Here is a 72089-nt window from a genome sequence, read left to right on the forward strand (position 1 = left end):
ACCAATTTGTTTGTAGATAAGTGGGCCTTTAGGAATATTTTCAGCAACACATACTCGTATATGATTTTGAGAATAGCAGCCACTGAACCTATTGCATCTAAAAAGTAAAAACAATATCTTATATACTCACACCATATATTTACTATTACGTTATAATCTCAAAAAGAAACATATGTAGATCATAATTTCATGATAACTCATGAGTAATGACTTCTGAGTGACTGAACGGATGAGTAGTAATGCCTACGTAGTATCTACCTAATAATATGTACTAGTACAGTATACATCACAAACAAAGTATAATATGTCATACACTTATAATATATAGTAGGTATTCAAAGTATGTTAAATTATGGTTTTATAATCAAACAACCTGTAATAGCTGCAATTTAATATTAAAAAAGAACTTCAAAAGGCTTTCAGACTTTTTCTTTTACTCGCAACCCACTTATGTGATTAAATTATTTGCAAACCTTGCGGGGCTTAATAAAAACATAATAATAAAAAACACAACTTTAAAGCAATAAAATAAAATACTGTTTCATTAGTATAAATAGTAGGTGTAAACTACCTATACTGGCCACTATTCAGCTATTTAATAATTAATATAATAACACCACTTTGACTACAATCAGATTGGATTTGAAATGTTTAAGTTTAACTTTAAATTTCTATACACTGTATAGAATTTATAGTAAATATCATATTATACACACGAGCACACGTGTACTCAAAACGATCAAATTTTTATTTAAATATATCATTATAGTATCAATATGTTGCACATTAAATTATAGCGATGAGAAAATGTAAGAAACAAAATGTTTATTAAAATATTGTAACCTATTATTCTTATTACTGTAAATATAGGTACTTACTACTTACGCAATAAATATTTTTTCATTTAATAAGTATACAAATAACGAAATGAAATATGAATGATAATTATCTATACGTTTACATATACATAAATGAACGATAATTTCATATTTTTATATATTTGCTATGAAATGTATCAAATAAATGATAAGTATATTATCAAATGGCATATTTAATTTAACTTAATATTTCCAAGATTCGGTGCAGGACTGATCATTTATAATAATACGTATAAATGATATTATCATGTAGGTACCTACATAAATTAAATCTTTACAAATATATCACTCTTATCATATGGAGTTACTAAAAAAACATAGTTAAAAATATTTCTTCAATAGGCTCTTTTATGTATTCATTGATAATGTTATAAACATAGAACCAAATAGCAATTTAACAGTGCAGAATTGTAAGGTTTTTATAAAAATGTATGGCTATTTTATTAAATTAGGATAAGACAAGTATATTCATCATGATTACAACTAATATTATAATTAATGTTTCATACTTACTAATAACGACGTATTCCCAGTGGCGTTTTTGTAAAAAAATTTTATAGGGTATACGCTCGTTAATGAATTTAATGCAACGATTATGGTTATTTTATAAGCGCAAAAACTAATCACAAATCGGATTCAGTCCTTCGAAAATAATCTGCATTCTGCAATAATTATGGTCATGAACGATGATCATAACTAGTCAACTAGGTATACCAATAAAGCAAGGTACGAGTTATACTACTTATACACGTATAATACGTGGTTATAACCACTCTTTATTATTTTAATATCTTATGACAGTAAATAATAATACAGAAAACGGATTGCTTAATTTTTAAGAATGTTGAGATATTATACGAACGTAGTATACTAATACGAGTATGACAACTTTTTTATTTTTACAGGATATGCGATATTTCTCCAAAATGGTAAATTTTATATACGTTGTATATCCACGTATACCCTAAAAAACATCACAACCTATATGCCTTGGTATTAAGCATTAAATTTATCCTAAATAAGAATTGTTCATTAGTTGTCGGTATTATTATCGTTGTAAAATAATTGAAAATGATGTTATTTTGATATAACACAATAATCAGGCTATTACCAAGCAAAGGTTTAAATTTCATGTCACATGAAGTATGTATTATCTCACTATCTCTCAATGTATATTTGCATCTACTAATCTCTTGATATTTTTCGAAGAAAGATTATCTCCAATTTAATTAGAAATTTGTCGTCATTTGTAATCGATAATTGGTTCTTATTTTATGTCAAAAGAATTTTTATTTTCAATTAAGTATTGTTTCCCAACATCTCACCATAAGTTGGCTTGCAAACTGCTATAGAATATCTGAATAATAGGCTTATGACTGCACTATTACAGGTAATAGCCTGTCAAGAACAATAATTCATAATGATTTATTAAAATTGTTTATTAGTTTTCCAAAAAAAAACCACAAATACATTTTTTTCATATGTTTTAAATAATAATAATTTATTATGAATATGGTAATATACACTGACAATAATATAGTTCATATAAATTTATATATTGTTAAACAGGATTGACTTTCGACTTTCAAATGGCAATCTGGATTATAAATGGTTATAACTTATAATGCTTGTTTTGAGTAAAATTTTAAGGAATTATGTATATTTCTAATAATGTTGATGTTTTAAAAAACATTGGATTTAATTCCGAGGAGGACCTTTTCCGTTAATTCATTACCACTATTTTTTTTTTCGTTTTACCGTTTGTTTTTTTTTTAAATGACTATATATATTAATGGAATGATTCACGGAAATGTGTTGATAAGTTAGATCAAGCCTTTTGTAGGAGCGCCACTCATCAGTAATTACTGTCGTGCCTGCAGCAACATGTTCAATAATAATTGGCAACAATGTACAGCACTGATCAGTCGGGAACAGAAACTAGAAAAGTTTCTTGGGATTATTAATTTTGTAGATCCTAATACTTTGGCTCACACTAATATTATTTGAGAGTTCTTGGAGCAAAATAAAATCTCGAAATAAAAAAAAAACAGTGGGATACCTACCGACTAATGCTGAACAGCTACTTGGTCGAGTACATGTGGTGTACGCGTTATGGTCCTAGTAATTTATTTGAAACAATACTACAACATATTGCACACTTCATGCCGCCAAACTAAAAACGATATAATATACATATATAATAATCTAAAAAAAAAAACGGAGAAACTAAAAAAAAATTAACGGAAAAGGACCAATTCCGATATAAAAAACTGAAGAATCTTAATTTAGTTATTTAGTAAAATAAAACACAATTCGTTTATATTTTATGGCCATCGTGTCCCTGTTTATTTGTTATTAAAGAAATTAGTTTTCTACACCTTAATATTTCAAAAATTAAAATGTATAAATTAAGGTTTATATATATGCATATCAGGAGCGTATTGGGGGGGGGGGTGATATGGGTGTTAGAACACTCCCCATCATCCATATTTTTTTATATTTTCACCAAACTCTGAATTTACTCGTTAGACCGAATTTCCATGAAAGACGAAAGTAAGTACTTTATCTGTGATTTGAAGTTTCAGCTAGCTTTCATTGAATTATACACTACCTAAATATCATTGGTATTTTTTATAAATTATAATTTTAATAGAATACGATGTACTCTGAATACTCTGATGGACAGGGAGATTCTTTTAGATGGGTACACTAATTATCTCGAAAAGTATTTACTTTTTTCAAAATATTTTTTTAAATGGTTTCAAGTTGATAAAAAACCAACGTTTTTATTGAAAAAATATAATTTTAAATATGTGGAGCCCCCCACCTTCCAAATGTCTATTAAATTTCAAAACACCCCCGTGAAATGAATCCTGGATACGTCACTGATGCATATTGTTATATTAGGAATTTAGGACAATATTAAGGAATTAAAAATATGTAAACATTATACAATTTATAAGTTATAAATTATTATGTATTTAATGTATAGTATTGAGTGATAAAATATAAGATAAAATGATTAAGATAATATTTTATTATATATTAGGTATTTGAAGTGAATATGAGAATAAAATATGTGCTACTACAATCAAATAATACATACATGTAAGAATTATCATCTATATAAAGTACTATTATAAACAAGAGCGTCATTCCAGTTGGGATCCAAGTTTTAAGTAGATCGATTTTCATATCAAAAAGAAATTTTTTCAAAAGTATTAATTATTTCTCTTTTTCTTATAACATAATCGTTATGAGCTGTGTATATTAATAATTATTAATCGACCTTCGATTCGATTAAATTTATGACGAGTGATGGCAATAGAAAAATCATTATGTTATTTTTTTATCTCGTAAACAATAGTGACACTTCTTCCTACGTTATAGCTTATCTCGATACAAAAAAAAATGTATTTTTCATATATTTTATATCTGTGGAATTTTTAAACATTTAAATGTTTAGTAAATAATCATATGATAGATACGACAATTAATAGGTAACAGCTAGTTATGGTTGCCTCAGACTCACCTTGCGAATGACGCCCCTAAAATGAGTAAAATGCAAACAACTACAAGAATACTTATTATAAGTCATCTATGCATAACCATGATGTGTGAGCATAATGGTAATTAGATCATGACGATGTGTGTGACGTTTTCTTTTCCGGCTAAAAACAAATAATAAACAAAATTAAAACCATACGAAAAACATTGATAGTTATATTTATTTAGTATGCATGGTATAATTTAAAAGTAAAATACGGTGGAAATCTGACACATTGTCGCACTTATCAACAAGTCTCAGTAATGCAATACCTACCAATACGTGGCAATGTATATAATTCGCTATAGGCAATTACGCGTGTATTTGACTAGTCGGCTAGTCATTATTAATTAAACAGCGAGTTGCATATCTAATTTTTTTTTAAATCATTACAGGAATTGCCATTATTCATAATTCGATGAGTATGATTATACTATGATATAGGTGGTATAGGTGATAGCCTATATAATTTGAGAGCCAATAGGTAAAGACGAGGTGGATTATATCCGTGATCATAATTAATAACATAATATAGGTAATGTTATGTCAAGTATAAGTCAATGCATTAAATATTTAAAAAAAAAGGCTCTGTGGGGGGATCTATAATCATCCTCATCCTTCCCATAACTACGCCATTATTATTGACTAGCGACTTGACTTTTAGCCAACATCAATAATATAATATGGTTAATACAATTATTTGTATGATGTTAAGTATTACCTATATGATAGTTATAATATAATATTTTTAGTGTTATATTTACATAATAATTTGAAAAGGTGAACTTTGACGGCAAATGGAATCACAAAGTCTAAATACCGGTAGTTGCATGGCATTTTTTTTATTTTGCGATTACACTTTTCGGAAAATCGCGCGAGAATAAAATGTATTCAAAACGGGGTAAACTAATCAAACAGAGTTAAGTATGTTCCTAATAACACCAACATTTATACAATTTTAAAATTTTTTTTTCATTAACTGTTATATCACCAATATGTAAATGCCGACTGGCATCAATTAATTAAATTATTAAATAAATAATAATGTACTAATCACTTGGATTGGCCAAGCCTTATTATATTTAGTAATGATTTTAGTCAACACTAATGTAATATAATATACGATATTAAGTATTATGATTGTTACATATTGTATTAAATACAATAGTTTTGTACAATATTTTGACCAGGGAAACTTTGTTTTCAATTTGAATCAAAATGAGTCAAGGCATCGGTAGACGCGTGACATTTAGGTATTATCTTATATTATACAATAAGACCTTTGGAAAAACCGTGTGAGAATAAAATATACTTAATGGGTATAATTAGATAACTACGGTAAAAAACCAATCACGAAGTGGTGTCGAAAAAGCCAGTACGGCCAACGGGCTAAGCTCACAGGCCTACATTATATTATTATTATTATTATTATTGGCAGATAGGTATTCCGGAAACGAGTAAAAGTAATGAAACGTCGCACGCGAATAAGACAATGGGTGGACGGACGAGAAAATGTAATTTATAAGTACATCATAATATGCAACTGCGTATTAGAGGCGTTCAATACGATTTATAATTATGAATTATTAATATCCCAACATTATAATCTATTAGCTTGTGCCGGACAATAATGTCAAATATACACGTCGCTGTTAATAATAATACGACGACGACGATGATTCGTATGAATTACGATTTAAAAAACGTCGTATTTTATTGTTATTCATACATCACTAATAACAAATTAGACAATATAACTAAAATTGTTATTTTCTTGTTTATTTAATATGTAATTTCTTCCAAATTTTAACTTAAAATAACTATTAAAAAAACTGTGTTCTTTTTTGTGACAATTTCCAAAGGCCAAGAATAACTTAAAAAGATTTGGAATATTTTGAAAATTTAATCAATTATAGAAAATGGCAGTTTAAACATTCAATGAAAATTCCATGTGTTTACGGTAATTTATTTTAGATTTAAGCCAATATCGATTTTCTCAAAAATTAATTTTGCGTAAAAATTCCCGTTTCCCCTTAATTTTTTCTTTTGTTTTTCCCAGCGCTTTTGAAAACTGTTGGGAAATTCAAAATTCAACTTCCTCAATACACCAATTAGATTAATTTTCTAACCGGAAAAGCTACTAAAGTTGAAAATCAAAGCACTATTTCAACAACTTATCGTGTACACCGTACACAGGCAAACATATACAAAAAACACACATCACTGTAAAATCAATACATTCTAAAAGAATAAATAATAATGCAAGTAGTTTATAACAAATTCTCAAATGTGCGTAACTTACCACTCTTTAATATGTAATCTATGGTTCTTTGAAAAATGTATCAATATATCAAGAACCGTAAAATATAAATTTTATTTTAAAAAATAGCAAAATTCAATGCCTACGAAAAGAAAGGTTGTTTGGTTCCGAACTACCTGTGCGACTTTCTAGATATCATGGTATAGTAACTTTTTAAAAAATAGCTCTTTCCTACAAAAAGGTTCATGATCGCTGCCCTAAGATAGTTTTAAAAATGTTTTCTAAACAATCTCGTCAATCTCCACAGTTATATTGAAATATAGAAAACTATAACAGCCTAATAATTATTATTTATCAATTATCGCCGTACAACGTGATGGTTTGTACTTTTCCATATATAGGAATAAATTAAAATGACAATATGTGTGATAAAAATTGATAAGCATTGTATTTTTTTCTTCTTCCTTGGTAGAAATGTATGGCTATAGGTTTTTAAATATAAGTAGGTATCATAATGGGCATATACCAGCATCATTTTTAAAATGTCAACCAGCTTTATTTCAATAATCTAATCTCATTATTTCAAACAAAAAATTAGTAATAGTGGTTAAAAATTTAATTTTCATTGAAAACTTTTGAAATATAAGTATTTCATAGTTTTATCATAACAATAAATATCAGTTGAATAAGGAAACTAATTGAATATTTTAATATTTTAAACTTACTTAAAAATACTTCTAAAAAATTTATTTATCATTTAATGTTGTATCACACTACTGGTTTCGTAAACCAATTTAATTAGCAGACATTAAATAAAATATTCTCGTATAATATTAATAATAATTTTAGTTTTTATATAGCACAGTGCTATAGACACTCATAGACATTGTGCATAATAATATGTGCTGAAGTGATAATTACTGACAGCTGATGTTTATATTATTGTAAATTGTTATCAAATTTTCATGATGCATGGAGCTCTTATGTTTCGAATATAAATATGGTTCATCGAGCTTGTCATTAGAAATATAACAATTTAATATTACGAACTACTATAGCAATACAATTTACTGTGTATTTAATATTATGTATTTTATTAATTAATTTATTTAGATTAGTTGTTTTCTCAAATCAATTATACCAGCAAAATTGTTAAAAGTATCAATATTTTAAAAAAAAACTATTGAGCTCGAGATTTGAAAATGATATATTGCAAAGAAAACGCTAATATAAAATATGCTCGGTGAAAATGGCTAGTCATCACGGCTCACAGTTACTAATTTACGATGGATTTTAGTTAAAATTATTAAAACTGATGATACTTAAATATTTCAAAATTTTTTTTATTTTTTTTTTTTGTTAGTTTTAATTTTTAATTATTTAACAAAAGTTGGTACTGGCAGGGGTTCTCTACTTTTGACTTCCTATATGGTAGGTATCACACTATTCACATTACCACTTAAATCCCATTAAATACCAGAAACTATCCCTGAATCTAAAATATGATAGTTTTAGACAAAAAATTTTGAACACTCAAAGTTTGTAGGTACTTCTTACACACAAAAAATAAAATATGGATGGAACTTTGTGAACTAAAATAAAAAACCATACCAAATGCTACTCAATATGTTTTCTGTACAAGGAAAGTATATGAAACATAAACATGTTTTTGTTAATAAAAAGTAAACATGCCAAAAAATCTTACGAAAAAGCGGGTAAGTCATGGATGTCACTCTGCTGGTTACAACTTACAAGTGGGTTACTGTACATAATGGATGGAATTAAATTTGAATCCAATGACATACATAGATTATTAAAAATTTTCAAATCTTAGATTTAAAAAGAAAAATGTTTATGAATTATTCTAGCTTAAAATAATTTACGAATTTTCGTGATTTTTACGTATCTTGTCAAAATTCAAACTTTGAATGCTTGTAAAAAAAAATTGTGACTATGTATTTCTTTTATTTTTCAACTGCTATTGTAACAATATGTTAGGAGCCTTGCATTAAATTTTCAAGCTTTTCTACCCAACAAATACATTTTTATCGATATTAATTTTTAAAAAACAAATAATAATTGAAAAATGAATACACCTATAAATAGTTCAACTTAAGTAGAAATTTTTTGAAAATTGCACAGTGGATAGAATATACTTATGTAAAAATTCGGTGAAGATTTCATGTATCTATTGTCATTTGTTTTAAAGTTACATCAAAAATCAAAATGTATTTTGTTGAAAACTGATTGTGCGCGAAAATTCCCGTTTTTTCCTTAATTTTTAGTTTGTTTATCCCGATTATTTAGAGATAAATATTGAGCATTTTTTACTTTTGACCCCCCCCCCCCCCAAAAAAAAAGTACCTATTAGATTCACTTTTTAATCGAACGAGGTACTGAAGTAGATAATCGATACACTTTTACTGGCCCAAAATGTTATGTCAGACACTCAGACACACACAAAAAAATAAACACACATCATGCCCGATCATGGTAAAATCAATACATTCCTCACTCCACTCAGAATCTAAACTGTTTTCATATGCGTTGAAAAAAATGAGTTCATTATAATGTACCTATAGATGAAGGACGAAGAAATATTATGGTTATTAAACTATTTGAACACACCGTATCTATATATATATATACAGAGTAATATATATTATTATTTTTTTTTTTTTTATTAGTTAAGCATAAACTACATAGGTTATTAGCTTTACTATTAGTTATTACTATTATAATTATATTATTATGTATTTAAGTATTATACATCTTGTATAATATATATAAGGTATGCATGTTTGATGATGGTTGGCGCCGTTATTCGGAGAAACTTTAGGGTCGTCGCGAGTTGTAGTCATATAACGCATTATAATAATAACAATATGTCGTGTAGGTATACGATTGCTCGCATCGCGTACGCACAAACAAGTTGACCGCAAAATTAACGCCGCGAACGCAAAACAAATTGTTTTTCAAACATATGTATACACCCTTGCCCGGCCGACCGACTAGGTCCTTCGTATGTGACACTATAATATTATGGTGCAGAGATGGCCGAGATAGGTTAGTTAAGGCCTCACAGTTTTTCAATTAAGTCCTCTCCCTCGCTATGACAGTTTTTATGTCTATGTATAATATAATATTAATAAACGTTATAGCTGCAGGATTTCAAACATTATAACATTATGTTTTTATGGCAATTATCATATATTATGGATAAACAATTTTGAGCTTCAAAAAACCTATAACGTGTGATTATCCGTCTTATCGAATTTATATCCTTACCTATACCTAATACATATGATATAATTTCTATAAACGTTTTTTAATAATTAAAAATGAATATATCTATACTTACCTACCTATAGATGCTATAATTCAATAAGCGTATATTATATTAATAAAGGTTTAACGCCTACTTATTAATATTAATAAATATTATCATCATTTAAGACCTATAAATATGAATTATTTTATCTTACCTAATTGGCTAATTAGATTTGCAATGTAAAATTGTATACTGGGCTTATGGCACTCCTTCGCCTCAACCAATCTGTATTGGTATTTGGTAAGCGACGTCACACTGATAATGTACCCATAATAAGCTTATTATTGATAGGTATACGCAGATGCTTATGCTTATTCTTATTATCTACTGTATAGACTGAGATGTCGAAATTGTTTCCCAGTGGCCACGGCGCGATAACAACACAATAATGATGTATAATATTATTTGCCTGCCACAGTGCCCACACACGTCACACACACTCCGTCAAAATATAATATGCCATGTCGTAAGAGCAGCAATACAATATTTTTTCGAACGCTGAGACGCTGCCTTATCATATTTAGCACGTTCATTATTATTATTATTTTTCTAGGTATATTGCCTATATAATATTATATTATCGACGACTGAAGAGTAACAACGCCCGAGAAATGTGTTTGAATCAAAAACGGGAAACGACGAAATAACGCTTATTATACAATATAATTAGGTACCATATCATATCAGACCGTTCTAAACCTGAAAATTAAATCTCAAAAATTTAATTGTTGGGGATCTCAAAATACTATATTTGAAATATCATGTTGTATAAAAGTCATCTAATGAACTATGTGCTATCTGTTCCTGTTACAACATTATTCATAATTTTTTTTTTTTTTTAATGCATTAATTATATTAGCCATTTAATTGTAATTATTTATTATGTTAAGCTTTTATAGGCGATATTTTGATCTTTACACAAACAATCTCCAAATATAAGACAATGAACTTAAACTTATATTTAGAACAATAAGCTAAAATAATACTGTTAATCGTGTTACATAGGTATGATTTATTCTATATTTTACTTTAAGCATGCATGATTTTTTTTTTTTTATATATTAACAATACAATAGGTATTTTATTTATTTATACGTTGAATAATACCAAATATTTTGAAAATTTAAAATATTATTATTTATTTCATAATTAGAAATCTAACTAAGGACCATCCAAAATCAACTTTTTACATTTTTATATTTTATTCAAAATTAATGTTCATCGTAATTTGTATGTTTATAATACTCTGAATTAAAACCAAATAATCTTCTGTTCTCATAACCTTGGCATTAAAAAATCAGACTATTTTCTACATATTTTTGATCTAAAATCTTACTGATAAAGTATGTATACTCACAGCTTGAACTAAATCAATAACCTTAATCAGCAAGAAATAGTTTTTAGTTAATTTTGCAGAGATATGAAAAACATCTTACCTATTGTTATTGAATATTCTGTGATAAAACAACTCACGAGTCAATTCATTAACTATGTATTTTGTATACAATAAGTGAAAATATCTAAGTTCAAGCTATATACTTAACAATTAGCAACTATTTGAAATTATTTATTATATATTGCTTGAAAATTAAAAATTTAAAACCATTGGTTTCCTAATTTTTTTAGTGGAAATAGAAATTGTACCTTTTTCGTTATTTTATGTGAACGTTGCGAAAACCATTAGTATAACAAGTGATAATCGTCAATAACGGAATTTTAAACTGTATCATAATATATAATTCACATGTGAATACAATTATTATTATCTGATCAAAGTTATAAATTGTTATATTCTGATTCAGTACCTGTTGTATTTCCCAAACAATACTAATATCGATCTTAAAACTGAATTTGTTGAAAGCAAAAGAGGTAAAAATATGTTATTTTTTAATAGTTATAAATATGTTTCTGGTTATAAGTTTTAAAAAATGTAACTTTATAGAGGTGGTATAGATGTTATATGAAAATTTGAATTTGGACATGTAATATTTAAAAACTCTAATTTTTCGACTAAAGTATTATAATTACCTATACTTGTATTATAATTAATATTTTTAAGGAAGTATAACTATAACTTGTATTAGAACTGTTGCAATATATTATTTTGAAATATTTAAAGATAATGATTATGTGACATGCAGTAATAAAAATGATCATAATATATTTTTATTTTAGTGTAGATACAGTATAGAAAGGCGTTCGTTACATTTTTGCACATGGTTCTCAAATAATAATTGGTGGAAACAGGAATCATATTTATTTTTTGTTTTTGCCGGAAAAGAGCCATACCCGCGAGCACCTATATGCATCAATTTTATGAACGTCCTTAGGACATACCCTAAAAATAATTTTTTTTTAATGTATTGAACCAAAAAAATAAAAATAAAATAAAGAGAAAATACGTCATTTTAGCGTGTCACATTGATTGAAAGCCGTTGTAAAAACCCATTATACCCATTAATATAATTGTGACAATAGTTGGAGTGGTTGGAGATACCGTGTTGTTTGGACGAGAACTGCAGAGTAGGTGTAAGTACGTTTATATATTGTACATAGTGTATTTTATATTATATATATTATATAATATGCTGTTGAAGCCTATACTCATATTATAGCTATGCAAGATTGATGCCGTAGGGCATAATAAATCTGGCTAAGTATACTCGTACCAAAAATCAAGTATAGATACTCACAAGGTATATTTACTGTTATTCGATTACCTGATTCATAAATTAATGTGTGTACGATTGTCGTTTAGAATAACTCAAATATCTCGAGGTTTATCCGATACAGTATAAGTGTATAACACAAGGCAATCACTTATTTTATTATTACCTTCCTAAACCTATACCTACTCAACTGTCATATATCAGTACATTCAGTAGAATTCAGTGGAGTTCAGCATTACCTACCTGGCTATACAGTAATACAAACACGCACTCTTATAATTCGATATTAATTATTTAAATATACAATATTAATATCAATTGAAAATTATTAACTATCAATTTACTTTAAAATATTTATATAAATAACTAATAAGACAAATATATACAGGATTTCCCAACGGAGATCTGACATTCTGACAAATGAACTAACTCTTATAGTCAATTCGTAAATTTTATTTTGAGAAAAATTTATATAGTAGAAAAAAATTGTTTAAGTTCAACGGCTGAATTTTTTTAAGTATCAATATTATTGTTAAGTAAATTACGATCGTTTAGGTTAGAAACTTTATAATTTGAAATAATATAATTTTTTTTTTAAATATTTTATGTGAAAATTTTTAAATACCATATGCACTTAGTTAAATTTATATTTTTTGAAATTGTAATGTTTCTAACATAAACTAGATCTTAATTTACTTGATGAAAATATTAATATTTAAAAATATTGTAAAAATCAGCAATTTGACTTAATAATTTTTTTTACCATATAAATTTTTCTCAAAATAAGATTTACAAATTGGCTATATTGAATGTTACGGAAAATTTTTTTTATCAATTGTAAAGTTTTTCGTTTTCCGTATTAAAAAATAAAAAATGTAGCATAAATGTCTATGAATTATATTTAAAAAAAAAATAATTTAAAAATGTTGATTAGAATAAAAGTTTTTTCAGATCTCCATGGGACATCCTGCATATAGTAAATTTTTTAAAAGGAATCTACACTATACCTACTGTTATTTGGAGCAAAATATACATCCCTATGATGTGCTACTGACTTAATTTAAAATTTTAACATTTGCGTAATAATTCAAAAATTATTTTGAAAACATATTTGAATTTATTATGAAGGCTATTTCGAATTCTTCAAGTTGGAGTTATAAAAAAGTTGTTAAAATTGTTTTTTTTTCTTTGAAATATCTAAGAATATCAACTGTTTTTTTAAATATCAAGTGAGATTTTTTTCTTTTTTTTTATAGTAAAAATTTCCTTATCAAAAAAATAAAATCTATTTTCAATATTATTATTGGTGTAAAACTCATGTTGGTATTTGTTCAGGTCTGAATTATAAAATCTCGCGGTCAAATAATTTCAACTTTTATACTATACTTGTGTACATGTGAGACAAAAACGCTAACTCCGCTCGTTGTCGAAGGATTCAGAACAGACCTCATAATAAATTCAAATATGTTTTCAAAATTATGGCGTAAAACTCAAGTCCAAATGTTGGAACGCATATAAATGTATTAATTTATCCCTAAAAGACTGTAATATGGAATCTCTTAAGATATGAACGATGTGGAAAACATTTACATTTCACAAAAATTATTGTTATATAAAACGTTAATTTATTTGTATAATTATTGTTTTTAATATATAGGTTTTCTGTGCTCATATGATATAAAATTATGATATATGTATGTAATATGTATAGGTTTCTTGAATTACTTTATGATTTGAACTATAATATTAATAGAAAATTATGGTTTGTAATATTTTATATTTTCTAAGAAGTTACAATAAAGTGTATATAAATAAAGTCAAAATTATTAGCTCACATTGCAATATCCTAAAATGTCGAGATGGTATTGTGATATTTCTATTGAATTTCATCTGATTTTACACTACACGTTACCTATTCGTATCCCTTTCGTATAACAGCCAATTGAAATCGACCAAAATATAATAACTGAAAAATATTTTGTACATATTTTTTTCTTTTATGATAACAATTAAAGAAACGTCGACACTCGCATAGAACTCGCGATTCAAGCTGCAGAAGATAAAAAAGTCGTCTGGATGTGTTGTTCCTGTTATTCGTGCATATTTAATTAATAAGACGTTTTATTGGATTCACCCTCCTCGGAATATTATATTAATTCAACGAGTCTTTTTGTGTCCCCCACAAGACGAACGTATTTACGCTATAATTTGCAATATTCCACTCCCTCGAGCATAACACAATAACAGGCAAACGATGATGTAAAAAAAAAATAAAAATAATTTCGACGCATGCTCGTTTTACAATTTTACACCAATTGTACACGCCCCACCGTCATTATACATAGGGACCTAACTGCTAAGACTACATCACGAACAAATTTCAAAAGATTTTTTTACGAAACTCAAATCATTGGATGCCGCACAGTTTCATATAACTTTCTGAGAATGTGCAGACGACGCGGTGTCAATGGACAGTCGTTTCATTCGAGCTGACTCGTCTTCGTATCTTTTATTTATTATTATTATGAATCACTATTATCAAATTAATTGTGTAAAGATTTCCGCTTAACTTGAAGCGTTTATCGATCTACAATCTCAGGTCTGAGGAACAATGAGAATTTACTGGTAGACGGCTAATGGCTATATTATATAAAAGACAGTTTTGTAAAAAAATATACTGTGAATTATTTTCGTTCGAAAGCCAATAATATATATAATATATATAATATAAGTTTAAATATTAATAATAAAAATAGAAAATAATAGAAATATGAAATTCGAGTTGGGTAACAATCATGATTATTAATTATAATATATAATTATGAACTGTATGATATAATATGTCACGATGAATAATAAAGTCATTATTATTGTATTTATTTATAAATGTTGTTAAAAGTTGAGTTAATGTGCTTAACCCATTAATGTTATGGCAGCTATTTTATGGTTATAACCTCGCGTACGGAATACCTATATGTACGTGTACCATTTTGTATACCTACGCCTAGATAGATACTGCTTTTCAATATGTAATGATAAATAAAAAAAAACATTTAATTAAATAAGTCGTAAGTATGCGTATAATATAATTATAAACGGTATTGCGATTTTCATTTATCTGTTATATTGTGAGTAGTGACCGACGTCCGTAGGTTACATAACGGGTCCATTATATTATGTTTTATGCGATAAACACACATACTTAGCTACTCTTAGACGCGCGTGCTTTCGTATGATTAAAACATAATAAATCCAATCTTTCCGAAACGTGTCATTGTGCCAACAAATAAATAGGTAATAAAAATCCTATATATATTATCAATGGAAGGATAATAAAATTGATTTTCGATCTACAATAATATTATCCTGTTTAATGGTCCTGCCGCGTGCGAGAGCTTAGGTAAGAAGTATTATAATTATCTATATACTTACTCGTATAGGTATCATTATTATATGAAATAAAAATAAAATAATCTCAACTCCGCGTATTACACGGCAGTGATACCGATTACGTTGGTGTGTTGATATTGTATGTGCAGAACAAAACCGATAAAATTTAATACATATAATAGACTAATAAAAAAAAAATGAAACAAACCACTTACTTTTGAGTGCATGACGAGGAACGGCAGTTCGGCAGTTAGCTCGCCGCCCAGTGCGCCCAAGTACAGCTTGACCTTGACCGAATATGATACGATAATACCGAACACGTCTTTGATGTCAGAACTTGATATTCTGCAATCATTATAACATTACGTGGTAGGTACGTTCTTAGTTACATATATATTACGTTTATATATATTTATATAATATATACATCATATGTAGGTATGCATATATTTATCGTACATTGGTATGTATATGTATTTAGTTTAGCTGCCTACTTTATTGATGGTGAAAATTATAGATAGTAATATAGTAACGCACACGTAACCTATTACGACACAAATCGACACAAGTCGGTGAACGGACTTGCTAAGAGTAATTTATATTTATTGTGTGTATGTATATGATATGTGCACTTGAAAAATTGATCGGATTTCGCCTAGGCACCCCACGTACAATTTTGGTCCCCTATGTTGAGCGTTTTATTTTCGGGTGCTATATAATAATTTAATGTATAGGTAAATTGCACAATATATTAAATGCTTTCAACCACCGCAATAGCAATCAATATAAATTATTGTATCGATCTTTATTGATTTCTGTTCCATTCGAAAAAATCACATTGAAATTGGAACTATATAGGTATGTATTTTAGAATCATTCTGGAGTTTGTCCGAAGACGTTATAAATTGGGGTGAGACGAAGTTCGTTGAGTCAGCCAGTATGATATGATTATTGGACTGTAGTCAATTTGCACCAAAATTGACCCAAAATATTTACAATATGTGTAATTTGCACTATCCTCAAATAGTAAGAAATAGGAATTGTAATTTGCACCAAGCCACAACAATTAAAATTGATTATTTTTTCGATAGTAAAAACCTACAAGTTTTTATATCCTAATATAAATTTAGCTTAGTTATTATTTATAAAATAGCTGAGCTTATACACATATTGATGTAAGTACTAAGTTTATATAAAATTGTATAATTATGAATATAAAAAAGTTGGCCAATTAAAAAAATTAAATCGTATTATTATTATTAGGTATTAAAATTATTATTATCATTCGTGTCAATCTAGTCTCGACGTCTACGAAGATACTGAGGAAAAATCGAATATTTGATAATCGAACAAATAAATAATCATTTTGGTACAATCACAAACACTATTTTTGGCTACCTGCAGTGGTGCAAATTACAAACTCCCAATTATTGGCTATAGAGATTTTTTATTTCTAGGTACCTATCATATTATACCTATCGCATTTTAAATAGCACTGTCTGTGAGGTGTATGCTCATCTCAATATAAACAATATTAGTGAAATGATATGATGGCTGAAGGACACACATGTCTGATTTGATTTGTTTTGACAGTAGTTTTTTTTCGACAGTATCGATTTTATTTCCAATATTATAAATTTTCAATTTTATTAGCTACGGCTTGAAAACATAGTACAAGGTTTCTTATAAGCTTTTCTAAAAATAATATATAAATCTTAAAAATACAATAGCACAATTTTTTTTTTTAACATTTCAAGTTCAGATGTCAGGGAAATTAAATCATGATTTAAAAGAATAAATAGAACAGATTATTATAGTCATTTTTTGTGTTTCAAAATATGTCATTCATAAAAATTCGAAATTGTTCGTTAACTATACCTACTCGTGACCATAATATGATTATCTACTACATACACATTTCAAAGTATATAGATTAATTTTGATCTATTTATACCATCACAAAACTAAACGTTAATAACAACATACAGAAATATAAATAATAATATACAATGCTTGAAATTGTTTGTTGGAACAAATTAGTTAAATCTATTGAACACATAGAAAAATAAAGAACGTATAAACTACAGAAATATAATCATAATATAATAAAATATCGTTAGAAATGTGCGTTGGCAGAACGTCTACGCTCGGAATCATTTTATATCACACATAATGATTTTTCAATGAATTCAAATTTACAACATCCATTATAGTGACCTTTTCGGTGCCAAGCTGCCACGCAAAGGCATATACTTGGCGTAGCCATTATAAAGAAGATCGACTTCACCCCACTTTCCCGATTTTGTTTGTTTTTTAAAACTGTTCATGCTTTTTCTGTAAAATTAAACACTTATCCATAATTTCTCTTTCTTTGCACACAATCAATATAATATTTGTTGTAACCGGAGGTCATAATTTATTTACTCATATGCTATACAGTTCACTTAAAATTCCAGATAAATATCTCTTTTTTTTTTAACACTTTAGAGGTCTATACTCTATAGATATACTACAGTGTTTACCACTGAAACTATTATATAATGTATAGACATTATTTTTTGATGAAAATAGAAGGTACCTTCTCCAATAAAAAATTATATATAAGTGATTCTTAATAACATTTTTATTTTCCTAAAATATTTATAGTTGGAAAATCATTTTCTATAAATACATTTTATAGACATTTTTGGCTCATAAGTTTAACCCTAAATTTGCATAGTTTACTTATTCCTCTACATGCACACAGTATCACCACAAATAATAATCATATTTGTGTTCGACATTCTGGGTAACATTCCTCTTCTACAATATTTTATTAAAATAATAATAACTTAGATTTTAGCAATACATAATATTACATCTATAACCCATAATATAGCGTATAATATATTGTACGTATATAATATAAGTACTTAATCGTATTATATTTGCTTCGTTTATCTCATCGCAGGTATTGAAAATCTCAAATATGACAAGTAAACTAAAATTTGTAAAATATACTTATTGTGAGTAAAAAGGTTTGATTAAGTTTTAACTCTTATTTTCAAAAATAAATTATTAACTATATGTTATGCAAAATGAAAAATAAAATATAATATCCATGCAGTTAGTATAATTTTAATTTATTCTTACTACTACAGTAATATTAACTGTTTTTTGTTAAGATTAGGTAGCTATTAACATTTTTTTTTTCATTAAAATACTGTTTGAAAGTTTATACATTAAATTTTAATTTTAATGTAAATCAGTAGTTAAAGGAAAAGAAATTGTCTACATTTCACAATATTATAGTCAAAACTCTGGGAAAGGAGAAATAATGGTATTGTACTATTGTAATGCGGGACATATAAGTATTCTACAATTAAAATAAAATCTAAAAATACTGTTGTTCAAATATTTGAAAAATGTACTTAATTTAAATGTTAAACTTTTATAAATCAAATCATTGTGGGTATTCGAGATGTTTGAGAGAATTTTAGATGTTTTGTTCATGATAAACAAAACTTGGATTTAATTTCAAGTTTTCATATTAAATAAATAATTTATGCTTATCTATTATAAATATATTCGTATTATATCAAAAAATGTTCAATTTGTCTAAAATAACAGAATATACGTTTTACTTCGTATTATATTTTAGGTCTTCAAAGTAAAAATGAAATTACTTTAAAAAAAAACTATATTTAGTTTATGTGGATAAGAAAACTTGTTTGAATATAATTTTATCTTACATCTATATAATAAAATAAAACTATTTAAGACAGAACTAAAAAATAAAATATCAACACTATAAAATAATATAGTTGTCAATTTAAATACAACCCAATGTAACTTAAATTTTGTAACCCAATGGCCAATGTCGTCAAGGGTATATTTCATGTTAATAAAAAAAAAAAACTTGAAATATTTGAAATCTACCAATTCATATAATGTTATATGATATTGTACCAATTCAAAACATGTTAGCACTTTTTTTTTATATCTCAATAAGTAAAGCCAATAATCTATGTTGTTGTGGCTCATCCAAATAAAAATAAAAATAAATAATTAATGAATATTTATATTTTAGTTTATCGGGGTTATTATTTTCATACCTAGGTATTATATTTACAAGTATGTCATAAATGTTTGTTTTTGTTTTATTTTTTGTTGCAATTCTTCTATATATATTTTTTTAGTATGTATCTGATAAGAAAAAAATGTTGAAAAAGTTGAAAAATGACCTTTTTAAAGTAACTTTAGAAAGATGGTAGTTTCATTTAAAAAGTAAGTAGTTTGATAAAACTTTTAGAAAACTCTAACTAAAAGAAAGAATACAGCCATACAAGTCACATCTTACATATATACAACTTAAATAAAAGAAACTAACCTATTGTTGCAAATCAAATAAATTTATTTTTACACTTGAAATCAAAAACAACTATTAAATTTATTTTCAAATAGTAATACTGCAACAGGTTACAAACTCATGAAATTAAACAGTAGTATAATAACAACTATTAGAAAACATTTAGAAATATTCATAAGCATAATAATAAATATTAATCATACAATCATGTAAATAACTATTTTCAAACATAATTAAAAAACAATTATTTTAAGTTTTGTCATTTTAGTATTTGAATGGAGAACTGAATGCATTGGATTTACAAAAATTACATGGGTATTTTTAATTTAATTTTTTATGTGCTCATCATTACGTTTTTAAGCAGAAAAAATTTAATCTAAAACTTGTATAGTTTTTATACAACTGGATATAGCTCTGGGGAGATCCAAATAGTTTATAAAGAAATTTGTCCTCCGGAGGGATCACCGTAGAGTACAAACCACAGGGCAGATCTGTTTGAAATTTTCAGGATGAATTAATATTATAATTTCACCAGGTTTTAAGAAAGGATTTTTGGAAATGCAACTCCTTAAGGTAAAATCAAGTGGTTGTAATTATACAACAGTGGCTTCATCTATCAAGCAATATCTTATATTATTAATATTATATTTATTTATTTATATTCTTAAATTATTATTATTATTATTATTGATTAGATGTTGTAATTGGCAATATAATATGGGCATAAGATATTATTTATTATTCAGTTATTTTTTTCACTTTCATATATTAAAAATGTCATCTATTGAAGAAATTACTGTGAATGGAATGTATTGACATCTCAAATAGTTGTACCAATTATCGGTGATAGTGCCTACCTTTTCCGTTCAATTTTCTTTCAGTTATATTAGACTCGAAAAAGATGCCAGGAGATCCGAAATACAATTGTTGCGTATGTCTCTGATAATTGGAATACCTTTGTTAATATATCTTACAATTCATGCGGTGACAACTGCTGAGAATTATGTTCGTGATATGGAAAATCCTACTGTCTACGGTGGTTACTGCGAATCGTTTGCAGCTGCCAATATTTTCCCATATGTATTTGAAATGTATTATAATAATAATCTTTATGCCATATTTTTGTAGATACATTCCCAATAAAAAGATTGCGTCTAACTTAACCGAAAATATTAATCGAGGTCATTTTGATATTTATTTATCTATTTCTAATATTCCTAATTTTACAGAAAATGTAAGTTTTACTTCATAGAGCGTTGTCTATTTGTAATAATGTTAGTGTCACAGACAATTTAATTAATTTTAGTAAGAAGCGTTGCCGTGCTAGATGTACAGATAGACCTCGAAGCAACCAATTAAAGGAAGCTAAAAAAAGACGAGAAAACCATTTTTAGGTCTGAAAATCCATTGCGCAAATGGAAAATTATTAAATTAACTGGTCTTGTATATGAAATATGATCCTACAATTGATTTTAAAAATTACATTGGCAATATGAACCAAAATTGTTAATATTGTAACGCTCTCAAATGGAAAGGCAAAACACTGCATGTGCTGCAATTTAGGCAGAACAAAACTAGATATCTTGTTACAGCCACGAGAACCGTTACGCAGTTTACTCATGGGTGACCATCCTGATCACGATCATTAATAAAATCGTACAAGGAAATATAATAGTTGTTTTCAAATGACATCGTTTGGTGTTAAACAAGTTGTTGAAGAAGGTTTTATGCCATTTTTCAAAGTTCAAGGCCAAGTATACCATTTGTATGGGAGTTTGATTCAAAACACTCAGAAAATCCCAACATTTTTACAAATATATTTTGTTGGCGAAGATGAAAAAGAAGTTCAACTTAGATGTTCTCTTTATCCAGAAGTACGAGCATTAGTCAAACAGCTACGAAAATGCTGCATACTGAAAATAAGTATATTCGAGAATTTAAAACCTGCAGTAACCACATTAGAGAATGCAAGTCAACATTCTACTAAAATTCTACTAATATTCTACAAGAACATATTTTATATCAACCTTTCCAAGAGCTTTTTTCTTACACTTTCAGTTAATGCAATAATTGGCATTTAAAAAAATAATAATATACATATTACATATACTTATATAGATTTTGTAAATTGAATTGATAACATTTGAAAAATAAATTCCCTTCAACAAAATAAAATAAAATTCTATTAAGTACGCCATCATGTCAACCTATATAGGCTTCAAAAATGATGAACACAGACTTTTGTACGTTTTTGATACCAAGAGATTTAATAACTTAGGCGAATGTATAGTTTTTTACAGATCAAGTGTACTGTACACGGTAATGACAGTACCTATGTTATTATTATACTCTTTGCTTGCGTATAATTATAATCATCTGGATGCGACCGATAGTGGTTAATACGCATATTATTATACGAAGCCATTGAAATGACCAATTCCCGCGTGGTTTTATTTGTCTTGGGAAATCAAAGGATGAATATTAATTTACACAGCTATTGGCGTTGTGTCAGTAAAATAACAAGGCAGTTCATCGGTCAATACCGATAAGCATAGGTCGTATTTTGTATTATAATATGTACATGTATAGGACATAGGTATAAAGGACGGGCTGTAGTTACGATGCGCGTAAAAAGTAAATAATAATAATTTATAGGCATAATAATATTATACAATAAACACGGTCATCATCACTCATCGTAATCATCGTACTTATTTCGCATTACAAATTTATAATGTTTTAATAATATATTTGGATTGTCGACAATATCTAGGCATCGAAAATCGTGTCTACCTATATCATAAAATGCACACAAGTTCGATGGTCATAATATATTAATTATGATACATCGTGATTTTTACTTACAATACGGACGAAGCTAACGAAGGTTCTTGATTCTCGCTAATCTGATCCTCCAGAGCGACGCCGTACCTCCCCTTAACGTTTTCTAAGGTCGGCAACATGGCTATTGTCTTTTGCATAGACGAACCCGGCAATATCGGACATCCTTCCCTGAAAACAGCATAAAAATTATACACAAATACAAATATTCAATCTACGAACAGTAATATGGGTGGTAGGGTATCACCAATTTATAATATCTTGCAAATCTATATTAGGCGAAGCACGCACATAAACGTAATTTCGGGCTAGGAAACACCGGGCATTTGAAAGTCACCACCAATCTTTGCCGAAATCAATAACCTGGAAATGGAATAAGAAATCCATATCCAGCAAGTACTTAGGTTAGGTACAAGACTAATATACTGATTATATTAAAAGCACAGAGTGCTTAATATAGTGACGTCAATAAAGACGATAGGGAGAGGGTCTTCATTACTCGCGGCATGTCTAATATAAATAGAAGCCATCTGTACACAGAGCTCCAGAGATACTTAATTCATCATCTCAGCTTATAGTACTTGTGTGGGCCATGAACTTTATAACAGACGCATCGACGCTTACACGAGTAGGTACATTACCAGTCCGCGATATAGTAAAATACGGTTTGAGTATTCGGTCTTAACAATATTACAAATTTACAAAAACTCGGATCCAATTCTAATTCTTTTTTAAGTTTAAGATAACAATGGTTTTAAATTTTTAAAGTTGTGTTTGAATTTACTTTATAGTTTATTCAAGCCTTTAGCCTATTAATACCAATCACTTTCAAAATCTAAAATAATACTACTTTTAAAAACGACATCCGATCGGCATATTCTTATTTATCATTGATATAATAAGACTTCTGCAGTTAACTTTGTGATAGTGGTATAGGATAGCTACACTATTTTTTATTGAATTTAATTTACTAAGCTTAATAGTATTCAAATTAAATTTTTTCCCTCGTGTTTCCCTTAATTATTTAATCTGAACAAATGTCTTTTAAAATAACAAATGAGTAGTGTGACCAAAAAATTCAAGTTGTGCAAATCGCTCTAGAATCGTGAACAATTTAAAATATGTTAAAAAAATACACAAAATTTGAACCAGTCATCAACCAATAAAAATAACAAATCATTTTAACTTAAACTAATAATAGTTTACCGAGTTTTAATTTGTGTAAATATAAAATTGTGCTTATAAAATATCACCTTATTATACCGGGTGATTATTTTATCATTGAACATTCATTATTTCAAAAATTATTAATGTTTTTGAAAATATTATTTTACATATGTAGTTTCAAGTTGTTAAGAAACCAAAATTTTTATTAAAAAATTATATTTTTAAATATATTTTATCCTTATATTTTTTTTAAGTTTTTTACTTTTTTGAATGACAACATAGAGTTTTAATTTCATATTTCAAAGCAGAATATTTTTCTAAGTATTTTGATTCATTAAAATCGAATTTAGGACGAGTAGTTTATGAGTTATAAGTATTTAAAGTTTAGACAATCGGAGTAGTGGACAAACATTTTGCGGGGTAACCCCGTATCACACCACTCTGCCAGTCAAAAATTTAAATACTTATAACTCATAAATCTCTAACTCGTCCTAAATTCGATTTTTATGAATTAAAATACTTAGAAAATATTCTGCTTTAGAATATGAAATTAAAACTCTATGTTGTCATTCAAAAAAGTAAAAAACTTAAAAAATGATAAGGATAAAAAATATTTTTAAATAAATTATTTTAATAAAAACGTTGGTTTTTGAACAACTTGGAACTATATTAAATAATATTTTCAAAAACATTAGTAATTTTTGAAATAATGAGTGTTCAATGATAAAATAATCACCCGGTATAGTTGTTATATTTGCAAATTATGTTGTCGCCTAGTTAATAAAGATGGTTGCAACGATCAGAGTAAAAAATGTTTAAAATATAAAACATGTGAGATGGGAATGGTAATTTTACAAAAATATAATTAGATATGTACTTGCGAGCGGAGTGATTGGTTTTTTTTTTCAAGTTACCCATATGAGCGGGTCAAAACTTTTTTTGAAGATCTTTTATGACTCTAAAACTTAAATGACACCACCGATTTGTAAATTCCAATGCAATTTTGTTTTATTGATGATAGGTTTTGTCAATTTGCATTACTACTTTAAAACATTTAATTTTTGCACCCCCAACACACTCAATTGTTCAAAAACAAAAATCATTAATCGTAAGATTATTCGTAATCAAAAACCACTGATTAGTAGGAAATAGAAAGACTAAAATACATAGATAATAGATCATAATAATATCATTAAAAATTGTTTAACATACTTATGTGATTTTTATAATTTTTGTGTTTAATTCATTCATATTGTTTTATAAATAGGTACTATGTTTGACTTGTTTTTTATCATTTAAGTCGCGGATGAAGGAATATTTTGAGTTTGAAAAAAATGTAATCAAATCACTTGACACGTATAGGTGTCAGTGAAAATAAAATCCAACCAACATTTTTATTTTACACGTGGGTTAGGATGCTATCTCTGCCCTAGTGTTTTTTCCAAGTACCTAGTACCTATTGGCTATTACCTATATATCTAGGTAATATTATATTGCATATTATATACGAATATTATTTTGCCTTGAGAATGCAGCGGTACCATTTTAATTATTTTCATCATAATATACTTAAGTTATATAACTGTATCTATTAAATTCGTATTAATCATTTTATATAGACTAAATGTATGATAATATGATGATCGTTAGGTTCATAAAAAAACATTTTGATTGTGAAAACTTAAATATATAATATATAGCTTATAATTAATACTCTGACCAGTTTAAAAAATATATAATCAACATAAATTATAATATCAATACCTATATTATTATTATGTATAATAATGTTTTAAGTCATGAACATATTTGAATACTGTGTGCAGTGCTTATAGAATTCACTTAATTTTAGACACTTTTTTAAATGAAAACCTCAAATTATTTGATTATAATATTTGAGTAAATTAGGACATCATTAAACCAACAACAATAATTTAAAACACTCGCACCACGACACGAAGATTATTGGTTATATTGATTCATTAATTGGTTCAGAAAACTTATGATGGTATACATACGTGATACAACATTTATAAGCTCTTCATTAAATATTTCGACTGTATATGTAATGAAAAAACTATTTATTACATGCCAACAGTTCAGAAGTCAATTTTATCATACACTCACACAGCTTTTAGATTTTTTTTTTTGTCTATGCACCTTATTACACACAAATTATAATATTATATATATTTTAAATGGATTGTTATAACTTATAAAATGTTACACACATATTATTATCGTAATAACGGCATTATCACTCCGAAGGTCATTACGCCACATGATTCGTATTTCGTGCAGAGCCCGAGTGCACCATAAGTATACAAAATATTAATCTATTTTATGAATTTTAAATTTTAATCAACTACTGAGAACTGTGAAGTCGATTGTAATATTTGAATCCACCTAAGCTCACTCATTTATTACCTTACTTAATTCATCATATTGTTATAACTTATAAATATGTTTATTTTTTTTTTTATTTAAGGTTTACAGGCTTCAACTACAAAGGTTATTAGCCAACATTTAAGTTTAAGTTTAACAAGACAAAAAAGAAAAAAAAAAGGAAAAGTAAATTACAATATTGAAAATTACAATATTTGTTTAAATAGATTTACAATTTGATTTATATTGAAAACTATATTTTGTTGATAAGGTTGTCTTTGGTGATGAATTCGATAGTTTTTAAAGTGTGTTCTTCATTTAGAGCTTAAATATGTTTATTATTTATAATAATATAAGCACTTAAGATTTAAGTTCAGAGACAATCCTAGTACTTAATATAACTATACACATTTTAATATCATGTACACAAATAACAATAATACTATTAATACTAACTATTATATACCAATCATAATTTTATATAGATATAGGTACCTATTATATATAAGATGATATATATATATATTGTTATTATGGATCCGTTCGGCATATTCTTTTGAATAATTATTCGTATGTGCTATATCATAGATATAAGCTCCAGAGAGGGAAACAAATTGAACTTCGAAGAACGATCGAAAGCTTAAAACAATTTATAATACAATAAATCAATAACCCCATAAACGCCTGTATAATACGGAAGTTTCGGTTCTAATAAATATTAGGTAAATGGTTAGGCACCAATAGGATATCTACTACCATGTTTTTATTTCTATAATGTTGTACTGCACGCTCGTGCATCTGTGAAAATGTGTGTTTTTTTTTGCCATACGTGTACAATACTATATTATCGCCGGAAGAGTTTATGCCGTCACTTCCCGCTTCCCACCCACCGACACAGTCCATGTTGACTGGCAGCACGCGCCCAGGCACCGAATCGCACACGCATTATTGTCAGAATCATATGGTTTCAATTCGAAAACGTATCGCCATCCGCAAATAATGTATAAAATAATAATGAACAGCTAGATCCAGATGAATGCCCAAGTTATACAGGACGATTCTTTTGACAGTAAACACAATCATAGCAACTCGGAAAGTTTTATCGTTTCTGCAGAATGTATTAATTTTTTCATTGGTAAAATGTCTGTCATAAAAATGAAAATAAATTTTAATCACTTGACATCGTTAGTGTCATTCATTTTTTTTTTTTTTACATTTTTGGGTAACATACATTTTTATTTTTATTATACTCCAAAACGGAATATTTTTAAAGGATTTTGATGTGTATAAAAAAATCAAATTTCAAAAGAAAAGTCAATACGTATCAAATATTTAAGTTCCAAAGAATAGTGTAGATGATCAGCACAATATAGGAAAGTGCCTCTGTGCCACTCCACTCATCCACTCACCGAAACATTAAATAGGTGCTATTTAACTACTTGTTTCAAATTCGACTTATAGATTCTGAGGTTCGATTCTGGAGCGATAAATGATGTATATTGTTTTATAATGATGTGAATTTTTTGTGCGTGTCAGCACTTCTTCGAGCAATAATAATGCTACAATCTTCAACTTTAAGAGTGGTTTCTGGTAGAAAATTGGATCTAATTGGTACGATTATAGGGGTCAATAGAAAAAAGGTGTGCAAGTGCGGGTAGCGCTCTGCTGTACAGTTGTAGGTGTCGAGTGGCTCATTGTAATGGATGTGTTGAATTCGAATTCAATTACATAATATAGCATACGAAAAACGATTCTGAGCGAAGATAGACGGTCATCAGCCCACATTACTAAATAGGTATATTTTATGTTATCATTGAATATTACTACCTATTAAAGTAATTTATTTTACTAATTGTAATTGGAACATCAGTAAGTTGAATTTATTTTTCCGAAAACTTTAAAAATGCCATAGGTAGTGACGTAGTACGTATAAAATATAATAACATAGGTATTATATACTTGAAACGTTTCAAGTTCCCACGATTAATATATTTAAATTAAATCAAAAATAACTAAATTACTTAAGTATTCTTTGTTAAAATATCTAATTTTATTCAATTCATCCAATTTTTTAAATTATAATTGATTTTTTTTTTTTACTTCATACACAAATGATTAATGAATAACCATAGAAACTTTAATTTTTCTCTAAATTTATTTAATTTAAAATTTTCTAGATATGATGTAAATTTAAAAATATTTTGGTTATTTCGTGTCAGTTGAAATGTTTTACTATTTATAATATTTATTGTACATTTCTGTCTGTTTGATATAACATCCAACCATTCTTATAAGCTTTGTCATAATTTGATCTTACGGCATTTAATTACATATAGGAATAATTTTCTTTTATAAACGTTTAAAATTCAAAATGTTGAATCTTAAAAATATATGTTATTTTAGTATTTTGTATTTTTGTTGTAATTTTATTTAAAAAATATTGCATATTTGAAACGTTTTGCCAATATATAATATATCATTACTATATGCTCAATTCCACAATGCTATCTTATAAATGTTAATATTAAAACTATTAAGCTTTAATATTATACGGTACGCTGTGTTGACTTATAATATAATGGACGGTACACTGATCATTATTGTCAATAACAATATGCGACGCTCATCAAATGAAACTTTATTAAAAAAGTGATTGAAGAGTAAAAATGTATAAAGATTTGTTAAAATTTATAAAGAACAATACTTCGGAGATAATTTCATCGGAGTTTTTTGAAATATTAGTTATTAAAAAAGTTACAATTGTTTAAAAAATAAAATGGAAGAAAAAAGGTTCTGTTATTTAATGTGTAGAATAAGAAAATAACTCAGATGAGCTTATCTTCGAAATATTGTTCTCTATAAATCTCATTATTAAGAATAATTATTTATAAGTTTGTAGGGCGTTGATATGTTTTTGACGATTGTTTTCATGTTTTCATGATTATGATTATCCTCTTGATTACAGCTATAGAATTATATAAATAAATAACAATACTATAATAATTAATTGTTGTCATTTTCGTAAAAATACTTTTAGAATTGTATTTAAATACAGATACAAATATATCCACTTAATAAGTATTTAAGAATAAATAAAAAAGTTGCCATAATTTTAAAAGAAGGTAAGTAAATTAATTGTATACTTATTACGAATTTCAAGTTGTAATATTACGTTTAAGTATCGCATTAGAAGCATTGTACATTTGTACTACATAATTAATTTTGTACTGAAAACAAATAAAAATGTGTTATATTTTAACTCTAAAATACTTTAATATTAAATAAACAATAGACCGTTGTTTATAGAATATAAAATAAATAAATATTTTGATTTTAGTTATAAATAATATATTATAATGATAGATAACCTGTTAAAAATCAATATGAATTATGATGAATAGTTTTTTTTTTTTTGAATTGTGAAAAGTGTTTATTTTTGATTTTCAAGTACAATATAAAAAAAAGCGGGTAAGTGAGTGTCGCTCGGCTGTACATTAGGGGGTGAGGTGGACCTCTGACTAGAGTAGGTTAAATTTGAATGCAACGATAGGTATTATTGTATACGAAAAACGATTCTGAACGGAGACGGTTTATCTGTCTAGGTCCTAGACTCTAGGATATACATATCATAGATTATTAAAAATTTTCAAATCTTAGATTTAAAAAGAAAATTATTTATGAATTTCAAGCTTAAAATAATTTGCGAATTTTCGTGATTTTTACGTATGTTGTCAAAATTAAAATTTGAATACATGTAAAAAAAAATTGTGGCTATACATTTATTTTATTTTTCAACTGCTATTATAAAAATATATTATGAGCCTTGTATTAAATTCTCAAATCTTAGAATTAAAAAGAAAAACTTTTATGAATTTCTATCTAAGATAATTTGAACATTGCCGTAATTTTTACGTATTAAGTCAATATTTGAACGTCAAATGCTAATAAAAAAAATTGTGCCTATGAATTCTTATAATTTTTTATTCACTATAAGAATAACTTATGAGGAACTTTGTATTAAATTTTCAAGTATTTTGATAATGCTAAAAAAATTTTATCGACACTTCAAAAAAAAATTTTCAGAAAAATTGAAAATTTTAGTTGTCTATAAATACCTCAAAAAAAGTCAAAATATTTTGAAAATTAAATCACGTAAAGAAAATTCCAATCTAAATAACTGGTAAAATTTTCAATTATCTACAACTTATACTTTTTGAATAATAACAAATGTTTAAAATCGTTTGAGGATAAATCGTTATCGTTACGCTATTTCGTAAAAATTTAAAATTCAAACGCACTTAAAATTTTTCCTATAATGATGCTTCGAGTTGTCTCTATAACTTCTTTAAAGGAAAACTTATGGAAAACTGAGTGTTTTTGTATTTTTAATCCTTAGTTATAAACAAAAAAAATTTTATGATTTTTCAGCTTCAAGATTACTTGCAAATTTTCGCGTTTTCGACAGATTTCGTAAAATCTGTGAACTGTAAACGCTTTTTAAAAAAAATTGTGACTTACGATTTTTAATTTTCTTTAGCTACAATAAGAACAACTCATATTAAACCCTACCTTCAATTAAATTTTCAAGTTTTTTTGGTCATCCGAAATTTTTCTACCGACACTTCAAAAAATTTTTTTCAAAAAAATCGAAAATTTCAGTGGTCTATAAATAACTCAAAAATAGTCAAAATTTTTTTAAATTAAATTGTATATAGATATCACTGACATAAACATTTGGTGAAAATTCCAAGTAATTATAGTGATTAGTTTTTGAATTATAACCATATAAAAAAATCGATTTGGTCGAAAACTGGTTTTGCGTAAAAAATCCCGTTTTTCTGTCATTTTTTTTTTTTTGTTTTTCTCGATGTTTTTGAAAACTTTTGGAAAATGTTAACTATTGACCTCTATAATGCACCAAAGATATTCACTTTTACATCGGAAACCACTCCCGAAGATTGAAATTGAAGTATTATTTCGACTAATTATGCTGTATACACTGTACACAGACACAAAATTTAATCAAATATAGAATTAGAAATTGCTTATGCAATATAATATAAATATGTATAACTGTATAAGATATCCTATTATTAGAATTAGAAATAAACATTCACTGTATGAATAATATATTAATATAATAACACGTTTTTCGGACAGTGGCCCACTCGTTTTTGTTGTCAATGTGTTGACGACGATATGCGTTTAATATAGGAACGAAGTGTCTCATATAGCCATATATATAAGGATCTGATTTATTTTAGACGACAGATGTGCCCTGTGAGAGAATGAACAAATCGTTCGGTATATGCGCGTTTGAATATCGAATTTACGCTCTTACATATTTATATTTCGTACGGTCCGTATCGACGACCCTTTTCAATATTCTGTTGTTATGATTATGATTGAGGGATATCTATATACTACCTACTACAATTACACCCCGAGCACACATACCTACATATAGATCAAATGTGTATTCATGGTACAGGGGTCGACCCTTCTCGCCAGACATTTTAAAACCTTTAATATATCAAAATTTAACGATAAAAAAGAAAAAAAAGGAAGGTTGTTTTGTTATTTTATGCTTATTTATTTGATATAATTATAAAAGGAATTTATAGAGAAATAATAACAAACATAAGTCATAAAAATATAATAATAATAAATGGTAATAAAATAAAAATTCATAATTATGTAATATAGAGTATGATAGATCAGGTCACTATAACCAGTAACCAGTCGATCTTTACATGAATATTGGTTGGTTTTTACTAAAAACTGATTATACCAATATTTGTTGAATACGTACCAACATAAAAACATAATACATAAATACACATTTTCTCTTTATATACAAAATAAAATATTTATTAGTGAAGAAAAACATACAGTGTTCGGAATTCCGATGGAGAAATAAAAGAATGGAGAAAGAAGAATATTATTAAACCACAAACAATAATATAAATAATATATTAATATCAGTTCGTTGCAGGGGCGTATTTAGATTTTTTTTTTTTGGCGGGGGGGGAGGGCTGTGGTATTTTCTCCAACTGAAATCCCCAATTAAGCCTATATGAGTTAGAAAATTTACATCAAAGTACAGACTACATGTACCTTATCGCGTTTTACGAGTACCGTTTTATATCTTCTGATAGCAACATAGTACTCTCACTATATCACAGGTAAATATGCTTATTATTTATACTTTTAGCTAATATACAACTATTACAACTACACCCGAAGGGTGCAAGCACATCTCACCAAAATGTTTACAAAACCACCGAATGTAAAAGTCCCCTACATTCGTCAATCACCTCAATCAAACAATGTACAAAAACAAAAAAATAAAACGTCACCTACTAATACACTCAAACCACACCCAAACCAAATACGCAAAAAAACACATCAATTCCATAACCACTACATCAGTCCTCATTAAAAAATTCACCCAACATCAGCACTCCAACCAGCGTTATCAACATAGATATCAATAAACAATTTTTCACCTCAACCGTTGCAAACAGCTTGGTACCCAAAAAAGGCCAAGCATTATTAATTTATATAGACGACAACGTCCCACACAAAGATAACATAATCGCAATCGGCAATTTAATCCAACTGTCTAACATTATATTTGCGTCCCGTATATCAAAAGGACGTTTATGCATTTTCCTATCAAGCAGCTCATTAGTAAACAATCTAATTTATAAACACCTAATTATTACGGTATAACAACAACAGTTCAAATTACGCAAATTCTTCAACCCGCATAAAAGAATAATATTATCTAACGTATATCCAAATATACCTCCTGACATTATTACAAACGTATTCATTAAAATAAATATACCTCTTTGCAGTCCTATAACACTTCTAAGGGCCGGTATTCAAGTCAAAGATTTTACACATATCCTAAGTTTTCGTTGACAAACGTTTATTCAACATGATGATCTTATTAAACTCCCTCCAACAATGCTTATTAATTATTAAGACACCAACTACAGGATATTTTTATCCGATGACTCCCTAATCGCTATTTATGTAAGGTCACATTGCGCCTCATTGCTCAAACCAGATTGGTTTACTCAACAAAATGCCCCAGGTAAACATTGACCAACTCATTGTAAACGCACCTTCGATATTAGATGCTTTGCCAAACATGTATATTACCCCTATAGTAGATTCCTCCACATTAAACACCGACACATAACTACTTGAAACACCCCATATTTCTTTGGAGCCGATATCACCATCAAATCTTCCACCTACATTATCTACCACATTAAGACCAACACACTTAAACTTAGAAGTGTTTCCTAACTCTAAAGTTGTCCCTATGGACATTATACAACCATCCAACATTAAGAGATTTTTACCAGAATCATTTATTTTTCACTCTGCACCCCCTTCTCCATTAGAGCCTGATGAATATTCAAACGTAATGCCTGCTGCCCAAAACCTGGTGATCCCTCAAAATGAAAACATTGAAAAAAAAAAGAATAAGAAAACAAAATCAGTAGCTCTAACTAAATTTCTAGATAACATCGACACATATCTAGAACCATTAAAAAAATTCTTCATCGATCAAAATAATTTTAAAATCAATTTCATTACCCTTAAAAACATTTTCGAAAATAATCAAGGCCATTTCGAACCATCTACAATCTACAAGGAATACAATATATCAAAAGAAGATTTATTAGACATCATTATATTAATTAAATTAAGCCAACACAACATGAGAATTAAAAAGAGATCAACCCGTTTCACAAAAACATTAAATGTGGAACCCTATGAATCTAACGAATCAGAAACTTAATGTTTTTAATATAATAAACAATAACTCCTAATATTCCATCAAACAACAAAACAAACTTAAAAAAAAAAAAATTTAAACCGGAAATGCAAAACACAATAACACGAATTATAACATATTACGATGGGACCTAAATGGTTTCTACAAATGAATCAGCGAATTGCAAATATTAATAGACAAATACTGCCCCGAAATCATCTGTCTTCAAGAAACAAACTTTACATGCTACAAAAAAAAAACACAATAAAAGGTTATACAAATTATATCAAAATAAAACAACACAATCCGCGCTATCGGAGGTACTTCCATATTCATAAAAGACTCATATACTTCCGAAAAAATGCCTGTAAATACTCCACTAGAAGTAGTAACCATAACCATTTCTGTTCAACTCAAACAAAAAATTACAATATGCAACCTTTACCTTTCAAGCCAAACACTTTTCACTGAAGCAGACTTAAAAAACATCATACAACAACTCCCTCCACCTAATTAGCAAAACTTAGAATATTACACAAAATGTAAACATATTTCTCTCAAAACTTATTGTAACAATTTTTCCCCTATTTACAATTTATAATTTTGTAAAAATTAATTAAATTATAATATGTATTTTGAAACGCCAATAACCCCGGCAGTTGAGGCGTATTTGTTAAATAACGCCTAATAAAATAAAATAATATACCTAAACAAAATAAATAGTAGTCGATTACCAAATATTTAAATATTTTAACGTGACTCACTTGTTGAAAAAGGTTGACGACCTCTGCAATAGATGATAGTAAGTAACAAAAGTAAACATTAAAGAAATTAATTGTCATATCATAAGGTACATATTTTCCGCCTTCTGGCTTAATGGTTTATCTTAAAGGAAATGAAAGTTTCATTATGAAACTAAATGTGAAACAATAATCAATAACATTATTCAACAATTTACTGAGAATAAAATAAGATTATAAGAAATAAGAATATTGTCTTCTGAATTTTAATGATTTCAAATTTAATATAAAATGAAGAATATGATCATAACAAAATTGAGGTAGTCTAAATATATTGCAATTCACTATATAAAATAAATCAAGGAATTTTATTTTGTATTTTTTCAATTTGTTTGCAATGAGTTAAAATCAATGTTTCCAATAAAAAAAATCACACATACTCTAGTTAAGGACGTATAAGCAAAAATAATAAAAAAGCCTTTAAAAGTATGTAATATTTACATACATAATATACATATAGATATATTTTAATATATTATTTTGTATACAAATTATTGTTTTCTTCAATATAAATATACATTTTGTTATTAATCGATTGGTCAGCATGGTAGGTCATAAATTTATAACCAACAATCTTAATTTATTTCATTGTTGGTGTTAAAATGTGGACCGATACCGACTAGTATAGTAGTATCCCATCAAATTATCGCGTCAATATTGCCAACTATAGGCCCTAAATCTTTCCAACGGACCACATTTTATGTGAATTTGCCTAAAAATGTCCACGACGAATTAGCTTCGAAGTAAAAAAAAAAATATTATTATTAATATGATGTTTCTTTTTAACATTTTAATGAGTATTTAAAATTTATATTTTGTTGTATATTCATAATATATCTACATGGTTTTATATAACGTTTTATTAATTATAATTCATATATTTTAAATTAATAAACAGGGGGACTAGGGTAACTCTCTCACGGCTCGTTATTGTTAATTTTGTCTATCCCCTCACTAGTTAACTTTTAACAAATACACCACTGACATATTATTATAGAAATTAAATAGATATGAAATTTTGTACAAGTTGTTAATTATTAGTAAATATTTAAAGTTTTGATTTGCGGAGTGTTTACCCCGTCTAATGAACCATTCCAATTATCAATTTGTTTAATATTTAAACCTAGCCACCTAGGGCTAAGGTTTATACAAAAAAACATATGTGTATGTTTTTTTTTTTTTGCAATAGTATTTAATTATATTTGGTTAGAAGTATAAAAAAATCACATAATTAGTCATATTGATAGCAAAAATGATAAATTGTTCTTTATTGAAAAATTTCAGTATAAGTATATTACATACCTATAGTAATATACACGTTGTTTCATATTTACAATACAAACATAAAAAATGTATGTTTTTGCCTATTTGACATATATTTAAACAAAATTAGTGAAAAATGCTATTTTATGATAATATGTTAGATTACGTTTCTGATTTAAATTTCATAAAATCAAAATATTGTCATTGACGGAAAAAAATTTAAAAATATAGGTACCTACTACTTAAAATTGCTTTGGGCTTATTTAAAAGTAAGACATAACACAAATGATTTGGCTTATATAAAAAAAAAAAATTATTCAATCTGATTTAAATTTAAAATAGGAATGCTTCTATTTCACTTAATAATAGTTTGAAAATTATTGTTTATTTTATTTTTTATTTTTCCATGACGAAAGACATATTTTACTATTTATAAGTCAGAGCCCTACTTATAAGTTATTCACTATTACTCGTTTGACATTATTTTATTATTCATTGACATTCTCAGAAAAATAGTCTGATTTGGAATGTAAAATTTAAAATTTAAAAAAAACGGGTAAGTAAGTGGATGTCGCTCTGCAGTACAGTAGGTTACAAGTGGATTATACTGTAATGGATGGTATTAAATTTGAATTCAATGATGTAAATATGTAATATCATTGTATACGAAAAACGATTCTGAGTGGAGACGGTTTATCAGTCTAAGATATGTTATAGATTATTAAAAATTTTCGATTTAAAATAGAAAAAATCGTGAAATCGTACGTTTTTTCTCCTTTAATCGCTTTTATTTCGAATGCCGTTTCGAAAGTCGAAAAATGACCCCGAAAAAAGTACCTGCTCAAGAAAATTACATTTCAGAAAAAATTATACACTTGATACTTTTGAGCAAGTTAAGAGGGAGAAAAAGTGTTAACAGAATAAAAAAAATAAACATCATTGTAAAACCAATACATTCCTCCATCCGCTCAGAATCTAAAATGTACGTTTTAATTAAAAAGAATTAGAAATAAAAAATATTAACAATGAAAACAGTAAGGAATACAACTTTGTTGCCCCAAAAATGTTATTTTGCAATGGATTCAAATTATGAGCAAAAGAAAAAAATACGAGATCGTAAACACTTTTCAATATAATCAGTGATTCTTCTTTCAGTAGAATCACCCTGTATTATAATATATAGCTGCGGTTGTCATTTGTTTTCAGCTTGATCGCCACAACAACACAATATGTACAATACCGCACGCTTGTATTATATTCCATCCAAACGGAACGGATTTAGACGGTCGTTATAGGAACTGATGACAATTATTATTATGATCTATTGGTAACACAATACTGAAATAGGTACTGAATAGATATATAGGTACACAATAATAATATAATATTGTGTATTGTGGAATGGCACTTTACTGGCGTTTTACCGATGCTATTTATCGAGCAATTCGAGGCGTGAATTGTGTGAAAATTCACTACCTAGGGTAAGTATTAATGGCATAAACTGCACATTTACAATATACGACGATGTAGGCATGTGTATAAGTAGCACCGATTGTGAAGTTGCTTCCTATACAAATTAAGTTTTTACGGACATAATTAAACTAGTCTAGATTCTAAGCGGAGCGAGGAATGTATTGATTTTACCATGATATGTGTTTTTTTGTGTCTGTCATAGTGTCATCGCGTTTTGGGGCAGTAAATAAATGCTTCGATTTTCGCATTTAATACCTCGTTCGATCAGAAAGTGAATCTAGTTGGGTCAAAAGTAAAAAATTCTCAATATTTATCTCTAAATAATCGGTATAAACAAACTAAAAATTTAGGAAAAATCGGGAATTTTTACGCACAAGTAGTTTTCGGCAAAATAAATTTTGATTTTGGATGTAGCCTTAAAACAAATGACCATAGATATATGAATTTTTCACCAAATTTTTATATAAGTATATTCTATTCACCAAGCAATTTTCAAAAAATTTCTACTTAAGTTGAACTATTTATAGGTGTATTCATTTTTCGATTATTATTAGTTTTTTTAAAATTAATATTGATAAAAATTTATTTGTTGGGTAGAAAAGCTTAAAAATTTAATACAAGGCTCCTAACATATTGTTACAATAGCAGTTGAAAAATAAAATAAATTCAAAGTCACAATTTTTGACATAGTCACAAGCATTCAAAATTTGAATTTTGCAATTATTTTAAGCTAGAAATTCATAAAAGCATTTATTTTTAAATCTAAGATTTGAAAATGTTTAATAATCTATAATATATCCTAGACAGATAAACCGTCTTCGCTCAGAATCGTTTTTCGTATACAATGATATAATATCATTGGATTCAAATTTAATTCTGTCCATTACAGTAACCCACTTGTAACCAGCTACTGTACAGCAGAGCGATATCCACGACATACTCGGTTTTTTAAAGCTGAAAAATAACAATATAACTCAATAAAAGTCTCACAGTTTTTCTCAATTAAATCTTCGTAAGGTTAGGTATAGGTATATACGCTGGCAAATGTTTAATACATTATTACATTTTAGATTCTGAACGAAGTGATGAATGTATTGATTTTACAATAATGTGTGTGTTTTTTTTTTTTTTTTTTGTGTCTGTGTACAGCATAACTAGTCGAAATAATGCTTCGATTTCAAACTTTGGGGGTGGTTTCCGATGTAAAAGTGAAGATCCTTGGTGCATTATAGAGGTCAAAAGTAAACATTTTCCAACATTTTTCAAAAAAATCGAGAAAAACAAAAAAAAAATGACAGAAAAACGGGAATTTTTACGCAAAATCAGTTTTCGACCAAATCGATATTTTTTTATGGTTGTAATTCAAAAACTAATCACTATAAATACTTGAAATTTTCACACAATGTTTATGGTAGTGCTATCTATATACAGTTTAATTTTCAAAAAGTTTTGACTTTTTTTGAGGTATTTATAGACCACTGAAAATTTCGACTTTTTTGAGAATTCTTTTTTAATTGTCGGTAAAAAAATGTTGGACGACCAAAAAAACTTGAAAATTTAATACAAGGTTTCTTATGAGTTGTTCTTATTGTAGTTAAAGAAAATTAAAAATCGTAAATCACAATTTTTTTTACTAAGCGTTTATAGTTCAAAATATTACGAAATCTGTCGAAAACGCGAAAATTTGCAAGTAATTTTGAAGTTGAAAAATCATAAAAATTTTTTCCTTTATAACTAAGGATTAAAAATACAACACTAAGTTTTCCTTCAAGTAGCTATAGATAAAACTCGAAGCATCATTATAAGAAAAATTTTAAGTGCGTTTGAATTTTAAATTTTTACGAAATAGCGTAACGATAACGATTTATCCTGAAACGATTTTAAATATTTGTTATTATTCAAAAAGTATAAGTCGTAGATTCTTGAAAATTTTATCAGTTATTTAGATTGACATTTTCTTTATATGATTTAATTTTCAATATATTTTGACTTTTTTGAGATATTTATAGACGACTGAAATTTTCAATTTGTCTGAAAATTTTTTTTTGAATTGTCGATAAAATTTTTTTGGCCCTATCAAAATACTTTAAAATTTAATACAAAGTTCCTCATAAGTTATTATTATAGTGATTAAAAAATTATAAGAATACATAGGCACAATTTTTTTTTATTAGTATTTGAAGTTCAAATATTGGCAAAAATTCGTCAAAACCATGAATATTTGCAAATTAGTTTTAAGTTCATAAATCATAAAATTTTTTGCGTTTATAACTAAGGATTAAAAATACAAAACTAAGTTTTCCATACGTTTTCCTTCAAGTAGCTATAGAGAAACTAAACTCGAAGCATCATTATAGGAAAAATTTTAAGTGCGTTTAAATTTTAAATTTTTACGAAATAGCGTAACGATAACGATTTATCCTCAAACGATTTTAAACATTTGTTATTATTCAAAAAGTATAAGTTGTAGATACTTGAAAATTTTACCAGTTATTTAGATTGGAATTTTCTTTACGTGATTTAATTTTCAAAATATTTTGACTTTTTTTGAGGTATTTATAGACGACTGAAATTTTCAATTTGTCTGAAAATTTTTTTTCGAAGTGTCGATAAAAATTGTTTGGCCCTATCAAAATACTTGAAAATTTAATACAAATTTCCTCATAAGTTATTCTTATAGTGATTAAAAAATCATAAGAATACATAGGCACGATTTTTTTTATTAGGATTTGAAGTTCAAATATTGACTTAATACGTAAAAATTACGGCAATTTTCAAATTATCTTAGATCGAAATTTATAAAAGTTTTTCTTTTTAATTCTAAGATTTGAGAATTTAATACAAGGCTCATAATATAGTTTTGCAACAGCAGTTGAAAAATAAAAGAAATGTATAGCCACATTTTTTTTTTACATGCATTCAAATTTTAATTTTGACAACATACGTAAAAATCACGAAAATTCGTAAATTATTTTATTCTAGAAATTCATAAAAAAAATTTCCTTTTATACCTAACATTTGAAAATTTAATACAAGGCTCCCAAAATATTTTTACAATACATTCAAACATTTTTACAATCAAAATTCAATATATTTTACATACATATGGTGCGTTTATATAGTAACAAATATTATACACAGTAAGTCTGTAACCTCTGATGTTTATAAATACTTTGTCGATAAATGAAAACAATATAAGCGTATATATTAAAGATTATATATGTATAGGTATTCATTTTAAAAATGTCAATAAAAATCTATTAAATTATTGTAACTCGACGAGTGTGGATATAATAATAAAGACTGTTGGAAGGCCAGTATATTATTTTTCAAATAACTCTATCGTGTGCTTGGATTACTGAAATTGAACACATGCCTATCTTTTTGTGGTATTTAAGCCTTAAAAGTTAAGGGTTTAGTTTCAAAGCTGATGTGACTACACAATTCGTTATTCGACTTTGTGCTATTCACAATACAGAAGAAGATTTTATAGTTTGATATACGAATTTTCGTAGGCTGGTAAATTATAATTCCATAAAAGAAAGAAAAATGTTGAACTTATCAATTTGACGCACATATGTATAATATAATTAAGATTAGCTAGGACTAGCCATTATCATATTTTATAGGTTAGGTTATATAATTATTAATTAATAAGGAATAAAATAATCAAATAAAATCAAGTAAAATCACTAATATAATTTATATATTTGCCATTTGAAGTGTATTTTGAAACACTGATTTTTAATGCAAAAAATAAACGTAAACTTGGATCTAAATAGTATGAGGATTATATTTTATGTAAACATGATTGAGGGGTTTGATTAAATTATCATAACCTTTTGTATCATTTAGAGTTGGTAATATTCAATATATAATGACGTTAATCAGATATATTAATAAAATTGCATTGATTTTCTTATAACGGCATATAGTATAGTATAGTATGGCATATATAATGTCATGTTTCATTTTTTATCGACAATTTTTAACAAAATGTTTTCTATCAAACTTTATTACACAAGCAATAGTTAGTTAGTTAAGTTCAATCAACCCCACCTATTTGAAAATATTAAAATTACTAGCTTCATTTTTATACAATGTGTTCAATCACATGCATTTTGTTCATATTTTATTTTTATCATCGATTTTGTTATTTTTTTGTGATTCTACAAGTAAATTTCAGGTGAGACATGAAACTATCACAATAATTTGTAGAGAAATATTCTCATTAGAATCATAATGAATCATGATAAACTGATAAGTATGAAGGTTAGAATTCAAATTGAATGTTTATTGACATGTTTTCAACGAAAGTCAACGTGGAACCTTAAATTATAATAAAATATATTGTATCTTCATGCGTGAATTCATATCTAAAGTTGTGAAAAAAATTATTATAAAATCAATCAATTATTTATGCCATTACTCAATACCTTGAAATATATATTTATAATATTTAGGTATACTAACCTATGATCTATAAACTATATAGTAATAAAAATATCACAATAATTAACAATAACAATATCATAATAATTGACTATTATATACCTATCATTTGTATTATTATTCAATCATTGTAAAATGCGTTGAACAAAATTTACGTAGGAAATAAAAGTGTGCTAATTAATACAACACGAAAAATATTAAAAATATATTGACAAAACAATAACAAACTGAGGGTCGTTGCTCCAATGGTATATTTATTTTTTTTTATATATTTATATTTATATTGTTTATATTATATTATTCGATGACCACTCATTGACCATGATATATGTTTAATATTACCTATATTGAGATAAAATTACGAAATCATAGTCAACTTTTTTTTAGTATTGTCATTTTCAAATCGTTAATTATTATGATATAGATATAATATCGACCTGATAAGCGATGTCATACATGTTATCCACTAATCACAATGTGTATGTACGCTGAAATGGATATTAATATACCTATACTTTTTTTTTTATTGTAGAACAAATGGATTGCCGGATTGGTCTAAAGAGGCCAATAAAATATAAATAAAAGAATTATGCTCCAAATCCCCAATGTTTTACCAGACAAAATAAACACGATTTATCTATGTGTTAGGAAACATAAAATAAATTTATAGTTTAAACGATTCGACATGGAAATCAAAAGAATTACGTTCTGTGGTCAGTAATATGCGAACGTCACAATGCCACATTGCAAGATACAATGCAGTTATAAAATATGGCAAACAACATAATATATATTATACATAGTTATAACTATTGTAATACGAATAATGCTAAACGTCTTAAGACAGTGGCTCTTATTTGTGATTGATGTGACAACAGCTATAAGAGGACAGAAAAAAAATATTTTAAGTTATCAACTGTCTTAATATATTAATATTTTAATTTATGATTTAATAATATCATTATGTTTATTCATGGTTTTTATTTTATTTTATGTTCTTGTAAATAAAAATTATTATATTTTTTATTCATAAATTCGCACTAAATTGTATTTTTTTTTTTTTTTTTTTGTAAGGAGAACCCGCGGCAACATAGGCCATTGGGTGTGGGGTGGTACAGTAGGGATTATTTTTGTATATTTGTTTGTAGGTTTTTAATTGGGTAGGGTTGCAACACGTGTTTGTGTAAGTGTGGCAAGGATATGTTGCTAAAAATCCCGGGTGGTCACCCATCCGGGAGCTAGCAACTGCGGCCGGTACGTACGCTCAGTGCGTTTCCGCAGATTGAGCGTACGACCGCGCCTCACCAAGCCACCTAAATTGTATTATAAATTATAATACTCGTACATTATTTGACATGAGAAATAAATATACGTTCGAAAATATAGTAAAATGACTTATATGCTAGTCGCAAAAACAATCACTATACATTTGTATGAATCAATAGTGAGCTAATAGTTCCTTAAACTTGATTGAGCGGCCAATTATTGGTCTATTACATTTTAGTAAACCATTAAATTAATATTTTTTTTATGCAAATCGGTAATAGTCATGTAGTAATGAATATCAGTAAAGTTCACTCACTGAGTTTCGACGGCAGCTAAAGTTGTTCTGCACTGTCCGTTTTGGAATATGACTATGTCCACGATCTGTTGGATAAGTACTCTTATTTTTTTCACCATCTTGTTGCTGCTGTTTCGTATACATATCGTCACATGAACGCTTTCGCCATGCGTGTAAACCTGAATTAGGACGCAACAAATTTATAAAAATACCTATGTAATTATTATTTTTGTTATTACGTAATGAATTATTATTCACTCTAACGCGGTTCAACGAACCTGATATTTCCATATTGTAATTTTTAATCTACAATTGTGTAAATTCTGATTACAAACTCATAAGTACCTACCAAGCCAATAATGGTTTTTTTTTTTTTATAGCAAAACAGTCTAAGCGAGTTCAATAATAGTACATCGCGCGATATGTAATTTTTTGAAGACAATAAGGGTTGTCTATTTTACACCATCCAATAAACGTAGAATGATTTTATAGACCACCCCATCCATCAAATTTCGTTTAACCATTATCGTAAATTGATTTTTAGTTACATTTTTTGAACATTAGTTTAGTGCCCGAATATCATTATGAAATATAAATACAGACAGCGGAAAACTAAACAATTATCAAAATCAGAAATCAGGATTTCTAAAAATTCAGTGATGAACAATTAGAACTTTTTATTTCAATAAATCAATAAAGCACATGGTCCATTCGGTATTACACATTTGTACAGCAGTCTTACCATATACGTTTAGGCGATCTGTTATATCAATAATTGAGGTTTGAATTTTTAGGTTAAAAAAGTTGAAAATGTATGATACGTATTAAAAAGTCATGTAAAAAAAAAAAGGCGGGTAATTCGTGGATGTCGCTCTGCTGTACAGTAGGTTACAAGTGGGTTACTGTAATGGATGGAATTAAATTTGAATCCAATGATATTATATCATTGTATACGAAAAACGATTCTGAGCGAAGACGGTTCATCTGTCTAGGATATATTATAGATTATTAAAAATTTTCAAATCTTAGATTTAAGAAGAAAATTTTTTATGAATTTCTAGTTTAAAATAATTTGCGAATTTTCGTGATTTTCGTGATTTTTACATAATATGTTGTCAAAATTCAAACTTTGAATGCTTGTAAAAAAAAATTAAGACTACGCATTTCTTTTATTTTTCAATTGCTATTGTAAAAATATGATAGGAGCCATATATTAAATTTTCAAATCTTAGATATAAAATGAAAATTGTTTATGAATATCTAGCTTAAAATAATTTGTGAATTTTCGTGATTTTTACTTATTTTGTCAAAATTCAAACTTTGAGTGCTTATAAAAAAAAATTGTGAGTATGAATTTATTTTATTTTTCAACTGCTATTGTAACAATATGTTAGGAGCCTTATATTAAATTTTCAAGCTTTTCTACCCAACAAATAAATTTTTATCGATATTAATTTTAAAAAAAACTAATAATAATCGAAAATGAATACACCCATAAATAGTTCAACTTAAGTAGACATCTTTTAAAAATTTCATGGTGGATAGAATATACTTATATAAACATTCGGTGAAAATTTCATGTATCTGTGGTCATTTGTTTTAAAGTTACATCAAAAACCAAAATCGATTTTGTCGAAAAATGAGTGTGCGTAAAATTTCCCGTTTGCCCTTAATTTATAGTTTGTTTTATTTAGAAAAATATTTTTTACTTTTGACCCCCCCCCAAAGTACCAACTAGATTCACTTTCTGATCGAACGAGGTACTGAAGTCAAAAATCGAAGCACTTTTACTGCCCCAAAACGTGATGACAGACCACAGACACAAAAAAAAAAACACATATCATGATAAAATCAATATATTCATCGCTCCGCTCAGAATCTAAAATTATCAAAAATTATCATTAAAATGTGCTCTGCACACAGTGCAGATTTTAAACAAAACAATACATTATTGTCACTGGTGTATTTGACATTTTTTTTTTTTAACTCATAATATTAATAAAAATATAACAACAATTTACTACAGAACTGTTTTATTCTATTACTACCTAAATAATGATAAAGTGTACCTACCGATTAAAAGGTAAATCTCCATCATTAAGATGACAAGTGAAAACAGTAGTAAAAAATTAAAATCACAGATACCTAATATTTTTCTCGTTACTTACAATTTATTCCAAGACATTCTAAAGAAATCAAACATATTTCCTAACCCCTGATGTATAAAAAAAGACTTTTTCTTGTAAGCTCTGTGTGTTGAACTGCAAATCTTCCACATTATTTGCTCTTATAATTATGATGATATGAAACGACCTAAGAACCCTAAAATGTAAGCTATATACAACGAGGAAGATAATATCAGCTAATACGTCAATAACAGCAACGTAAACATCAACAACGACGACGATGACAACGACAGCAACAATAACATGCGCTGCCTATGGAGGTCATCATCGTATACAATGATAACATGGCTACCGACGATCGAAGCAGCTATAATATTATTATCATTATGACATTATGGTATACCTGAACTCGCACAATGAACCGATTATTAGCCGACGTTAATAGCTATTTGTTCAAGCAGTTTTCTCCTACGCCTAGGAGGTGTAGATACCTACCTATATTATAACGTAGCACGAATAATATCATAATAATGATATGTTTTATTGTTTTCTTCTGTGTTATACCTACTGTAATTATGCCCAATGCAATATTTAAATGATGAAGTGTGCACGCCTGATACGCAGTACGCTAAATATTATTATTATTATTATTATTGTTGGGTATATTTCGTGTTCTCGCATTTTATTACTTACCTACCTATACGTTTGTGCCGTCGTTCTCGGTATAGGTACTGTTACAGCGCCTATATGGCTATCAGACTAAGCGTATTTCTAAAGAATGGATAGAATGTGACGAGCGAGTACGTGCTCAGTGTGAAATCTCCACGCTATAGTATGCAAAGAGTAATTATTCGTCAAACGTGCTCACCCCTCTACCACCCACTAACAACCTTTAACAATACCTTCACTTAAACACCATATTTTGAAATATTTTTTTAGCTATTAGCATTTATTAGTTATTAGCTTATTACCATTTAAGAAGTAACCTGTGGTGATAAAATTTCTTTTCTTTTTTTCTACCGGAACCTTTATTGTCGTTGACGAAATTAATTTTTCGAAAATTTTGTCGCATTGACAAAATTCGATCGAATGGTTTCCGAGTTACTAAACATTATGTTCTAAGGAGTAATGAATAAATTAAAATATATTATGTAATATTTAGTCAAGTACCTACCAATTATTATTATCATTACAAACTATAAAATTTGAATAAATTAAAGTTAATTACTAATTATACTAATTGGCAACAACTTTACTATAACTAATAATTTTAAATTAATCATCATTTATAATAATTATATACATATAAACCTATATTTATTGTATAAATTGTTCCTATAGTATTTTCCGACTTTATGTTTCATCACACAGAAATTGAACTTATCGTTTGTATTTCAATTTGAATAGGTACATCAAGTCATCAACATATTATTTGAAAACCTAATTTCCTTAAAAATGTACAATAATATAAAAGAGTGAATTTCATCTGAAGAAGGAGCGGCAACGTGGTGTGAGACGACGGAAAAAACAAAATCATATCCTGTCTGGAATAATAAATATGTCATATATTTACTACAATCGATAGGCATTATGCAAATATTGTTGGTTCGAATATTTATTCCTATATTATAACAGTAATATTAATTGAACTCGATTTTTATAAGTTTATACAATCATTTATAACAAATAAATTTCGATTATTCAATAGTATTATTAATAATATGGTATATGTGCCTATAGGTATTGTATCATCCAAACTTTGTTTATAAATACTTAAAAGTTATTTTTATTTTTATTTAAGAAAGCTATTTAAACATGGCTAATACAGCACGTAATATATATATACAGAGTGTAATAAAAAGACCTGACCAAAAAAAAAAATTATACTAATTAAACGTATGACAAAAATTGTTAATAATTATATTATGAAATATAGGTACTCATGTTATCGAATTCTCAAAAATCATATTTTTAAAAAAGTTATTACATTCCAAATTGATTTAACCAAAATAATACAATAATTTTAAAAAAATACTAAAAATAAACTACTTGACTTAGATAAATATTTTTAACATCAAAATTATTCTTAAAAACAGATTCACAAATAGACTATGTTGAATTTATCCAAACAATGTGTATAATATATAATAAGAAACAAAGACAGGACAGACCGAGTGAGCGGCGTTCATTGACACGAAGTTTTTTTTCGGAAGAATTTCACTTATAATCAGTGAATAGATATAATTGTGAAATAAAAACCAAAATGTAAACTTATTTTTTTTCGCAGCATGCGTAAGAAACATTGATTTTAAAACGATTCATTTGAGATATTGCTTTAAGTACACCGCTGTGGTCTTATTATGATCTTAACATTTTTCAGGGCATAAACTAACCGTGTACTTGACGTGTGATCGAATCGAATTCGACGGATAAAAAGAAAAACAAATATAACGATGACAATGTCCTCCAGAAACGTGAGTTGACGACAGTAAATTGAAACGGAATGTACGGCGACGATGTAAAAAAAAATGATCGTCGAATTACATTTAGTTTAGATAATGCCTATAACCGTCGTTATCGTAAACGCGATAGAAACGTATGGTCATAAGATAGCGAAACGCAGTTTTTACTTTTTAAATATAAAAATGTCTAAAATGTTTATGATATTTTGGTGTGCCAAATATTTCCAAATTATATGTACAAAATTAATTTATAAATTAGTAATAAGTTCATTCATATTAATTTTAAAAAGTTGAAATTACAATGATATCTATTCAATGCAGCTTAGGTATAACTTAAAAATTCTTTATTAACTGTCTATACCTATTAGTTCGAAATTATATTATATCAATATTTTCTAAAAAATATACTGTTTTGGAATATAAAATTGAAATGTTGTTATAAATATTATAGTACAAAAAAAAAATTAAATAAAAAAAAATTGTAATCAATTCAACAGATATAAAAAGGTAAAACACATAACTTTTATTCAAAAATTATTATACAGAAAAATGATATTTTTATTTTTATTTTTATTTTTACATTACATTACGGGACGAACCCTTTAAATACATGAATATAATATAATAAGTAATAGTAATTTGCTTTGTGGAAACGAGGCTCAGATTTTTAGGGGGGGGGGGATGAAGGGTCAGAATTGGCAATACGCATAAGACGAATAATCGGTGAGTTTAAATGGTAGTTTGAGGAAGAGAATGGTATATTATGTAATTGATATTCTAAAAAACACAAACTATTTTAAACTTAAAGAGTATTAACTGTTAAATAATCGCCAAGTATATCATCATACTCATAGAGTCTTATAAATAATGAAATATAAAATTTCAGTTATCGTTTTGCATTAATTATTATGAATTGTGATAAGTTAATTTCAAATAGTGTTACGGTGTGCCAATCTCTATTATTATCTTTAATTTTCAGAATCGTTTTTCGTATACAATGATATAATATCATTGGATTCAAATTTAATTCCATCCATTACAGTAACCCACTTGTAACCTACTGTACAGCAGAGTGACATCTACGACTTACCCACTTTTTTATTTTATATTTGAGGCTTGGAAATGTAATACAAGGATTCACATAAATTTTTATTACAGTAATTTAAAAATATCAAATTTAATTGGTCCTTTTTTTAATCAGCTTCTGAAGTTCAAATGTTGATGAAATAGGATATTTAATTTTGTTTTTACTCAAAATATTATACAAAAATCACCAGGGAACTTGAAACTCTACACTTTTACATTTCTACATACTTTGCAGAGTAAAATCATTAAAATCTTTAGTTGAATTATATTATTAAACAGGTACCATGAACCTCAATCATTAAAATGATACTACAAAGCTTAAGCGCATAACCAACCGAAAATAATATTGAAAATCATTATCTCGTACCTATAGTTGATACCTGCACGAAGACGTCGCAATTTAATTACCAAGTGACAATTCATAGCTCATAGGTACATTTAATATTCTTTTCCTAACAACTAGAAAAACACTTCATCATGTTATACTTGGTATGAAATTGATATTATATTGTTTCATTCTTAAATATCACGCAAGGTATAAAAAATGGAGAGAATCTAACCATCTCCCCCCATGTTACCATTTGCATTCAATCCGGCATCCACTACTACTACTACTATACACACACTACAACTATAATACGTAATAATATTATATATCTCGCGGTATTCCGTGTACTTGCACGTGATGTAACTTGCGTATAATTAGGTAATGTTATTATTGTATATATAGTGATCGAACGGCATCTGATATACCTGTTTGTCGAGTACAGCCTCCAATTCCAGTTGGCCGGGGCTGAACATGAAGTCTTTGCGGACTATGGTGCAAGGATGTCTACTCAAGGGACGCATGACCGGAGCAAACTGGATTTTGCGGATGCGCATCGCCACGGAACTCCTACAGTGAGAACAAAAAATAACAAAGATATAGACCGCAACTGTTTCTGTCCAACACGATTCGACCTCGTTTAAATCGGCGAAGGTCGCCAACGAAATAAACAGTGGCGTATCAAAATAATGTGTATTTTAAACCGACGTGTTTTCCTCCACACCGTTCATTTTACACGCCTCATAGTATTGTGTCAGATATCTAAATCATTTACGTTATTATTTACTACTGTGGTACCAAATCTCTACGTTCTGTTTGTACCTGGGTAGTAGTAGGTATACCTATAGAACATTATATGTTATTTATGTATGTTTATATTATAAGTTATAACCTCCACGATCTTAATGCGGTGTCGTCGTGTCGGTGTGCAATTAGTTAGTGTCGACAACTTTTCAATTTTTCTACTTTTTCACGTTTATCTAGGATAATAGTATAGAAAACACTTTTTCTGTACATAGTATTTAGCTATAATACCTGCTATCTTAAGGGCAGTAACTAAAAGAAAATAATATGGCACCGTAGAAGATTAATATTAATCTCTATTTTTCTTTTAATAATATAAAACATAAAAAACTGTCGGTTTCACTGATTTTTTCACTTTATATAAAAAGTGAAATGTGTATGGTGTATTATTTACCTATTAATTTTAAATAATTAGATATGAAAATATAACTTCGCATTAATAAACTTGCTGCACTATGTACACTATACAACTACTATAATTGCATTTCCATCGAATTTTACCCTCTAATAGTTTAATGCCGCATAAAGTTCTTATTTAATTAAAAAGTTTGTACTTGCACTAGTTGCACTACCTATACCCATATGAATAAGTTGTCATCATCAAGACAACAGACTTGATATACGTTTGATGACAGTTTAAACTTAATCTTAAAAGTTAAACAAATATACAAACAATTTTTTTCGGGGTTTACACTACTTCAAGTATTTATTTGGACGCATAATCGTTAAAAAATAAAAATAATATACATATCGTGTATGAAGTATAAAAAAAAACTGACACGATATTTAAACTAAAAAGTATAGATTACTTTGCACGGTTATGGTCAGTTTCAGCCTCCCCAGCGAATATTTTCACATAGTACTGGACACCACATGCATCAGCTGAATTCGATGTCCCATCTTGCAATATTACCGATGCCGGTGCATTCTCAGGAATTTTAAAACGGAACGGCGTGGCGTTACTCCCTAATTTAGACACTAAACAATCCTATGACAAATCATCAACAATCAATTAATCAAATATGCGTAATAGACATTGTCCAACTACATAAAGATTGTGTTGTGACATTTATTAGATATCATACGAGATTATATTTTAATTTATAATAATGATATTTTTACAAATGAATAATAAATTATAGTTGCTAAATATTATTTTCAATTGACTATATATCATAAGGTGGATAATAATATAATATATCCTCTTGAATACAACAAAGATTTTACTCATAATGTTAAAAATATACGTAAGAAAGGAAACCGTCTAAAATTTGAAGCATAAAGTCGTTTTGTTCGTTTTTGTATGTTACTTATATTATAAACATAATTACCTAGTAAATGCATAATAATAATATATTATATTATATTATTGTATTAGTGTTACCATTAATTTAATTATGTTATTTAGCTATTTTCATTTGAAGAAGCCTTTCATTGATGAAATTAAAATTTCTTAAAATAACTACGTATTACTACTAAAAAAATAAAAATAAAACAATAGATAACAATATTGATCAATAAATTGGGCTATAGTTAATATTATAATAAAAAAACAAACAACAGTTTATGAATTTAGATCACTTGTTTTATCTTTTTATCTTATATTTTAAAATAAATACCGTATGGCAAATACCTATTGTATTGAATAATACTTAGGTAAAAAATAATCCATCTACCGAACTAATAAACAATAGTTGATAACGTCAAAAAATGTCATAATATGCCGAATATTATTTAAGGTCTTATATTATCTTTTATATTTTTGCGAAATTGTTAAGCGTTTAAACCCATTGAATATTATAACTCCATTTAATGAAAAAAGTTTAAATTAAGCATAATATTAAATAACAAACCTCTTAAGGTGTAGGAAAACTACTGTAGGTATATATATATAACTAATATATGTAGGTAATCTAGGTATGTCGTTAGAAACATCTTGTTTTCAAATGTTTACCTGAATTTTAGTCAACTTCAATGGGTTGTCGTTCTCAAGAGGAGGATATATCTGTGCCGATGCCAAGTACATGTCTTTTTGAAAACACAATCCCATCACTTCATCCTCTTTTCGACCGTACCGAAAGCTGCACACTATTTGACCAAAAATTTTGCCACTTTTCAAATAAGAATTGTCCAACATGACAACTCCATCTATAACATGTTATATTTTATATATATAAATATTTGTACACTGAAATAGATATATTAATTTATAATTTACTATCTCAATAAAAATAAATAAATAAATTTAAATTTTAGTGTTTTACGTAGATGCAGAATATATTTCGAATTTTTAAAGTCCAATGATTTTACAATAGTATTTAAGCATCATAATTGAACATAATAAAATTAAAAATACAATGTTTGGCTTATGTATATAAAAACAGATTTTTATTTAATGTGCCTACATAAAGATACCTATATTTAAATATTTTAAAGAATAATATTGATGATTAAAATAAACTTATGGTTAACCTATAAATTACATGTGGAAAAAAATACTTAATTTTATACTTCTATAACATACTTGTTTTGACTTAAATGAATTACATTATACATTTAATATTATTGTATAACTTTTTTTTTTTAATTTAAACATTGTGTAAAAGTGTTTTTACATAATTAAATAATATTGTTTTAATGGTTTACGATTATCTTTTAACTATATTATATCTTATAAGTACCTACTATTGATCACTATTTTTCATAATGCCTAAAAATATTTTACATAATTGACCATAATTGCGTACCAATTTATTCAAATTTATTTCTGCCATAACGCTCATAATAGTAACGATGAATAAATTATCCACAATTATCATAAGCTGCTGTTATATACAATATACATAAATGTGATGATGGATATTTTTCGTAATTATTTATTCTCTGATAATATTTAGATATATATTAAATTAAATAACGGGCCATATATAATACACAAAGCGTAACAGGGTCGTTGGCAGTAGTCTAGATATTTTGATCTTCACGTGACCTCAAACTTGAGAACTAACAGTACAGTCACATTATTAACTTATGCATTATATTATAATAATAATGCAATTTGAAATTTAAAACAAAAAAATAATTCATCGGGTTGCGGTGCTCAGATACTATAAGTGCAGTACTGCAGCCATTATTTCATACAATGCGTTTAAAATTTAAAAAGTGTTTATTCGACAGAATTCATCAGATAGGATTTTAAAAATGTGTGAACTCAGCATTTTATCTGGCTATAGTCGAATATTTGAAAACTTGGATTAATATTTTAATAAAGTTTCAGGCATTGATACATGATATAAATAGGGTTCAGAACTATATAAATTAATATTTTATTTCATGTGTTTTATCTCATATAGATAAAATATTTAAAACGATTTATTCTATCTATGTAGATAATAAAAAACTGTCATCTTTTAAAATTATCTTGATAATTTTTTATTCTATCTTTTATTATATTAGTTATATAATATAAATAATAATCAAACATAATATACTTTTACTGATAGTAGGGAGTAATTCTATGGACGAGCGATGCCTGAACACAGCTAAAAAAAACTGGTATCTAAGTACAATCTTAATTTTATATATTTCAATTCAAATAAAGTTAACCCAATTTTCATATTTTTATACTAAGTACCAATCAGGTTAACATAGATAAAGTAAATAATGTTATGATATTAATATTATAGGTACTTTATGTTATGTAGTTTAATTTATTTATAATGTAAGTATGTGTAGTACTGTAGTATAATATGGTAATATGTTCAGTTTTCATTTTAATATGTAATATGGTAACTAAGCACTTTTAAAATTATTGTTTTATTTACTTATACAATTGTATTGTAAATATAATGTAACAATACAATATAAAACATTGATGCATACACCATTTTAATTGCTATACAAGTGATTCACCAAGTGAGTTCACCCTCTTTTTACTTTTAATAAAAATCTGATTTTGAAAATATGGTCTTTCAGTACATTTAAAGATTCCAAAAATCAGATTTTGGATAACTTCATTATTAAAGAAAAAAAGGGGATGAGCATTCTTAATGAATTACCCTGTATATTATAATTATTAAATTTGTATGATCAGATATGGTAATTTGATAGTCTATGTAAATATTATCTAGATTATAGATAACTTTTTCCTGAAACTATCTTATAAGATATCAATTATCTCATTTAGAGGATTTTAGTCAAAATTATTTATGATCTTATTTAGATAACTACTTAGTTATTATTATCTATTCCTAAAATTACATATAAAGACAGAAATATACTTGACTTTACTATTACATACTACTTAGATTTTAAAATTGAATGATGGTCCACCTTCCTTAAAATTATAATATAACTAGTTTTAAATAAAAATATATTGCATTAATAAATTCAATAATGTCCACTATCAACTTATAAGATAACAATATTATAGACTTTTAAAATTGAATGCTTTTAAGTTTTAGTTCACTTGGCAAAATAATATGAATAACATCGAGTGACTGTACATGTAGCATTCATAAAAAAATACTAATTTAATAAATAATGAACACCTATTATAGTTACGTATCTAGGCATTAATCAAGTTTCTCAAATTTACAATTGGCTTATCAACGGATAAGTCGTATAATTTGTGATGAATTAATTAAAAGGTGTTAAAATATATAGGTATCATGTTCGTGTTGATATAAGTGTAATTAAGTCGTAATAGTATAACAAAGTACTGTATGAAAGTATCGTAAAATTTTGTATTTAAATATTCTATTTACAGATATAAAGAGTAATTTATTACAAATAAATACATTTTTCAAATAAACTGTATAAAATGTATATTATACTGTAACCCATTTTTCACTTAGCATATTACAAAAATTAAAATTAAAAATTATATTATGTTCATTGTCCGATAGTTTTGCAGAAATATATGTGTAGGATAGTTCACTAGTACATGCTCACCGCAATATTATTATTTTATTATTACAATATTACAATAGGTACCCTTTTATAATAAACTCATCCAAATGTTGATTTTTGGACTTTTTACCGTAAATTAGTTATTATTTATAAATAAGATTTTTTTGAAAATGTTGATGTATATAAATCGAAAATCTAATAAGATTTTCTGTATTTTGGGTACGTAATTTATTAGACGTTAAGACTTATGCACTTAAAGTACTATATAATACTATATAATATATATGATCTAGATTATAGACATAATAGTCCATGATAATAGGTTTAAAACATATTCGGTACTGTGATGATTAGAAAATTATCGTAGGTAATTAATATTAATCTGTTTAAATTATATAATTTATTAAAAATGTTATATTATGATTAATAGATAGCTAGTAGGTGGTGGCAGTATTGTGATAAGCAGTTCTCACCTGTTCCTAGTTTTTGAACTGGGAAAAAAACAAGATAGGTGGTAGGTATACTATGCTTCAAAAGTTATAATATTTTATCGATTTTACATTTTATTTACAACCATTATTCAGAAATATTATTCTAAGTAAGTTTCTAAAGCTTAATAACTTCTGACCTAGGTACTCAGATGAATTTATATTTTGATTTTTGAGAATTTTCAATAAAATAATTTGGTTAACATTTTACCGTTAAAAAGGACTTCTCTCGTTTAAAAAAAAAATGTATATCAAAATAACAAAATACTTTTTAAATGGTAAAAATAATTTAATTATATATATATATATATATATATATAATAATCTATCCTTCCTGTTTAAAAATATAGTCTTTATAATGATTTAAAAACTCCAAAACATTTAAAATTTAAAATCAATTATTGAAGGATGTTAGGGGTTTAAGCAATGAGAGTGCTTGGTGAAACATGACGTATTTAATATTCTCGAAACGTGTATATACAATACATACGTACCAACAGGGTCGATGAATGTTATATGGTCAACGATATTACGTTTGCTCAAGTATAGAACTATCTTGCCATCAGGCGAGGACTTTTTGAAGACGTTAAAATTCAACACCATTATTACTGATGTTCGATGAACTATAATTGCACTGCAAGACGAAAGAGTGACTTCTAAAATGCGACTAACTGGTTAAAATATAATAAATGTGATCAGGTGTGTCTTAAACGACGCTATTAAGGTTTCACTGTACAGCCGAGTTAAGCTCGTTAAGTCATGTACACTACTATCATATATACATATATATATATATCATATATACATATATATATATATATCATATATACATATATATATATATATATTATATATATATATATATATATATATATATATATATATATATATATATTATATATATATATATATATATATATATTGTTGTTATTAAATTAAGTTTAAAACCGAACTAGGTACGTCACTGTTTTAATTTTCAATGCCAAAGGAAACCCTGTTTTTGGACATTAAAAATGATTTATATACATACATATACTAGGTTCGTATTTTCTTATATATACAAACCTATACACATACAGTACATGTATATAAAATGTACATAGCATATAACATGTTTCATATTAAATGCAGGCACGCGCCTATGTTTTTGTTAGCATCATATGTGGATTGCGGAAGTTGTGCAACTGCAACGGACATTAAATAAATATTTAATTAAATACATTGCAATATATGACGTGTCATTATTTCGTACACTCATATAATATAATTTTGAAAAGGCTGACTAGGGTTCTATATAGGATGTCACGCCATCACAGAGATGTTATATACATCCTCAGATATCATACAAAATTGATTATTTGTATAATATTGATCGCGTGGAAACCGTATAAATGTATACAGCGTTGATTGAATGATTTGAACGTTGGAAAACACAAAATTATTTTAAATTTCGCTTTTATTTCAACGTATTTTATTGGAATATTATAATCATTTTTATCATAATAATAGATCTAATCATCGAACAACAAAATATATATTTTATTGGCTTTTTAAATCGTCTTATTTCAATTTTTCGCTTAATATATTTCGTATATTATATTAGGTAGTGTATAAAAAATTGTTTAACTAAAATGTCGTACAATATATATATATATATATATATTATATATAGAATTTATAGATACTAATATGTATTTTTTTGATACCAAAAAAAAAGGGAACATGGATCTATTTGAAATACATGTAAGATTTACGTATAATATGTCAGATTGTAGAGACTATCATTATTTTCTTATTGCCTATAATATGCATTGTTGGCCTCTACGGAAGACATAGAGTGTGTTTTATCATTAATTAATAAGCGTATTTTTTAGGATTTTAAAATTCATTGACTGATTATTGCTTTAAAAAGACGATTCTGAACATTTTAAAACTTAATGAAGAATTTATTTCATGGAAACGATTTTGAAAAACTAATTTAGATTTGTTTGATATAGTTGATTATGTTTGGTTGTTTTTTGAACTTTATTTATTGTTTATTATTATAATTAAATATTTTGGAAGAATAATCATAATTGTATAATAATGATTAGTCTAAACATTTGAAATCTTTTGAATTTAATTTGTAGAACAACAACAATATTCTTATGATACAATTAAAATATAAAAACATGTAAAAATTAAAAGTCAACAATAATATATTTTATTAAATATAATAAATTATGTCAGGAGCTGGTAACTTTCACAATACAAAATAAATGGCTGTATCAAATTTCGAAATCCCCGAAAAATACGTTTTACTGAGTATAATATGTTTTACCTACGTTATTTCTCCAATGTAGACCACACAGAACTCATCAATTTAGTCAACTTTTAGTAAGGTTTGCAACGAGGGATATAATAGTTGCTGTTTTGCGGTAACGGTGTCACACGCTCGGGTTATTCGGTTAACGGTTATTCGGGTATATCAAGAAACTCGTGTACGCTGTACCTATGTGCTGTGAACAGAAACTCGTGAAAAGCTCCGTTGTAATCGTAACCAAGTTACATGTCCCTTTGAACAAGAGGATGGAATAAAACGAATTTGAATCGGATTAATTATACGCACATCAATTTGATTTATGTTTTCGAAGCGGAGTACTAAATTAGTACTTAAATTAATTAATAAATACACCTACGAATTCAGTTGTGGTTTTTTTTTTTTTTTAAATTAACTTTAACTCTCGGATTTATAAGTACACTATAATATATATCTTATAAGTATTATGTGAATGTCACATTAAACCTAGAGTAATATTGTTTCGGTGATTTTTTTTTATAACCTCATAAACTAATATGACTGTTTTAAAATTAGGTATACCTATATTCGAGTTACATGCACACTTGTGTTTTGAGTGCAAGTATTTAGTATTTGTAGCCTTTATTTTATACAGTAGAAGTGATTGTTATCTACTGTTATATAGCGTGAACAAACCGTATTTTAATGACATTAAGTTTAGACGACCATGTCGAGAAAACTTTATATTGTTGAAATAAAAAAAACGTAGAGAGGACCACTCAGCTGTACAGCATAATATTATATAGAATAGATACTTCTTCGTTGAGTAAGTCTCTGTAATGTAATGTGTTCAATTTTAATTTAACGATAAATGACCACATACCAAAAACGATTCTGGTCTAAGATGTTCTGTCAACCAATATTCTGCTACCGACTAAAATTATTTATTTTACTATAATAATAGGTAGGCGCCTGATACAATTGATGGTATTCAAACGAATTACATTTTTTTTTAATTCCGAAAAAATATCATGTGTTATTTTATTATTATTATGATAGTATTATGATAGTACTTATATGTATTTGTATAATATATTATTGTTATCAACTTTTGAGTCAATACCTCTTTATCTTAGAATGGTGGTAGGTATTCGTTTTAATTGTAGTTTATGGTATAAATAGGCAAAATAAAAGTCTCAAATTCAAACGAAATTATAAAAGGTTAGATACCTTTGTACGCCACCTTCACGATGAAATTTCGGTGAAACAGTCGATTGCGTTTTCCATAGTTTGTGTAAGGTTTATTATATTATTATAGAGTCTTAGAGGATCTTATACTAATTCTGGCCTTCGAGGACATATCGTGTGTTTATATGAACATTAACCGTAATATTGTGCAACAAACGCGCCCGCAGGATAAACTCACACTCAGGGAGATCACATTTTTGTTTTTTATACTATTACTATTTACAAAATGGGCATCATATCACATAATAAATAATAGGTTCACAAATATCTGTAGGTATCTGATATACTAGATTAGGAACTGTTAGCAAAATTATTAGGTACAAAATAATTAAAGCTCGTTCGCCTCAGTGGGTTAGAAAAATGCCCATGACAATTTACTATTTAGGTGATATATACCTAATATACACCTAATATATACCTAATATATACCTACAGTAATATTACTGAACACACATACCTATATTATTTACATAATCGTGACAATATGTCAACAGAGAAAATAGTGAAAAAATATTAATTTGACGACACGAATTTCCTTATCTAATGTAATATATGTAAAGACTGTGGTTATATAGTGTGCTATTTGATAGTGATATAAAAAATAACAAACAGACAAACAGTTTAGATCATATTTATAATTTTATATCTTGTTGAAAAAAAAAAAAAGTTTTTCGATAAATATTTTTTATGTGCTTTTTATGTATCGTTATTACTTCTTTGTAAGCAATTATAATCAGTATAATCGCGGTGACTCGTCATTTTTTTACGATCTCTTATTTTTACATCATTCATCATCTTAAGGTTTAATAGCTAAATTTATATGAAACAAAGAATAAATAATAGTTTGCATTATTGGAAAAAAAAGGTACCTACATTGGAAAAAAAGGTACCTACATAGGTAAAATTCTAAAAATTCAATGAATGTTTGATATGAGAATGAATGATGTGTCATTTTGTATGTGATAATATACACTATATTTTATAACAGTAAAAACACTTTGATTTTTAACTTTTTTTTAAATTTTTTTTTTTTGTATAGTTGCAGATAGTTTTGGGAGATCAATATCGATCAGTAATCAATAATTATTGATAAATTGATTTTCCTAGACACGTCTATTTATAACATGGACTTAAATTTACACCGTTCTACGGTAAATATGTGTGAACTTAAAATTAGTAACAATAATGATATGAATATAATTTAAATACATACTTACTTGTAATTATAATGAATTCTTTTTTTGGCAAATATAATTTATCCCCGACGTAGGTATTATAATAGCATTATAAAATAAACATAATTAAATAATTACTAATAATACCTAGGGTATTATTGACTACAGGCAGACGGCCTTCACTCAGAATCGTTTTTCGTAATGATTGATCATCGAATTGAAATTAAACAGATTTGTTAAGGACTGTAAAAGTAAGTGCTTAAATTGTACCCAGATATTAAATTTTTTTATTGATTATGATATAATTAGAAAGTGTACGATAGTATATTCTTAAAAAATAAAGTCCTCGCGTTCCTCCACGTCATCATCCAATTAAAGCATTGTATTTACAGTGACCTAATCAATGACGAGTTACACACTCGACACCTATAGGTACAATTTACTGTGAAGCTATGTGGTGTAAATACCTACCCACTTTTTATTATGTTAATGATATTATTTTATTTTAAAGTCTGTATAATAACAATTTAGCTGACAATATTTTAAATACAATTACGTAATTAAATTTTATTTCTATTTTTAAAAGGTCTTATTTTGTTATATCAGTTGTAAGGTTCTAATCCGGCATTCTTTGTCTATATAATTAATTGACGAATAACATGATTTTAGCTTAGAGTTGTGGAGGTTCGTTCATATATTATAATATATAGTATTATTAATATTATTATATTAGGTATGCACTTACGGCTTTGTCTTATTATATAGTTGATTAATAACAAAGGCAATCTTTTAGTTAGTTGTTAGCTCTTTCAAGTGGATGATGTGATAATGATGATAAATAATGACTTCACGGTACTGCACAGCTGTTTTCTAATTTCCACTGACAGCCGCGTCTAACCATTTTTCTAAATGAGTTCTGTTTAGAACTGCCATTACTTGCAAGATGATCTGATTGATATGGCCATGTGGGCTAGTGCGTTGAATTTAATGTTTGACATTTCTAAATATTGTGCAATGACACTTCTGAGGGTCAATAATCCACCAGTCTTGACTTGCATTAACGGAGAAACCTCCTAACGGTGGCACGACACAATATACACGATACACAGTTAAGGAAATGTGTATCACTTTTGATCAAAGGCTGAATTTCCCGAGTAAAACTATACGCTAGAGCAGGGATGGGCAACTCAAACTAACTAGCGGGCCACTTTTAAGTACTTTAAAATCTAGCGGGCCGCAGTGCATAGGAATAAGCAAAAAAAAAAAAAGGTCCTTCAAATTTACTAATATTAATTTTTTATCTTTATTTATTTAAATTTACAATTATCATTTAATGTGATAATTGAGGATGAGGTTTTATATGTTTATATGAAGTAATTTGAAAATGTAGCGCGGGCCGCCAGTTGCCCATCCCTGAGCTAGAGGTATTCAAACTTTTTCATCCCGCTACTTCGTTGTGTGTTCACAAAAGGCGTGCGCACAGGGGCAGCAAGGTGTGCTCTTGCTGCCCCTGGACGGTTTGAATATATTTGTATGGGCCGAACTATATAATAGTAACATAACATAATAATACTTTTATAACCGTATTATAATAATAAAGAATAATGTGTTATTGCTATTTGATGTATTTTTAATTTTGATATGGTATACCGGTGTTGAGCAAAAACAATCTATGATTAACCAATGATTATCGTTTAAAATATTTTTATTTAAATTTTTATTTTGAGCTTAAAAATGTTAACTTAATACCCATGTAAGGGCCGGTAAAAATATTCGCTGCCCCTGACTTGAAACTCTGCGCACGCCTATATTCACAATATTTGGACGGCTTCCAAATTATTATATGAAAAAAATGAAACAATACGGATACGATATGGGTGATAATAACAGCGAGTTTAGTATTAGAAATAAAACTTAAAATGGTCGCGTGATGTGTTTCATTATCGTTTCAATAATTATTATAAACAATATTTATATTAATTATACAAGACCTATACATTACTGTTGATTTCCGGGGCTTTGACACGGTTACCTTCTCCAACTCTCGCGACGTCTTTAGGACCCGCGACACACAGTTTGAATACCTCTGCTATAGGCTTTTAAATAATACTTTGTGGATATAGACGACGATATTATGCTTAGGATTGAATATTATTAACAAGAAAAAAATACTTATATTATGTACTACAAATATTATTACGGTAAAAAAAAAACACCAACCCTACAAATATCATAATATAATTACTTATTCACAAAAACTAAAAAAATAATATTTAGATAAATATAGGACCTATATTCATTAAACCGAGTTATATGGATACAGAATGAATATTATATATTTTTTTTCACACCTATTCTAAAAAGTATACTACGCTTAAATATTTTCCCGCATAGATATACCTATATATTATCCAGTACCTTTACATTATAATTCGCGCACCCGTAAATATATATTCTTCGGGTATAATATAAAAAGGTTAAGAATTGAATTTAATGTGGTTGGCTGATATCATATTATGAACCTATAACTGTCTCGGAAAAACTTCCGATCCACCATAATATTATACAATATATATTCACTATCTGCTGCTCCTGTAGTCATGTGCAGTCTGAAAAACATTATTGAGCACTTGCTAATGGTGTGTACTTTAGACACATAGGTACACGAATTAAAATAATCATAAAAGTGGAGTGCATAAACAAAACTGTATAGGTGCATGGTTAAAATGTCATAATAAATCCGAGGTAAAAGTTCGACTAACACAGTCATATACGCGTACCTGTATTTGATACTGCGAATAATAATTAAAAAAAAAAAAAATGATAAATAACAAATGAATAAAAAAATACATCATAGCAGAGGAGAGGGAAATTTAACGAATCGCGATGACAGAATTTAATATTTGTTTATGATTAAATAGGTGCATGTGTTTTTTTTTCATTTTTAATTGACTCGTTTACAATGTATGCTGCATATTGAGATTTGTTGAGTACACTGTATATTACGTGTCTTACCGTCATAATTATATATACTATAACTACCTATAATATTGTTTTTTCCTTACTCGAATTATAATCATATGTTATTATAATATATACTATAACAGCAATTCATAATTTACTGTCTTTTACTGTCACTGTATTATGATTTAATGAATCCAATTATGGCTTTTTTTTAAAAAAAAATTACGCAAATAATCGTATTCAATATATACCAACCAATTGGAAATTTATGTATTTAAACGTAACACGATCATCAGTCTACTTTATACTTATCCTTGATTAATCTAACATAAACTCCAAGCCATGACCCCTCATCTACCTTTATTCGTGTTGCGTATGAGCAGTGTACATATTATTTAAGACGTATCAAACTTGCTTGTCTAGATGAGGTCATTTTTCCTTTCGAGGTTTTTTTTATAACCCATACGAATGTTTGTTTTTCCACTGGATTAGTGAAAGCATTAAGTATGTCTAAAGATGTAGATGCCTGATATATTGTTGAAATTCGTATATTTTTTTAGAGATTGAAAATACTATATCAGGATAGACATATGAGTATAGGTTAATAAATAAATAAATCTGACCTTTCGTTACAAGAAATTAATGTGTAATAACATATATTCACGTATATCATTATTCATTAACCATCATTACCAAAAGTACTTTATGTGTGTGTGTACTATATTATACATCACATTACAGCGACTGCAATATTATTATTGTTTCTATTACCTAACTTAATATAGTAAAAATGCACGATAATGTTATGTACATACATTTTAAAACGAACACGTATTAGACCGCAGGGAATAATACTGGCGATAAAACCAGTATGATTTGGATAAAAATGTGTTTTTCAAATATCTTGCGGGGAGTTTAAACCGATATTGTGGTATAAAGTTAACAATATTATATAATTTCACGACGAAAATAGTCAAATATATTCATTTTCTACTTAGTAGGACTTCCTTAATGTCTGTGGTACTGTATATATTAGATGGTATAAGCATCTTGTTACAGAATACCTGCTATAGATATATTATTGTATTTTATTAGCATAGTATAAAATGTATAAAAGTATGTATAATTGTATTATTGTCAAAGTGCATTCATAATATATTCCATATTATGTATTCGTTTGTTCCGAATTATGATGCTTATTTTCCATTCCGAACGAAAAATACCTATAGGTACAAGTTCAATAATACATTTTTATTATTATTTTTATCAATATTTTGAACGAGTGAATATTAAAACGAATTGAACACACGTATCGTAGGCTGACGTCAGTAAAAACACTCATCGATATTGTTATAATTTACACGGTATAAACAAAAAAAAATTAATATGTACGTATCTAATACTCGTATGTATACAATATGTATTAGGTTAGGAAGGTATGTATAGCTTCATTTTCAACCACTACTGTTGACCTTATATGTTTTGTATTATATCACACATATGAATTTCAGTTGAGCCATCACCGTCTATATTTCTACATCTACAAAATAACCTACAAAACGTGAACGTGACAGTGTGACAGTCGAAAATGCGTACCTTATAACCAACTGTACAGTAACAATATCATAACTTCGATGAATTGTTTTTAAAATTTGTTGTAATAAACATTGCATTAAGAGAATTTAGTACTAACATATTTTAAATATTAAAAGTTTATTATATTATATCATACAGTGTTTCAATTCATTTTTTTGAAAGTGATTAAATTAAGACGTCAAGTACCAAAATACTACCGTACAGTATTATAGGTATATATCCACAATTCTGTAGAAATATTTTGAGAGTATATGGTGTATGTGTAGCAGTATACCCTGTGAGGTCAGTGAGGTCACACTTGCAAATTGGTCTTAAAAATAGTAAATGCATATTATAACGGAGTAATTTTGTACTTTCAAGAAACAACAGAAAATAACAATCATATGTAAATAAATCAGATTTTAATAAAAACAGATAAATTTGAAATACGTAAATATAAGTATAAAATTAAAAAAGCGGGTAAATGGATATCACTTTGCTGTACAGTAGGTTACTGTAATGCGAATGGTACTAAATTTGAATTCAATGATATAATATCTTTATATACGAAAAATGATTCTGAGTAGAGACGGTTTGTCAGTCTAGGACATGTTATACTATATTAATTATATTGTTATTAATTTATTATTAAAAAAAAAAAAAAAAAAAAAAAAATGTAGATACCTATAAAATAAATTCCAAATTAATCAAATCAGATTCATTATGTACCCGACTCACTCGGTCATTCATTGTATAAAAAATTCATTATAATAACTAATAAGTATTAATATAAGTCATTAACAACATTAACTATTAAAATTAGAATATGTAGTACCTACACTAGAAATTTCAAGTACCCACAAATAATATTTTGAAATTACAACAACATAACTAAAATTGTTATTCTTGATTATTTTATATGTAATTTCATTTAAATTTAGACTTAAATTAACTATAAAAAGAAACTGTTTGTATAGTTATTAGATTTTTTTGCAGCAAAATTAACTATTTACGTGGAACCTTATTTTAAATTTCCAATCCTTAGATATACAATTTAAAGTTTTTATACATTTTTAACATCTAAAGAATTTGTAAATTTTGAATTAAATAAATGCTGTCAAAATTTGAACTTTAAAGAATTATAAAAAAAACGTGTCTATGTATTTTTAATATTTTCCTACTACTATCATATCAAATTATGAGGAACCTTGTATTAAATTTTCAAGTTTTACGACCCAATTTTTTTTGTTATTATTGAAATAAAGAAAAAGACAATCTATACACATAATTTGTACAATAAGTAATTACGATAACAAATTATAAATATGAACATAACATGAGTCACATGATAGGGGAAGTCACCTACTGGTAATATATCCCTCGTACATTATAATAAAGTACATAATAGTGATATCAAGATAAACAGAAATAATTATCGGTGAGATTGCATTTAAAAAATATTTATTTATATATTATACTGAATATTGATGTATTCTAATATATATCATGCTATATAGTATAAGACTACGTTAAAACATAATCTTTTGCTTTTCAATTAAGAAAAAGCCACATCAGCTGTGTTGTCTCTCCACCTTACAAACGTACAATATACCAAATTTATGTTCAGTAGAACCTATTATGTGTAGTTAGTTTAAAAATTAAAGTGAATTCACTTTAAGTTTAAAGGTGAGAATATCATAAACCTATACTGTGTGTCATGGGTTTTTATTGATGATTATACAATTCTAAGTTCATTATCAGCATTTAAAAGTTTTAATATTTTACATGACTCACTGTCAAATTAAAATATAAATTTAAAAAAAACTATAAGGTACCATGATAATAATATTTTTTCCTTCAAGTTTGATAATATAGCCAATATAGGTCACTCTTATATTAAAGATAACAACACAAGATTGGTTCGACTGAACGCAAATTGTCAGTATATTGTACGTTAGTAAGACGGAGACGTTATATTCTTCTTAAGAAAAAAAGCGAGAATTTGGTAAAAAAATTTGTATTTAATAGGTAAATACTATTGATCGAACATGAAATTGAAAGGATATAGACGTGCTTATCTATTATACGGAGAAAACTATTTTAGGATATAAAAAATATTATGCTCTGCACAGTCACGAGGAGAAGTTTTATTGTATTCAAATAGTGCTCTTTGGAATTGAAAACTTAAAAGCATTTAATATGTATATTGGTCATTGGCTGATTAATTTACTGTGTCATAAATTTATACTCGCTCATCATCTCGCGAGTTATGTAGTTTTCTTTTTAAATTAAATTCTATATTAATTCGATGTACAGTCTTTATTTTATTACACATAGAAAAAGTATTAAATAGTAGCAGTATAATATGTATGCTATATATTTATGTGCTTATTGTAGACAACTCATCACGCAGTTTTCACACGAACATTAAGAATAATTACATTTAATACAAACCATCTAACCTTAGGTATAACGTATAATGTTTGATATTAAAGATTAAAATTATTTTCTTCTTTTCCGCCAAAAATGAGAGCACCGACATAGCATTTTGTTTTCAATTACAAATTGCAATTGATGTTAGCGAAAATATTTTGCTGAATATAATAAAATGTGGCTGCTCATTCTGCTACTGCCATTCGATGGATATACTCATAGACAGTTCAAAATTACTCGTAAAACTTCAATAAGTACACATTATGTACTTTCTTGCATCATTTATTTTACGTTCACAACTGAACAAATTATTATTATTCTTAAGCAAATAAATTGTTTTTATGAAACCTACTGCCAACTTATATGTGACTATGTGCACAATGCACCTGTGTAGGCACGACTCGATGATATCCGTCTTATTTAAAAAGTGTCGTTATCACGTGGACTATTCAAGTTCTATAATAAACGATCATAATATTATATTTTAAATAAAATTTAAAAAAAAAAACGATCCAGCGTGCGACGCATTTAAACTTGTGGCAATTCGCGTACCGCGTGACAATCAGAGCAAATCGATTTCGAGTAAACAATCACACGACGTATAAAAAATAAAAAATAGAAAAATCAACTTCCGAGTACCGGTTAATACCAGCTTGGCCTCTCCTATTTAGGCGCATGACGAAGACATATAGCCGTATGTGTATATAATAATATATACGTAATATGCGTATACCCCGCGGGACCGTTACCCGGGTATAGACCATAGGTACATAAACCTTTTGCGGTGGTATAATAATATTATTATTTTTTTTTTTTTTTGAGATAGAAAACACGCAGCGTGCTCCACTCCGCTCCAAGCAGAAGGAAAGATATGATCCATGAATTTATGATCCATAAATTCGCATATTGTGTGTGTGTGCTCTCATAATATATATATATATATGTGGATATATGTGAAGGCACAAGATAAAAAAAAATAGCGATGGATAAAAAACCGTATTCGCCGTCTATATGGAAATGCCATAGGATCTATTTTGTGCAGGATATCCATAAAGAGGGTATATTTATATACTGCGGTGCAGTGTAGAACCTATAAAACATTGAGAGTGCAGTAATGAGATGAGACTTATTGTGCAGTGCAGCGCGATAGAGTCGTAAGACTGCAGGTTATCAATTGTTTTCAACGATATCATACCTGCATGCAGTATATTATATACCGAGATGCTGCAGGGTTTCGTTTCATTCGTGTGATATAATATATATTATTCGTATTAAGGGTACGATAGGTATAATAACGCTGCTATTTCGTTATTCGGTATTTTCCGTGACTTCAACGTACCTATATATAGTTGCGGTCTACATCGCATAATATCATATTGTAATATATAATAATACATATTATTATTATTGTGGAATGTCACAACGATCCGCGCGAGTGCTAGGTATACCGATGTATAATAATAATCTGTGCACAATGCTTTGATCAAAACACCGTAATATTAAGACTGCTGCAGATAATTATGATGTCTGTTTCGGTTCTTGTTCGCGCGGGGCGGAAAGCGGCAACTCCCCTCCACCCGCTGCCTATATACATCCGGTGCAATTATGGTATCGATGACGTGTGATTAAAACGATATCGCGATCGTGGCACCTCTTGCAGCAGCGGTCAGCGTGATGCTCAAAAACCTTTGTCCCTGCAGCATCAGTTCGTATCTACATAATATATTATTTATTACGGTATTTTATATTTATATATATATGCATTGGTGTAATTCCATTAAATATCAGCAGGTGCAAATTTTTTATCGGTCCAGTAATCGTAATGGCAAATAAGTCATATTATACTCATATTTAAAGCTAATTGCATTGCTAGCGTGTACCTATATTTTAAATACTATATGTGTTGTGTCTGTACTATGATACATTATACTTGTGTGTGTGTGTGTGTGTGTGTGTGTGTGTGTGTGTGTGTGTGTGTGTGTGTGTGTGTGTGTGTGTGTGTGTGTGTGTGTGTGTGTGTGTGTGTGTGTGTGTGTGTGTGTGTGTGTGTGTGTGTGTGTGTGTGTGTGTGTGTGTGTGTGTGTGTGCGCGTGCGTGTGTGTGCGTGTGTGTGTGTGTGCGTGCGCGCGTGCGTGCGTGCTGCAGTATAGACAGACCGAGACGGATCGCGAGAGATGAGATAAGCGCCATCCATAGAGTGTGAGAGTGATAGGGTGAGGGGGTGTGGGGGAACAGAGGCGGTGACGTGATCTCGTCACGAGTGGGCTCAGGCCTTAATCTCGCGTGCTTCACGGCCGCAGTGGCCGCATGTATATACGCGACTATGGTATTATTTATACATATACAGCGCAGGAGCGCGCGCGCGCGCGCAATCCATCAGGAGGGTCCGACGAGTGGCTGAAACGACCGTGGCCGGCGGAAAATCAATACGCGGCGGTGCCGTGGATTGGCGGCGGCGCCGGGGTCTTGGCCGAAAGCCGGCAGGACGGGGTACACGCCGAGCGGTTGGCCCGCCGTGCGATGTTCGCGCGCGACGTGGCGGTTAGTCGGTCGGACGGACCTCTCTCGGGATGGACGCAGCGCGGCGACCTGTGGGCAGGAAGCGGCGGCGGTACGGGCGAGCAGCGCGGAGGAAAGAGGGACGACGAGGCCTGTACAGTCATATTCTTCTGCGACCCTTTCTATGAGCGAATATATAGCACGAAATGTATACGTGGAGGTATATGTACACAGGGCGAGAGACTGCAGATATAGAGCACTGCAGACTTACTGTCCACAACACGCACGCACGCACACACATTATTCTTTACATTATATTGTATAGGCGCACGCATCACGTATTACGTCTTGCGAAGGGGACGCGTGAAAACCGTGCGCGTATATACACCACCCGAGCTGCGACGTCCCGGATTAAAGGACCTCCGGGGAAAACTCGATTGGTTCACTCGGACACACGCACTCGGCGCGGCAGGCTCACAACCCGAAAACCCTCGTCCGTATATATACACAACTCGTATACGCACACACGCACACATATATTATGTACTGTCGATACGGTCCTCGCCGAGATTTTCCTGTACGCGACTACTGCAGGCCGCAGAGTCACAGCGGCAGTGGTGTTGTTGTTGTTGTTGTTGTGTACCGATATCGCTCAGGATTTGACGCGACGGCGTAACAATAAAGTACATACACGTCGTGTGGATGCCACCGATCAAACAGCTGTCTCTCGACTCGAGACCCGTTCGAATGTCGTCGCATTTCGACGCATTTCACGGCGGCGACGCGACGATATAGAGTCACGAGGCTGCTTAAATGACCCAGTGGCGCGATTTCGATGAAAAAACTACGGGGTGCTGACGACCCTAATTTCTTCAATTAGTCTACAAATGGCATAAGCGACGACGACGAGGGTGCCAATTTATCCGAGCTGCAGTGACAATCGCCCCCAAGTCACCCCAAATATTATACGCATCATACACCACTATATGTCAGGATGAGATGATACCGCGCTTTTGTAGGAATACGTCATAAAGATTTCGTATTCGAAACACTCCCACTGGTACGCATTTTTTTTTTTAGAGAAGCATATAGTTCACTGCGGCGAAGGACCCACTCACGAGAATGGAAAATGTTATAATGATATATATATATTATTTAAACCTCACATCGTCGTACATGCCGCGTTTTATGTTTTCGATCGTTTGTGGATATTTAATATACAAAATATAATATAGAGTTTCATTTGTCATAATAATGAATTGTGTACGATTAAAACGAACAGATATGCTGCAGCTTCTAAACCTGCCGACCGTAACGTAATATCTTATAGCTATATAGGTACCACTAGGGATTTTTTATGGGAGGGGGTAAGGGACCTGAAGTCTTCATATTTCTTCTTCATTAGTCTGCTGTGTTAAAAAACGTCCCTGCGATCTACAGCCTATTCTAGAGTTTTATACGTAATTGTGTTATATAGTAAACTGCACCTCTAAATTTACATTTTATTCGCGTGATAATATTATATAGAATTGAGGTACGCATTTTACCTATT

General features: G+C 28.0%; 1 protein-coding gene across 1 annotated transcript; it reads right to left on the reverse strand.

Annotated features, from left to right (window-relative positions):
• Nucleotides 1–3833: 3833 nt before the first annotated feature.
• Nucleotides 3834–57045, reverse strand: Arr1 (arrestin 1). The gene is made up of 8 exons (XM_015507947.2): nt 56860–57045; nt 52921–53114; nt 51776–51954; nt 50591–50732; nt 44185–44342; nt 23289–23435; nt 16291–16420; nt 3834–4549 (listed from the first exon to the last, which is right to left on the reverse strand). The coding sequence occupies exons 1-8, from the start codon at nt 56966–56968 to the stop codon at nt 4517–4519; spliced, it is 1092 nt and encodes a 363-aa protein (XP_015363433.2). The 5' UTR covers nt 56969–57045; the 3' UTR covers nt 3834–4516.
• Nucleotides 57046–72089: the final 15044 nt, after the last annotated feature.

Source organism: Diuraphis noxia, unplaced genomic scaffold, assembly GCF_037042655.1.
Source record: "Diuraphis noxia isolate RWA-SAM2 unplaced genomic scaffold, SU_Dnox_SAM2 contig0001, whole genome shotgun sequence".
NCBI classification, from domain to species: Eukaryota; Metazoa; Arthropoda; class Insecta; order Hemiptera; family Aphididae; genus Diuraphis; species Diuraphis noxia.

Coding starts and splice junctions, on each gene's coding strand:
- Arr1 (XM_015507947.2), bottom strand. CDS start 56,968: ATGGTGTTGAATTTTAACGTCTTCAAAAAGTCCTCGCCTGATGGCAAG. Junction 50,733..51,775: donor ACTGACCATAACCGTGCAAA/GTAATCTATACT, acceptor TTCTCACTGTAG/GAGTTCCGTGGCGATGCGCA. Junction 16,421..23,288: donor TCGTTAGCTTCGTCCGTATT/GTAAGTAAAAAT, acceptor TAATGATTGCAG/AATATCAAGTTCTGACATCA.